This window comes from Hetaerina americana, unplaced genomic scaffold (assembly GCF_022747635.1).
Source record: "Hetaerina americana unplaced genomic scaffold, ioHetAmer1.1.p SCAF_34, whole genome shotgun sequence".
Taxonomy (NCBI): domain Eukaryota; kingdom Metazoa; phylum Arthropoda; class Insecta; order Odonata; family Calopterygidae; genus Hetaerina; species Hetaerina americana.
In genome coordinates this window covers 1525415-1597503 of record NW_027286919.1, presented here as the reverse complement: position 1 = coordinate 1597503, position 72089 = coordinate 1525415, and positions in this window count along the sequence as shown.

Here is a 72089-nt window from a genome sequence, read left to right as displayed (position 1 = left end):
ATAAAGGGGTCGAGGGATGAGCTGTTGGGGACGGGAAAACATCGCAATCAGATGCATCCTCCTCACCTATCACCAGAGGTTCTCGGGGTGTTTGAAACCCGTGATGCAAGGATTGCGTAGCGAGGGCGTCGATGGCGTGAGCGTGGGGAGGGGGGGCGAAAGACCATCCCTCCTCATTTGACGAGCTCACGGAGACGTGGGCTGGAGGTCGTGTGATATTAGGCGAGGTGGTAGGTACGTGAGCCATTTGTAGATCGGTATTCGAGACCAGGAGCTTGGGTTTGTCTGTCCTCTTCTTTTTCGGTTCCCTTTCCTCCGTTGACGATTTTCGCTCCCGCTGACATTTCCCTCCAATTGAAGGGAGATGCGAGGGACCGACAGGAGCAGCCGGGGCCGCACCCTCGATGAGTAGAAGCGACCGCGCTCTCTCCTCCACAGCCACTTCGGGCTCGTCCATCTCCACGGCGGCGTTGGGGTTGGAGGGCATCGTCATTGCCTCCACATAGCTCTTACCTCCCTGGTTCCGAGGGCAGGTCTTGCGCTCGTGGCCTTCTTGGTTACAGCGGGCGCAAGTGCGGCGCTGACCCTCATAGATGATGATGGCCCGGTTGCCGCCGATGTGGAGGTACGAGGGGATATTTCTCTCGACCGTCATCCGCACAACCCTGGTGCCAGTAAGCACCCGCGCCATCTTGTCTCCCTCCCACCTGTTCTCCCACGAGCGATGGATTTTACCAAAGCGTTGGAGCTCGCCTGTTATGTCTTCCAATGGGGTCTCCACGGGGAGACAAAGAACCCTGGCATTACACGGGCTGCCGGAAGTCTCGTCAATTGTTATTGTCGTCCTCTGGTCACTTAAAGACGGAAACGGTAGTTTCCGCGGAGTATTGTCTAAAATCCTTTTCATTGTACCTTCGGTTGCCAACTTCAGCAATATCAAATGGCGATTGTATCCAAATTGGATCGCCACTATCTCTTCGGGTGTGAGGCCCAGTGACTCTAACGTGAAGAGGTGGACCTCGAACGGGGTAGGGGGCTTCGCCTTCTCGTCAACTTGCAAGGCGAGCGTGTTTAAGCGGCGCACAGCCATTTGAAGAAATCAAATTCAGCACACTAGCATGAAGAAAGAAAGCGCAACAAAAAAAAACGAGCAATTTAAAGGGAAATAAAAAACTCACGAACGCTCCCTCCCCGCCACACGCACCCGGCGGTAGGAAACAAAAGGAGCCTAAGCTCTACACCAGGAGTCAAGGTCAGTCTTGATCCAGTAAACAAAACAAAAGTACGGCCTTCCCGGCGGAAGAAGTCGAGAGTCAAACTGCACGCTTCTTGATGAACTAGGCGGTCAACCGCCGCTCGAAACAAAACACGATCGGAACCTCGATTTCCGAGAGAGTCCGGCAGTGCCGCTCTCCAAACCCCGGCGACCGAAGCCTCGGACGCCGGCGATTTAGACACTCGGTGAACACAGGCACGTCCTGCTGTCAAGGCAGCTATCGAGGAAACGTAATTTACCCTGAGATCCGTGGGTCTAATATGTCGCCAAGCGCCCCGGCGTGTCCCGGTCAAGGAAATATTTTTACTCTTGTGATCCGTTCGATTCCGCCTTCCCCACCTTTATTGTGTTCGTCCTTTATATGTGTTCCTATCCCTTTTCTTTATATCTGTTTCTGTATATATGAGTATTTATTCGCCGTTTGGCGGGATTTCGTGTTTGAATGTGTATTTGGCCAATGTGGCTCATCTCTTTCTTCTGGCTATGCCTGCCACGAAACGCACTGTTCCTTTCCTGTATGATGTTGTATGAATTCTAAACCACTGTCCTTTCCTCTTGTGTATTGTCTATTTCTCCTTTGGTGGGTGAAACAGTCCCCTGACGCCATCTCTTGGCTAAACAATCGGGGCGCTTGGCGACATATTAGACCCACGGATCTCAGGGTAGATTACGTTTCCTCGATAGCTCAAGTGGTTAAGAGCATCCGCCCGGCAAGTGGAAAGATCCGAGGTTCGAGTCCCGGTCAAGGAAATATTTTTACTCTTGTGATCCGTTCGATTCCGCCTTCCCCACCTTTATTGCGTTCGTCCTTTATATGTGTTCCTATCCCTTTTCCTTATATCTGTTTCTGTATATATGAGTATTTATTCGCCGTTTGGCGGGATTTCGTGTTTGAATGTATATATATAATATATATATATATATGTATATATAATATATATAATATATATACATATATATTATATATATATACATATATATATATATATATATATATATATATATATATATATATATATATATATATATCGGCAATTATGATTTTCATTTGTTAAATGTGGCTGTAGATAAATTGCAACGTGAAGGATGGGAGCGTTAAAACCCATATAGGTGGTCTGTCCGAAAAATACGCGAACTAGTACAATCTGGCGGCCATAAAGAAGACTATAGCCCCGCCCACTAGCGGCGATAGTTGCTTGAGACCCAATGAGCCGTCTTAGGTTGGCGGATCGTCGAGCTGTGAGTATGGTGCCAGCAATGTTAGTTTCTGTTGTCCTTGTTTTCGCTGTTTGTCGAAAATGGAAATTCAAGAAATCACGGACCAAAGAATCAACATCAAGTTTTTGGTGAGGTGCGTTAAAAGTTATCAAGGAATTACTGAAATATTGACAGCTGGTTACGGTAATAATGCTAAATATCAGTTTTCAAGTAGATAAAGTGTTTTAAAGATGGCCGGCAAGACGCCACGGATGGCGCAAGGCCGGGTCTATCTTCAGCCACCTGTTTTGACGACAACATTGATCGTGTGCGGTCCATTGTCCTTATTGATCATCGAAAAACTGGCCGAATGAATGCAGCTGATGAACTGAATTTAGGAAAATCAACGGTGCACACTATTTTAACCGAACATGATTGATGATGGGTCCTTCACACCATGACAGTTCACCTGCACATTCAGCATTGATTGTTCGCCCGTATCTGGCAAAAGATTCAATCACCATCCGAGAGCATCCTCCTCATTCACCAGGCCTCGACCCCTATGACTTTTTATCTATTCCCAAAATGCAAAAATTGATGAGGGGGCATCACTGGGAAGATGTGGGCACATTGAAGCAAGAAACGACGAGAAAACTAAAAAGCCTAACTGCCGAGGACTCACATATTGGACCCCACGGGCAAGAAAAGAATTATAGACTTCAGCTCTGATAAATTTTATAATTTTCCGCAAGAAATCCACGACCGTAACAAAATGAAATTGCAATCAACAATTATTGGGAATTCTAGTTGGCTTTTGCAGTCACTCAATATTTACCAAAAGCACCTGATTAAGGATTTTTGTGTCACAACACCCTCTACCAGGTATTCTTTGAGTTGATGTCGGGGTATTCAGTAAATGTAAATAATTGAATGCACACTATACCACTAAATACTCAATGTGATTTATCGTGTTCCATTTAAATATATAAGAACGTTATTTCATGCAGTATTCCATAATAGACACGATCTTTATTGTATCCGGAGCCTTCAATACTGGCGCCTTAATATTATCAGTTTCATTATGCCCGTGTTGGTAATTCTGCGATATTATTCCCAATGATAATGCAGTTTGGCGGTTTTATTGAACAAATGAAATATTAACAATTCAGTCAGTGATCAGAAGAGGGAAGTTGAATTTTAATATGTAAATGGCAGGATATTGTAACAGTATTTCATATTGCACGTTTTGACGACAAGGTGTATTTCGACTAATTAATTGTGGCTTTTAAAAAAAATACTATTCACTCAAGATTCACTCAACGAATCTTCAACTCGACAGCGTTCTTCTGCGATGACTATTTCAACCGATTTATTTATTTGTAATTTGGAGTAATTAGTTTCAGTGATCAGCTGTTAATGAGTTAATTTAAAGGGATTTTCATTGGTATGCAAAGCTTTTGGATTCGTAATCCCAATATCCTCCAGTTAAGAGAATTTTCCTAATCCCCATATTCTTGATTATTATGTAATATTAGTTCTTTGGGAACGTTTTCGCTCAAAAAGATAATTATGAAAAGTCACACTCAAAACACATGCAACTAGTAAAGCATAAGACTTGAAATTCGATACTTGAAAATGAATGATAATAAAATATTAAGGAGTGATTTTTCTGCGAATACTATTCACCGCACGATAATTCACAAAACACTCACTAGCCGTACATCGGTTGCATAATTTTTCATGCAATTAGTAACTGATATTATAAAATGTATCATTAAATTTAAATCCTCAATTTCTACGTAACTGGCGAGTGTCCTCTGGTTCCATCTATTAATGATATCAATTATATTCACCACTCGTACTTGTAAATTCGTCTCATTCACGCGGACCACGTATGTATAATATTTTGAAGCTCTAATTATTGAAAAGAGCACAAGTGAAAAAAATTATTGATGCTCGAAAAAAACAAATGAAATCTTCAGGAGAGAAAATTTGGGAAAAGAAATGTTTTGTGACTTAAAGTGTTTCAACTTCGACCGCGGGAAACAAAAAAAAGTGAGCGAATGCCTGGGAACGCAGGAAAAGCAAGAGCAAATTTATTACGCGAGTAAGGCCACTTTTGAGTAATTTTCACGGCAAAATTCATACACTAACCTCGCGGAGGAATTAAATTGAAAGACACTGGCAAAACTTGTCCCATAAACTTCTTGAACAATTTTTGGTCGAATTTAGAAAGTTTTGGACGTGGTTCTTCTATATTTTTTCTTCTTTCGTATTTTCAAAAGGGATCACGATTCGCTCCCCCACCCCAATCCCTTTCCGACACCCAGTTCGCTCGATTTCGTTCCCGTGGAAGTTTCGCGAATTCCTCCACGGTCGAGTGTGCTGGTAGAAATGTTGGCGCACCCACTCTCCCTGTCCTCCACCCCCCCTGTCCTCCTCTGCCCCCCTTTCCTCCGCTCCCCCCCTTACCACCCCCGCCCGTGAGCTCAAAAGGGCTCCTTCCCCTGCGACACCCTTCTCCCAGTTGCCCCATCACTTCCACTCCTCGCAGACTCGCCTCATTTCTTTTCTCTCGTTCGCCTGCGCGGCCTGCAAATTCATCTCCCAGCGCTGCAAATTAGTCGTCGAGTGAATAATCCACAGGGGGGGAGGGGGGGGTGGGGGTGGGAGTCGTTTGATTCCCTGCGACGTAGGAATTTCGCCAGCGGAAATGTGAGCCCCCTTGTGTTCGCGTGTGTGCCTCTCTCGGAAAGGTCGCATTGTCCTTTCCATTCGCAACGGAATTCGACGTCGGGGTATCGCGAGTGAGAAAAAGATCTCTCGTCCGGGTTCGCTCAAATTCTCCGTGCCATCAGGAAAGGGATCAGTCTCCATCGGAAGGTGCGGATGAGATACACGCGTTGCCGAAACAGATTTTATCTCGGATGCCTGAAATGCCGGCGTAGCTCAAATGATTCTTTCATTTTCGTCACGGCTTGCCACATTTTTTTCCTTAAACCCGGGTGGTGTCGTGATTGTCCATTGAGTTCAGGACTCTCATTTGAAGGTCTTGAAGGAAGAGGCTGAGAATGGCGGATATGCCGTTCAAAGCCCGGGAAGAGTTTACGAAAACCTCAGTCCAACTGAATTATGCAAATTTGAACATTTTTTAAAATTTTTAAAAAGGTTTTGGGCTCCACTCATGTGTAAAGTAGTGCTAAATTTTCTCGGTAGGTGTAAACAACTCCGTCACGCACGCGTTCGAGATGTCCTTTTAAGTTTCTTTTTAGACAAAGGCGTAATTAGCAACATCAGCTGAACTTCGTATGCTCTCCCACTCGCGATTAGCGCTCTTGACTACCTACGTGGATGTTGTTTATCATTAGTAAGGTACCTAAATTTGATTCATTTTGACCGCTTAAAAAAAAATAGTTTGCTAAAAAAATGCTTAGTTCCGCATCCCAAAGCAATAACAGGATTCTCAATACTCAATGCGCCTCATCGTACATTCCCGAAAGCCATTCTCTCATATTAGTGGATGGACCAAAAAAAACACGGCTCCCTTTGGTATTCCATGTCGCGGGAAATGTAAGGTGCATCGCTTTCTTACCCAAACGCAACTCTTCGCCAAATGAGAATATTCTTTTTAGGAAATGCACGGGAATGGACGGGTCCGGAGAATGGGAGCATTCTACGGGTGAAAACGTTGCGAAATAGATTCCCCGGCAGCTCATAGGAAGACGTTTCCGGAATTGCTGCGGCGTCACATCGCCCAGGACGAGGAGGAATGGATACAAAAATGAGACAGTCGGAATCCGCACCGCGTTCGATTCGGCGGTATCCGCGTTAACTCCCAGACGTGACTACTCCCGCTATGTTTATTTTTCCATTTCCCAGCCTCCCTCGCCGCCTCTCGGTCCGTGAGAGTCAGCCGGGGTCGCAAAAACGGCGGTCCGCAATGGCGGCCCCCAACAGGCCCCTCACCGTCCCCCGCCACCGCGCCATGCATCGCCTCGCCTCCGATCCCTCGCCTTCGACCCTCCCTTTCCGTTTGATCGAGGGACAATCTTGAAGCGAGCGCGCGACATTTAATGCCCTCCACCGCAGAAGGGGAGGAATGACAGGGGGAGCCCGGAGCCTTTTGGGGGGGCGGCAAAGGCGGGTTTAGAGGGTGGGAGATACGCGCACACAAACAAAGAAGAAGCGGGATGCGAGAGCAGTAATGGAAAGAGACGAGCGGAATGCTACCCCACTCAGCACACCTACACACATATACTATGAGCGATATGATTCATTCCGCGAGGATGGACTACTTCCCGGTGGAATCTCGTCCCGTGGATTTCGTGGAATTCGCTCTTCCAGTGATGGATCCAGTGTTCTCTCTTTGCGAATTATTTGGAAATGAGCCTGACCCCAATATGGTGAGCGGCGACACGGGCATTTACGCAGTTACCCCTGACTCATTCTCGACGTCCTAGCCTCGCTCTTCATACGCGAGATTCGGATTTCAACCCTCAGAAACCAGTTCTCGCTTTTTGCCTGCATCGGAACTCCTCTTCATTTTGTGAGAGCCTGTTTTCTTGGACGCGATTATTCTGCTAGAGGTCGCATTAATTAATACTGCATTTGCAGAGTATTGCGCTCAACCTCTTTTCGGAGTTGTCCTTATTGTTAGAATATTTTCAAATTTAGAAATGTTGTGCTTTTTTTAAAATCTCAGAAATAGTCAAATTAAAAAAAACTGTTAAACCATAACTCAGTTGCAGTGGAAAAACCGCATATTTTCGTTTAAGGTGAGGGTATTAAAAAGGCAAGACCAACAACACGTAAAATCTCACCTCTGTGTAACTTACGTTTTTCTGAATGCAATAATTATGTATTTATCCTGATCACAGTGTTGGGCGAATTACGAGAAACCTCTAAATTCTATTAATAAAGTCGGATTTTTACTGTTCTGTTAACCTTTTTTAGTGAAATTAAGTATAGATTTTGGTTCAACAAAAAAATCAAATCCTCTAAATTAGTGTCCTCAAAATCACCGAGGGTGCTCATCCACAGCGGAGTAATTCTTAGTCACAGCGAAGGAACAAAGGTTAGGAATTATAATCGTCTTTTTTATCATTTGTTTATTATTCATTAAATTATAAGTCATGGGTATGGTTAATTTACTAAGAATTTTGCTCGTTTATATATATATAAAAATATTGTATAACATATATCATATATTATCATAACATATATTGATCAATACTTTGTAGGTTGAAGCATGGGTCTCGTATGTTGCAATAGTTGCGGTGAGCATGTTGTTCCATTTTCCGATTTGGTGCCAATTCCACCCCTTCCCTCTCCCTTTCCTCTCCCCAACCATTCCTCTCACCCCTCCTTCGCCTCCCGTTCTCCCCTTCCCCTGGCCCCCTTCCCTTTCTCTCGCACCCCTCACCTCAATAATTCCAGCAGTCATTACTTCTATATCTTCAGATGAAGACGGATTGTTTCTGTCGAAATATCAAGAAAATACGTGAGAGTGTTCTTCCTTTTTTTTGTGTTTCTATATTGTGTGTTACTGTGTATTGTACTATTCGGCACTTCCGTGTTACATCTACGAAAGCATATATATATATATATATATATATATATATATATATATATATATATATATATATATATGCTTTCGTAGACGTAACACGGAAGTGCCGAATAGTACAATACACAGTAAATATATATATATATATATATATATATATATATATATATATATATATATATATATATATATATATATATATATATATATATGTGTGTGTGTGTGTGTGTGTGTGTGTGTGTGTGTGTGTGTGGGCTTGTGCGTTCCGATTGATGCGTTCCGATGACCCCTAGAGCTGTGCTGGCGGGAGTAATAAAAATTGCTCCTAGTAGGGTCACCCATGCCAGATAGGTCGAAGGGTAGGAGCCAGACGAAAGGTAGTCCACGCAGCGTCAGCTCCTCAGTGAGGCGGCTGCAATGGCGTCTGACCCCAGTGGGGCGGCCAGTAAGTGATGATTGCACGTTAAAAACACTATTGAGGAAGGCAACGGGAAACCACCTCAATTATCATTCCCTAGATTTAAATGCTGGACAATAGAGATATTTTGAGTCCTGGCAACCACGGGGCTCGGCCCAATCGGCCGTGTCTTGCCCGGCAGCGGGGGAGGCAAGGATTCCGCGGTCGTCATCCCACGAAACCCTATTTGTTGGGTTTACAATTATGTAAAGGTCTGTCTTTTTTCCTGCGACCCGAGGAACATATTGAATGTCAGCGGGGTCGAGGGAGACTAGGTTTTTTCCAATGTATGCTCTCGAGGTATTTATTGCAATGATAGGCGGAAATTAAATAATTGATAGGTTTATTTCCAGTAAGCCCCACAAAAATCTAGAATACGATGCCGGATCGAATCAGAAAAATCCCTTTTATCAGCAGGCTGCCATCAGTAGTAATAACTTTCTTTGATCCCTTTACTAATTAAGTGTTTGGTCTGCTGTGTCCTACGGTTTGGGATTCATTCTCAAACTTCTCGGAACGAAGCGATTTGTAACAGGTTTCCTGCATATTTTTTCGAAGCCGCTTTTAAAAATCAATATGGCTAACGGGACGTAGTCGTTGTTGTCCAAGCCGTGGCTGTCCGTCGCAGCGTAATGGTATCGGTGTAACCGCACAAACTAACCGATCGCTGGCTCGCTCCTCAACACGTTTTGGGGCCATTAATCAGTGGAAGAGCTTCGTGCCGGGGGAAGGAGGGAAGGAAAAGGAGGCGGCGAGGGGAAGCGTTCGATTGGTGGAAGATTAAGCGATTCATCGCAACCGAGGCGGGAGAGGACGAACCGGCCGGTCCTCACGGGACGGTGGCCGGTCCGGCCACCTTGACCCGAGGGGGGCGGGGTTTTTCCGCGGAGGGAGATGAAGTTCTGGGGCAGCTGTGTCTTGGTGGCCCCGTTTTAGTGCGAGGAGTTTGTGAATCATGGTGGCTAGACAGTGGTGACACGCTTTGCTTATGTCTCGGGAAATCTCGCCAACTCGAAATGCGGAGGGCGTCATCGCTTTGAGGAGATACTGGATGATATCGCTAACCTCTTCTCTGTAGTTCGGATTGACAGCCCATTTTTTTTAATTTTGGATCTCTGCGCGCGCAAAAATACTCTAGATTTTTTATATTGTGGTTGAAATTTTAATTTGTTCTTTCTTCTTCATTTATTACGTTGATTAAACTCTAACGGTCCTTTTGTACTTTGGCAGACAAAGTGCCCAACTTGTTGTAATTATTTCTCTTCTTACCGATTCCTAATCGCCTTTGGGAAGTGGGTTGCCCCGAATTGAAAATTCCATGATCATATTAGCACTTTCCGCAAATTCACGATTGGCCTATTTTAAATGTTGCTATTGCATTGATAAAGATGAAAATTTTACTTGTGCATTGAAATTATCATGGAGAAAGTAAACAAAAAACTTTTGTGGTTCTGCTCTAATGCTTTGAAATTTAAATTAGATAGACAAACAACTTCATAGAGCAGATAATTTCGTTCGTGTCTGAGAATGACTCCGTGTAGACAAGTTGTATACAACTATGTCGAACGCCTTGTAGGATACAATTGTTTACGAAAGTGGCCACCTTACGATCGGTGCCTATTTTACGCGAACTTTGCGAGGCAGATTTCCGAAATGGAACGTGGAAAAAAGCCGTCTCGTTTTTCGTTGGCTCTCACGGCCACCGTTTAATCAAAATAATGCTCGTATTTATTTTCATAAAATTTTTACAGCAAAAGGTTCCCGCCAATATGTTTTGATAGGATAATAAAATAGCACCTGACGTACCTTTATGGTGGACTCAAGAGAGCTGCCGTAGAAGGGCTCCTCCTTTTCTTCATCAGATCGAGAGACGACGTCAACGGAATTTATTAGCGAACCAATTTGTCAGGGAGGGCGAGGGAGAGCAGGTGGGAGAGGGAGGGGCGGTGAGGGGGCGGGCGTTGAAGGAAAAGGGTTAACGGGGTGGGGAAGGGGCGGCGGCGTAATAAAGGCACAGGTGGCACATATTAGAGGGTGGAGGCTGAGAGATAGGGAAAATAGACCGGAACACTGAATAAGGAACTGCCAAGCTGGAGGGAATTGATAACTTTAAATGAAATGATGAAAGTCGCCCAAGTGACAATACACTCGGGATCGAATAGGTGGCCCTGTGGATTGATGAATAATAAATTCACGAATGGCATAACATTTGACAGAGTTGCTTGAACGTTGGTGCTCTAGGGGAAGTTAAGGCGGGGGGTTGGAAGGGAGTTTCTCACTGTTCTTCCTCACCTGCTTGTTACCGTGAAGGCCACCACGGGGGCGGATGGAACACTTCCAGGATCGCCGCGGGTGCATTCAAACGACACCCTCAAGAAACCCTTGGCAAGGTTAATCTTCCAGGTCGCAGAAGGACATGGCACGAGGAATCGAATTTGATCAAGTAGTGATTGAGGAAGGCAATGGAAAAATACTTCAATCATTAACTCCAAGACTTTAATGATGGGCGATATAGAGAATTTAGGTTCTGGCAACTATGGGACTCGGCCCAATCGACCGTGTGTCGTTCCCGGCAGCGGGAGAGGCAAGGATTCCTTGGTCGTCATCCCACGAAACCCTTGCAAAGGGAAACCGACAGCAGCAGGACAGAAGACGCAGGAGAAGAAGACCAAATTAGGAAGAATAGGAAGGTGGAATGTTAGGACGATGAATAGAACAGGAAAATTAGAGAATACTAAGCGAGACATGGGAAGAGGAAATATAGATAGTTTAGGCCTATGCAAGGTGAGATGGAAGGATAGCGGGGATTACTGGAGTGATAGTTATAAGAATTGAATAAAAAGTTAGGAAGAAGCGAAGTCGGCATAGAAGAAGCAACGGGTAGAATATTGCTAGTAGAGATAAAAGCGGAACCGACGAACTTAATCATTGCTTACGTATATGTACATGCCAAGTAAATGCCAAAGTATTGTACTACCAAGTTATCATAAGGAGGAAAAGTCGATAGGATATATGATCAGTTAGAGGGTATAATTGCGTGTATTCCTGCAGGGATACATTTGATAGTGATGAAAGATTGCAATGCGATGGTAGGTGAAGGGAGAGAGGACCATTAGCTTCGGGACTAAGATTTCGGGACGAGGAATGTCTGATGGAAGAAAGAAATTGAATTGGGCAGGAGACAGGGATTAGCCATCAATAAAACTTGGTTTAGAGACCACAAAAGGTAGAGGTATGCATGGAAAATACCAGGTGACCCAGAAGGGTATTAGTTAGATAATTATATTCTTATGAAGAGATTTAGGAACAGAGTGATCAATTCACACAGCTTTCCGGGAGCGGATGCGGACTGACCACAATTTTTGCATGAAATGTAGCATCCGTTTCAAAAAAATAAGGCAGGGGCGGTGGGTTAGAAAATGGAATGTAGAAGCATTAAATGGCTTGACAATGAAAGAGTATCAACAGGCTGTAGAGAAAATCATGAATGACGGTAATGAGCTGAGTACTATCGAAGAAAAATGGTAATTTATCTAGAAAGGGATATCGAAAGCCGCAAAAGAAAGTATAGGAACTGTTCATGGGAAAAGGACAGAGAAAACATGGATCACAGATGCGCTGATCAGAGATTTGGGTGAGAGAAGGAAATGGAAGAATGTAAACCCAGAACTAGGTAGAAGGAAGTAAAAAGAGTTAAATAATAAATTGATATGGGTAAAAAAAAGCAAAACGTGCATGGCGGACGACAAAGTGCAGGTATATGGAAATTCTGCAGAGGGATGGTGAAATAAGTGTGCCACCCAGCAAGGTGGCACACTTATTTCACCATCCCATTTCAAGATGGAGGAATAAGAGACATGGAAGGAATGTATAGAAGAACTGTATGGAAGAGAACTTAGGCTAACAAGGTTAGACATAGAAAAGAAGCATGAGGTAGAGGACGATAGCTTAGGTCCAGGCATACTATACTCGACGACGAGATAGAAAGGGCATTAAGGGAGATGAAACTACACAAGGCCGTGGGGGTGTATAGCATTCCTGTGGAACTATTAAAAGGTTTAGACAAATATGGGAAGAAGAGTCTATTTTGACTGACTCGCAGTATCTATGAGGAAGGAATCTGGCCGGAAGACCTGCGAGTGGGGAACGGGGGGTCCGGATGAGCAGTGTTAGGAAGAGGTTTGAGGCAGGGTTGCCCATCATCACCGTTGCTGTTCAACCTGTATGCAGAGGAAATGATCAAAGAGGCATGGGAAAAACTGGAGGTAGGAATGAAAGTGGGGAATTCGTAAAATCAGTTATGTTCGCTGATGACCAAGCTTTAGTTTGTCAGTCAGCCAAGGGCTTGCGAGCATTGATGAGTGAATTGGATATTCTGTACGATAGATATGGGGTGAGACTCAATATAAATAAAACGTAGGTTATGCGATTTTACAGAAAGAAAAAGGATAAGCTAAACATTAAAATAGGAGGGCAAAAACTAGAGCAGGTAGATCAGTTTACGTATCTCGGTAGTGTTTTGGACCAACACGGTCAAAGTAGTAGGGACGTAAGCAGAAGAATTGCGCTAGGCAAAGAGGCTTTCGCAAGGAGGAGGGAGTTGATGAGAGGGACGTTGAGTTAGGATATTAAGAGAAGACTCATAAAAACTTTAATATGGAGCGTAGGTATACGGCGCGGAAACTTGGTCTTTGAAGCAGGAGGATAGACGTAGACTGGAGGCTTTTGAAATGTGGGTGTGGAGAAGGATGGAGAAGGTGAAATGGACGGGAAGGAGAATAAATCAGGAATTATCAGGTATAATTGGCGAGGAGAAGGGATGGTTGGGTTAAATTATAAGGAGGCAGGAAACCTGGATGGAATGCATATTGATTGGCAGTGGGATGTCGAAGACTGTAATATATGGGAGAGTATTTGGCAGACGAGGAAAGGGCCGGAATGAAATAGGGATGTTAGACGGGAGGAAGAACGCACACAGAGATGAAGAGAGACTTTTGGTATATTAGGATTTTGGGTTGTATTTAATAGGAGAAACCAAATATTTACTCGATAGTTGTGTTCATCCATAATTTACCTTAACCAATAGATTACTTACAAAAAGTATTTTTTTCTCGATTTCTGTAATTTCACTTTTTGGGTTATGTCCCATCGAAATGTAAAAATATGTAGGAACAAACAAGAATTTACCTCTCTCAAAAAATCCCGATTATTTGGACGTATTTTATTAAATTCCTGCATTGTCAATGAAAGGGAAGAAAACTTAAGTAATTCCACTTGCACTTAATTATCCATGTTATGTCACCTTTGAATGATCTGAAGACAACAAAATATCGAAACCCTGGACGTGAATAATAAAAAGGAATTCAAAAGCTACGAAGAATTTAGTCTTTCCTCCCCCACGAGAGCCTCCGTTTGTAATCCACTTTGGAGATACCTTTGGCGCTTGATTAACAATGGGTTGTGTGAAAACTGATTACATGAACTAAACAATTTTGTGGTTCGCGCCCTATTTTTTAAGTAAATAGATCTAACATAATAGTTCACAAATTAATGTGCTCTATTGTAAATAAACACTTTGGGTACAAAACCACCTCACTTTTGCCGAAAGTGTGGCGTTTGAGTTCCAACATATTCAAACGAGATTCTTAAATATTCTCAGGAGATGGTCTTGAAGAATCCAGGCCTTATTCTTTCCCCGATCCACCGTAGGAGTTGTTTCTGCGACGCCATAGACCAAGCAGATCCTCGAGGATTCATTCGTTTAGAGGTTCATAAAATCGTCGAAGAAAAGTGCCGAGAAAGCACAAAGGGACGAAGATGCCGAGGAAAGTTGAGGTGGTGGTATTGGGACGGAGGCTGGGATGTTTGTGGCCTCGCGGGGTGATTTATGCGGGGGGAGGGATGGAGACGAGACGGGTTAGAAGGAGCGGCGGGGGGGAGGGAGGGTGCAGGGGGAAAGAGACCTGGGAGGGGAGGCGAGGAGGGTAACGTGTGTGCGTAGAAGTAACCCTCATGGTAGAACTGATAGTTTTGAGCAAAATGAAAATCAACGGCGAAAGTGATAATAATTCTCCTGGAGGACTTGAAACACTAAATTGCGCCCTAAGTTCGGCCTTGACATATGCCACGAGATTAAAGTTTTCTGTTTTGCCAATTTTAAATTGACATAGAATGTTTGGGCGTATTCTCACATTTGCGTTTTGTAAAGCAGCCTTAACCAACTTTTCACACATAAATTCGACAGTGATTTGGGATAGGAGCGAGTAGCTAATCAAATGTTAGCGTAAAATAAGTTTGGATATGTAGTCAAACTCCGCGAATACTTATGAATGGTTCGATTTCAATTTTTGCCCAATGTTATCTTAACAAGTATACACAAGATAATTATACTATTTAGCCATTTAAACGACAAATAGCTTGCAGAGTTTTCCTAAATTCCTACAATACTTGACAGAATATTTAAAAAAAATCATCATTCTTAAAGTTATGCCAAGTTTATTATTAAATTGATTTCAGTATAACTTCTTTTTATCTTGAACCCATTTGTTAGTATTTTTTATTGAATTTTCTGGTTGACTTTTAGCATCTTTCGTCAAGAATGCAGTTGGTGTAAAATTTTAGAACGTGGTATTTGAGATGGAAGAAAATGTACTAATTGGGCCATTACTCGAATACGAGGTCTGTCCAATAATTACCCAAGCTGAGACAATAGAAACTTTTTTTTGCAAATTTTAGTCCACATTGATTTTGCCCCCTGTTCAAAGTACTCTCCGTTCGCTGTTATGCACTTATTATTCCATCTCCTTTTCCACTGATGAAAGCTCCCTTGGAAGTCCTCCCCGGCAGCTAGGCTTATTAGTTGTCTCGTCGTTTCTTGCTTCAATGTTCCCACATCTTCCCAGTGATGTCCCCTCGTCACCTTTTTGCAGTGTGGGAACAGGAAAAAGTCATAGGGGTCGAGATCTGGTGAATGCGGAGGATGCTCTCGGATGGTGATTGAATCTTTTGCCAGAAACTGGCGAACAATCAATGCTGAATGTACAGGTGCATTGTCATGGTGAAGCATCCATCATACATCATGTTCGGTTAAAATAGTGTGCACTGTTGATTTTCCTAAATTTAGTTCATCAACTGTCATTCGGACAGTTTTTCGACGATCGGTAAGGACAAGGGACCGCACACGATCAATGTTGTCGTCAACTCAGGTGGCTGAAGGTAGTCCCGGCCTTCCGGCATCATCCGTGGCGTCTTGTCGGCCATCTTTAAAACGCTCAATCCACTTAAAAGTGGATGTTTTCTTTGGGGCATTATCACCGTAAAAAAATGTCAACATTTCAGTAATTTTTTGATTACTTTTACCGCACTTCACCGAAAAACTTGGTGTTGATTCGTTGCTCCGTGATTTCGTCGATTTCCATTTTCGACCAACAGTAAAAACAAGAACCTCAGAAACTCACATAACTGGCACCATACGCACAGCTCGATGATCCGCCAACCACAGACGGCCCATTGGGTCTCAAGCAACTATCGCCGCAAGTGGGCGGGGCCATAGTTCACCTCATGGCCGCCAGATTGCACCATTTCGCGTATTTATTGCACAGACCACGTATGTACGGTATGCCGCAAACTATGGTCCCTTCCAATTGACTAGCGACTTGACATCCTTAGCAATAGATTTGTTCGAAATGGACCGAAAACTTTCCAATATTATATCTGTTAGCTATCGCGATGATGAATTAATTCCAACCTCATTAAATCTCATTTTGGCTGTGACTCTTCATTTTATATGTAATATTTTGAAGGCTTAAGCCCACATAAACATTTCGCATGGAATGCGGTATCATATTTTTTTCCCGCCGTTCGATGAGCAGGTCTCGTAGACTACGAGAAGGGAAATGTGAAATACTTCTCCTTATATCTTGTTTATTTGCACTGTTTAGCCGCAATTAATCCAATTCACGGTTGCTCAGAAGCGTTTAATAAGACCTCGTGGATATTTTACTCACGTTCCTTCCGCCTAACACACTCTCTTTCGTGAGCCGAGTCTAAAATTAAAAGCTTCCAACGCACTTCTGTGTTTTAATGATTGGCTCATTGCGATTCAATTATTTGGAGTGCTAAAACTCTAGCGATCGCTCCCCATCCAATTTCGGTCCGAGCCGGCTATTAATGAAATAATAAATTTCCTCCGCGAGCACTGGAAAGCACTCGGGAATTAAAGTCGAGATGGGATGGATTCGGCTTCCTGACGATGAAGAGCTTTTCGAACGCACACACACACACACACCCATACCGCCTTTTATTTGCGCCTGTCTCCCCCCGGGCTCCCATCGCTTTGCGGAGGTATTCGTAAATCCCTCACGTCCAACAAGCCACGCTTATGCATTCGCTAGCCGCCCGTCACCGTGCGACCGCCTGGAGCTGATATCCACCCATCCCGCCTCGCAGATTAGTATTCTGCGAGAGCGACTCACCATTTCACTTATTTCCTCCGATCCCTTAAAAACTAAGAGTTGGGAGGCGTCGCAGATTTCCATTTTCCGCGGTCTGAGTTATCAGCGGCATCGAAATAGCTCGCGTCTCTCTTGGCGGGGGAAGGGGGGGCAGGCCATGTCCCGGAGTCGCTAAATTAGGGAGCGAATCGATGGACTTCATTTGTTCTAGTGCAACCCGTGCGCTGGGCGGAGTACTTCCTGTCACTTGAGGCCAGCAGTAAGAAGGAACGAGTACATTTACCGCCGTCTGACTTCCTGCAGGTGACCCGTGCCTAATCGTAAGTGGAGAGCATCACTATCTCCTAACAGGGGATTTCATTCTGGAACCATCAGTACCCTACGACAAAACCAGGGCACACGCAACGAACCCTGAACATTAAGTTTTATGCAAATCGGTCGTAAACTATTTAACCTGTGCTAAATTATTATTTTTGCTGAAAATATATTATCCATGTGAATACTTCCTCAGTCACCATTGTAGATTATTTAATGTGAGCTTAACTGTAGAAACTCTGCATTGAGTAACCCAAGTGGATGTGTTTTAATGGATTTGAAGATTTTAGTTATCATTATAAATTCAATGGATATATCTAATTGCGGATTGATTTAATAATAGCTTGCAAGAGGAGTTCAAGAGTAAGAGATTAGTTTCTGCTTTTTCATACTAGAGCTATATGCTACAAAGTAAAGGGAATCGATGTGTTTTTTCGTGTATTTTCTTTTTTTTAACTATTCCATTCTGTATGCTCTGGAATTATTAATAACTGATTCTCTCTTCGATTCCAAAGTCATTCCAAGGCTCTGATAGAGTCGATGGTTATATAACATACAGAGTTTTTTCTCGAAGCTAGCTAACTTCGTTTACAGTGAATAGCATTAACAAAACCTTCTTTCGGAAGGTTTTCAAACTATCATTGTTTTTGATTCTTCGATGAGACATTTGTAAATGAAACTTGAATCCATATACATTTGTTTCAAATTTGAGATTCCAGCGAAGCTGAACTGGAGTTCCCTTTTGCGAATGATTGCGTGTTTGTTATTTTATTTTAATTTTTTATTAGTTAATTATTAATCTGGAGATTGGCCGAAAAGTGGCACTGATTTCGAAATCACCTTTTTTTCCGATCCGCTAGAATGAAAAGTATTTCGTCCCCATTATATTCCTGAGGCATCGATGCCGAGACGACTTCCATTTCTCCGAAGGATCGATCTCAAACTTTTGTCACCGTATATATGTCTGATATGCTAAATGCAGGCTCATAAACACTTAGGAAATGCACCTTCAGGCGTCGGTAAAATCTATTTCAGTCCGCAGCTGTTTGTGATACGGAGGCGAGCGAGATGAAATCGATTTATAAGGAATACTTTCTCTACCGCCCCCCCTCCCCCAACCCCCGGCCGCCATTCTTGTTCTGTGTTATATATATATATATATATATATATATATATATATATATATATATATATATATATATATATATATATATATATATATATATATATACATATACTCAAATTACGTTTCCTCGATAGCTGCCTCGATAGCAGGACGTGCCTGTGTTCACCGAGTGTCTAAAATTCGCCGGCGTCCGAGGCTTCGGCCGCCGGGGTTTGGAGAGCGGCACTGCCGGACTCTCTCGGAAATCGAGGTTCCGATCGTGTTTTGTTTCGAGCGGCGGTTGACCGCCTAGTTCATCAAGAAGCGTGCAGTTTGACTCTCGACTTCTTCCGCCGGGAAGGCCGTACTTTTGCTTTGTTTAGTGGATCAAGACTGACCTTGACTCCTAGTGTAGAGCTTAGGCTCCTTTTTATTTGCTACCGCCGGGTGCGCGTAGCGGGGAGGGAGTGCACACGAGTGTTTTTTTTTCCTTTCTTTCTTTCTTGGAGTGCTTTCAGTGCGCTCTTCTTCTTTTTTTGGCGCTGGCGTGCTCCATTTGATTTCTTTCAAAATGGTTGTACGTCGCGTAAACACGCTCGCCTTGCAAGTTGATGAGAAGGCGAAACCCCCTACTCCGTTGGAGGTCCACCTCTTTACACTAGAGTCGCTGGGCCTCACACCCGAAGAGATTGTGGCGATCCAATTTGGATATAACCGCCATTTGGTATTCCTGAAATTGGCAACTGAAGCTACTATGAAGAGGATTCTAGATCTTATCCCACGAAAACTACCGTTTCCATCCAAAAATGATCCGAGGACGACGATTACTATTGACGAGACCTCCGGTAGCCCTTGTAATGTCAGGGTTCTATGTCTCCCCGTGGAGACCCCATTGGAAGATATAACAGGCGAGCTTCAGCGTTTTGGAAAAATCCATCGCTCGTGGGAGAACAGGTGGGAGGGCGACAAATTGGCGCGCGTGTTAACAGGTACGAGAGTGGTGCGGATGACGGTCGAAAGAAATATCCCCTCGTACCTCCACATCGGCGGCAACCGGGCCATCATCATCTACGAGGGTCAGCGCCGCACCTGCGCCCGTTGCAACCAAGAAGGCCACGAGCGCAAGACCTGCCCTCGGAACCAGGGAGGGAAGAGCTATGCGGAGGCAATGTTTTTGGCCTCCAATCCGAACACCGCCGAGGAGATAGTTGAGCCCGAGATGGCTGTGGAGGAGAGGGCGCGGTCCCTGATACTTATCGAGGGTGCGCCCCCAGCTGTTCCCGCCGAACCCCCGCATCCCCCTACACTTGGAGGGAAATTTCAGAGGGAGCGAAAGTCGTCAACGGAAGAAAGGGATCCGAAGAAGAAGAGGACGGACGACATTGCACTGCTGATTTCGAACATCGATCAAGCTGCAGTCCCTACCAGCTCGGATACACACTCACGACCACCGGCTCCTATCTCCGTGACCCCGTCAAAAGAGGACAGATCATCCTGCGTCCTTCCTTTCTCTGGCCACGCCAACGATGCGTTCTCCCCGCAATCCTTGATTCACGGGCTTCTACCTCCCCGAGAATCACGGGTGACAGCGGGGGAGGATGTATCCGATTGCGACTGTCCCCCTTCCTCAACGGCGGGCCCCTCCATTATGGTATCACGGAAAATCAAGAAAGTATCACCGGCCGCGGAAGTTGACACATGTACGAGCAAAACCTTGTCGACGTCAACAATCCCAGACATTCCATCGTCATTCTCCTTTGAGGACAGCCAAGGTGTCGACGATCTTCCCAGGGCTCCTCTAGAGGCGGACCAATTCGACCGATCTCCTCTAATTTCTCCCGATGGGGCCCCTTCGGCAGAAGACCACCAGTCCGCCCCCCCCTGAGGCCACCTCCTGGGCTGGAACGGCCCACAGCTCTGCTCGCTCGAACAGGGCCCCCCGTGGAATGCCGCCGAGTAACCCGCTCTTCGTAGAAACCACGGCTGGGTCTTCCTCTTCGGACGAGGTCGGAGGGGAGGTATGCGGTAGCAACTCGAGACCTCGATCGTCGACCTGTCGGACGAAGCGTCCCGGGAAGCGGCGAAGCACTCGTCGCCCGGGTTCGAGCCGCGACCGAAGCGACGTAAGCCATGACCAGGACTCTGGTAAGTGATGTCCGGTGCCCATAGCTGTCCTCTCATTCCACCAATGAATATTGTTTCGCTTAATATTGCTGGCGTTTATAGCGCTTTAAAAATTGCAGTCCTCCAACGTTTTCTCCGCGACCTTAGGGCTGATGTAATCCTCCTTCAAGAGGTAAAGGAGGACATAGTCTGGGATGCGAACATCTTTCAGGCTATCGGCAATTTCGCCGAAAGTCATTCTGGCACCACCACCCTAGTCCGAAATGGCATTCCGTTCTCTCATGTTCGCCGCCACCCCTCGGGCCGAATAACGTCCGTTATCGTGAATGGTATCCATATCACAAACCTTTACGCTCCCTCCGGTGAGCGCGCGAGGGCAGAGCGCGAAACATATTTCAATGAACTTCTCCTCCCCTACCTGTATTCCTTCTCGGGGAAGGCCATATTGGGCGGAGATTTTAACACTATCTACCGCCGAGAGGATAGTGCCTCGAACAGGGATAACGTGACATACTATCCAAGCCGGGCGCTCTCACTGATGCTCGACTCCATTGGAGCGATTGACGCAGTGCGTTCTTATTGCGCCGGTCCCGCCCCCTTCACGCGATCAGGGCCTAACTCTCGGACGCGGATTGACTACCTCTTCGTCTCGACATCCCTAAAGAATGATGTCCAGACAGTGGACACCCTCCCGGTGTCCTTCTCTGATCACTGCGCAGTGATCATGAGAGTAACGTGCCCGGACACAACCCCGGGCGCGCACGTCCACCGCTGCGGCTCCGTGTGGCGCATGGACCTCCGCGTGTTGGAGGACGCGACTCGTCGTGATTCTATCCGCACCCGGGTGTGTGCACTGATCGCGGCACTCCGTCCCGGTGCAAACCTCGCTCTATGGTGGGACGAGGTTTTCAAACCCCGCATTGTCACCCACATCAAAAGGCAAACTTTCGAGTGGCGTAGGGAAAAGAACTACACCATCTCCTTCTACCGCCGAGCGCTGGAAGAGCTCCTGCGTAAGGATGTGGCGCCGGAGGGTTTCCACGCCCAAGTTTCGTCCCTAAAAAAAATTATCCTGGGCCACGAGCTCCAAAAATACGCTCCCCAACAGTGGCAAAAAGAACTGGACACGGATAAAGGGGGCCCCCTAACGCTATCTGAGCTTCGGCGCTGTATGAAATCCAACTCTGGCTCCGATATAGACAGAATCCCTGTCAGAGAATCTGCCGCCGGTGACACCGACCTCCTTAAGGAAGCGGGCCGGCACTTTCAAAACACCTTTAACAGGTATCCTCTATGGAAGGAGGGAGACGCACCCCCTCTCCCCCCTCTCCCTACGCTTCCTACAGATCAAAAAGACGATTTTTGTCGAGACATAAGTTCAGACGAACTGGACTGCGTCTCGTCCATGTTCCCGAAGGGCAAAGCACCCGGCTTGGACGGCCTACCCTTTGAATTTTATTTAGCGTACTGGGATGTTTTAAAACCTATTTTAACCCACCTTTTTAACTGTATTTTAGCTAGCGGCTCTCTGACTGCAAGTCAGAGGACCGCCGTGATAACGCTTATACCAAAGAAGACGCGGCCAAAGTCGTTCAACGACTTCAGGCCAATCGCCCTTTTAAACGCAGACTATAAAATATTGGCGCACGTCCTACGATGTAGAATGACGGCTGCTGCCGACATCGTCCTCTCTCCATCCCAGTACGCCGTGTCGAAAACGCGAAACATTTTCGATGCAGCACTTTTAATTCGTGACATCATTTTTTCCGCCCCCTTGTATGGTGATCGTTTTTTATCACTCGTGGCTATCGATCTTGAGAAAGCATTTGACCTGGTCCGGATCGAATGGATTCTCACCGTGCTCAAGAAGATGGCCTTCCCCGAGTACTTCATTCGTGCCGTATCAACGATGTATAACGGAATATACTCTATAATTAGGATAAACAATGCCACCTCGCCGCCCATCCCCGTCAGTAACTCCGTTCGGCAGGGCTGCCCACTGTCAATGCTGCTGTTCGCCCTTGCCTTAGACCCCATACTCAGACGACTACAGAGCAGTGGAATCGGGGTACGTCGTCACGGCGCCGTCTGCCTGGGCGTCGCATACGCTGACGACATAACGCTCTTCGTAGACGACCCGTCCCACATGGCCCTAGCCCACGACATTTTAAAGTCATATGAGCAGGGTGGTATCTTCCTCAATAACCGGAAATCCGGGTTTTTGCTGCTGAAGGGCGACCGGCCCTCGAACTCCATCGGTTGGTCAGAAGCGCCCTCGCTCAAAATCTTGGGGTTCTGGTGGGAGAGGGAGTTGGCTCCCACGATTGAGCGAAACTGGGGAATTATTGACCATCATGTAAAATGGAGTGTTGGAAAGCTTTCACTCCCTTCCCTCCCGATCGTGACCCGCGTCCGCCTCCTCAACCAGATTGTCTTCCCAAGGATATGGTATGTGGCCCATCTATGGCCCTTACCCACTAAATACAACGCATACTTTATTAGAGTGTCCAACCAAATGATCTGGAATGGCTACGTAAAGAAAGTGTCCCGAAACCAGCTCTATGGCCCGTTTGAGCAGGGTGGTCTCAATTTAACCGATACAGCTCTAAAGGCGAAGGTGGTCTACGCGAAGCTTAGCCTGCGCATCCTCGGCGGTGACGACGCGTGGCGCAAGGCACTCCTCAAGGACGCGTGGCAGGAACTCGCGCGCGACGTATGCCACCGGAGGGCATTTGATGAAACGAAAAAAGTCGCTTCTCTCCTGCGAGATGGAGAAGCAATTCGGGTGAAGACCCTGTATGTCAGAGCGCTTACCGAGCAGCAACAAAATACATCCAAAAGAACGATTTCTTGGAAAAACTGGGCGACCAGCAGGGCGAACGATGAGGCACGTAGTGGAATGTTTAACCTAATCGCGAACACAGTCATGACGAGGGAAGTGAGGCACCATCTTCGGCTAGCCGATTCGCACCTTTGTCCGTCATGCGGTCGAATAGACAACGTCGCACATCTCATCCTTGGATGCAACGATAAAATCAGAGAATGGGAAGCTCTAAAAAAGATCTATAAAACCTGGGACGTGTTCGGTGGTGGTGCCATTACCGACATGAATCTGATCACCTTGAACTTTCGGCTCTTTCCGAGCTTCAAATCCTTCATAATGACCACCCTAATCGTGGAATTCACACAGATGAGAACCGCGAATAAACATTCCGCTAAAGGCATGCAAGCATTGGTGGAACGGATGTGGCTGCCCCCGGTACCGGACACACTTCGTCCGTGGTTAAAAAGTTGTTTTTCTGAATAACTGTGCTTCAAAGCTATCAATAATTCCAACCAAATCTAATGTTCCGTCGCTAATCCAAATAATTCCTTCTATATTTTGTGAACCCTGCCTTTATTATTTCCTTCCACAGTATTGTTCATGGTCACAATTGTTTTATGCCATGTATATGAATTTATGTCTATGTAAGTGTGTAACCATAATAAGAAAAAAAATATTCTGTAACCACAATATGTAAGCTGACAATGTGTACAATGTAAACACTAGCAGTGTAACATACTAGAACGAATAAAAATAAATTGAACCATAGCTAAAGTGGTTAAGAGCATCCGCCCGGCAAGTGGAAAGATCCGGTGTTCGAGTCCCGGTCAAGGAAATATTTTTACTCTTGTGATCCGTTCGATTCCGCCTTCCCCACCTCTATTGTGTTCGTTCTTTATGTGTGTTCCTATCCTCATATCTGTTTCTATATGTTCCTATCTGTGTCTGTATGTTCCTATCCTTTTCCTCATATCTGTTTCTATATAAATGAGTATTTATTCGCCGTTTGGCGAATAAATACTCATTTATATAGAAATAATAAAATTAAACAGTGATAGTTTGAAAACCTTCCGTAAGAAGGTTTTGTTAATGCTATTCACTGAAAACGTTTGAATATATATATATATATATATATATATATATATATATATATATATATATATATATATATATATATATATATTTTATCTGGATAAAAACTTAACTAAACATAAAAAGGGCACTTATGAACGCGGTGGATGTTTTGCCCGCCGAGACGATTATGTCCTGCCTTCGACGCACGTGGGTGAATACGCCACCTGTTTTTCTCCACATGGAGAAAAAAAGGTGGTGTACCTACGTGGTGAATCACCCACGCGTTGATATTTTCGCTTCTCAACTAGTTCTTCCGCCTGCCTAAATTATCCCAACCCTATTCACACTATCCTTTAGTGTAATATCTTTGTATTTCTACTATATCTATCTATTTCTGCTAGTTAAGTGTTGAACCGGATTGATTCATCTATTTGTACCGCTGGTGACGAGCGGTCTTTATGTGTGTGTGTATCTATCTACGTATGTATAAATAAATAGGTATATGCATGTATATATGTACACGTACATGTATGTATATTAATAATTTTAATGATTTTTTCATATATTGCAATTGTTCCTTATGAAGACGACGTTAATGCATCCCCCAATCATTGGAAAAAAAGCAAATGTGAACCTTAAATTTTTTGTCTGTGTTTAAACTTTCCGTATATTAGATTATGAATATTTAATATTTAAAACACTATTGAAACATGGACACAAATGTAATGATCTCATTATTTTTACATTTCGACGATTGACATCCTCGGTTTCGATGGCCTTCGTCGAGCGAAGAGGAGGAATGAGGTTGTCGGAGGGGCAGTCGGTCGGTTTAGGAGGGAGAGGGCTGCTCAAGAGGGACGAGGGGTGGATCGGATAGGGCGGGGGGGGGGAGGGGGCGTTGTATTTGTTTTTAATTTGATTGGTTCAGTCCGGCCGATTCAAGTGCTTTGTGTGTACACAGATATGTGCAAGCCGCCGGCTTCTCGCCTCCATGCTGCCTGCTGATTCTGGGAGGACTTCAATTAGGGCCGAGGTGAAGCAGCTTTCAAAGGGCAGTGGTATGTTTGTGAGCTGTTGCACGTGCGTTAGTGGGACTAGTATCAGGTGGATCACTACCCACGCCCATCGGGTCTATCATTGTGCTATGCCTTGCGGGTTTAGTGCATGACCGTAGCCCTTCAGTGGCCTTGGCCTGAGCTAGTCTCATGATGTTCACTCTGTTTGGCTCTAAGTAACTCTTACAACTGCCATAACTTATAACATTGGAATGTTATTATAAAAATACCTCGTTTCACATGTACAATCAATGGTCCTCCTTCAACGCAGTATTTATGGTCCTCCTACTGCAGTGCAATGTTTTATTACACAAGCCATTTTCTTCAGCACTGAGGGAATAAAATAAAGGTATTTTATTAGTAGAATGACCCAAGACCCAATGTGAGGCGGATATGAGTTGCGAGCACTTTTTCTTGGAAGAGTTTGTAGCCAATTGCTGACAGGGCAGAAGCCGCATAATGTCCGTTACCATGGTAATCCTCTCTCATTGTTAGTCAATTTTACATGTTGCGTAAGAGAACGAACTTAAATGCAATTTTTATTGAACTGACAATCGGAGTGCTAAATTGGTTCATTATCGAAACATTTTTTGAGACAAATTGCTTTATTTTCACAATCCTCAACCTATTCGTAAGGACAACATGTTGAAATAAAGTATGCCTAAGAAAAAAGAGGAAACTCTGAAGGTTTATTCTGGTGGTTTACTCTCAGCTGATATGAATCACTAATAGAAATCACTTTTTATACCTTGAGCATTATCAGACTCTTGCATATAAACATTAAGTTCCTGAAATGCAACATACTGAGTAGCGGAAAGTGTGAGTGAGTGGAATATCACGTTGTTACCACGCTCTTGTAAGGCCTCGTTTGGAATAACATACTGCTCCTAATATATATAATAATAGAAATAATGTACAGCTCTTAGCAGTGTTGCTTGCTCTGCTTTCTCTGTTGTTAAGATTTCCCTTCCATCCCTCGTCTCTCTCTGTGGGGGGACCCCCCCGCTACCTGTAGCGTTGGGTCGCGTTCCCTACCTGTATCCTTGGGGAAGAGACCGTTGCATGTTCATGTGGTGGTGTAATTTTGCTTCTTACTTTTCAAACTCTAGCTTGCACGTTATTGGAGAAATTTCTTACTGCATCCTAAGGTGCCATTATGTGTTAGATGATAGTATATGTACTTGTATGCGTGTAAAATGAATGATTTTGCATAAATGTATACGCTACTGTGGTTACACGTTTGCATGAATGTGTTGGTTTTGATTTTGGTTTTGTTTCTTAATTACGGGTGGTGCCCAAACCCCCCCGCCACACGCCCTTCCGGCGGCTTGTGGGGTATTATGTAGATGTAGACGTCATAAATGGGTAATAATAGATAGTGGCCAATATTTAAAACTCGATAAATGGATTAAGAACAATGATGAAACAATATTAAACGCTGGATTCAGTTGAATTTTTGAAAAAGGAAGGTTTAGATGGAATAACTCTCGCAGTCAAGTCCATCAGCTATTCGCTGTTTTCTTCCATTTTGTGATTCTTAGTATGGATATGGATTCTCGCAGCGGCAACTAAAGGGGTCGTCATTTTTTTTATGTCAGTGTATTTACATGCCACGTAGACGACGGACTTAACCGAACGAGAGGCCGTGGTAAATAATTACCCTGCATAGACTACTTTTTTAGTTACGTGCAAGTATACTTCAATCATATTACATTAGGCCGAAATCTACCTTTATCAATTTAAATTTCATATCACACTGCACTGAAATTTATGGACTTGTTAGTGGATTCTTAATATATATGTTCAGTGTTTGACTGTGAGGGCATATATTTAATTTAAATGAAGGCGGTACATTTCTCTATCCCACACAATTTTAGAAAACCTACATTTAAAAGTCGCAAGACGAGAAAAGAGTTAATTATTTATTTAAATCCGTGTATTACGGATTCAGAACAATTATTTTTCTCATTCCCAAACCCAAATTAAAATTAATACTGATGAAATCCTAATCAAAAACACTATTACTTGAGGTTTGCTTTCCATATAGTCTTAAATAGCATAATTATTAGCTTATATTTTACATAAAATATATTGCATTGAACTTGTTAACCCTTAATAAAATATTCTTGATACTGTTTCTATCTCAGAGCGTACCCGCATCGCCGAATGACATGCTGATAGTGATGGGACATTATAGCAATCAAGTGCGCTGCTCAATTAAGCAGCCGAAATTTTTCGCTCGCTCCGGGATTAGTTCGGCGATCCAACACTCTTAAATCTCTTCCTCGCAATGCGATTTTTTTTCGCTTTGAAAGCAGAGTACTCAAACTGAAGGCGGAATAAGCCATCCTCCATCTTTCCCATTAATCAAGGTACGAAAAATAATTAGTTAAGACACATGAGGAAGGGCAAGTGGGATGGGGAACTGAAGAGGGATTGGGGGAGAGTAGTCGAGAATGAGAGGGGGGGGAAGGGAGTCACGAAGGAGGTCGGGGTGGGCCTCGGAATTTTACATCAACACCATTTCGTCGGCTGCAATATTGACTTGGACGTAGGAGGGATCCTTTTAACACTTGATTAGCCGGGTATGGCTTAGAGGCAGGTGACGAAGAGTTAGTTTTCGAGGCGGAGGGTTTACCGGTGGAGGAAGAGGGAGGGCGGGGGGTTTCCGGGGAACGAGGGACTCGAGGGTGTGGGGAGGTGTGGAGGGACGGGAGGAAGGGGCCGAAAGGGGATGGCTGCCGGCAGGGCAAAGGGCCGGGGAAGGGGGGGGACTAAGGATTTAATACGATTATGAAGCCTCGTTCCACCAATTATTTCTCGCAGCTTCTCTTGGCTTCGGGAAAACCCCATCCGTCCACTTCCCAGCTTGCAAACAGCCATTCTAGCACCCTCCCCTCCCCCCAACCCCCCGTACGCACCCTCCACCTCTCCCTCCCGCCGTTATTAATTCCTTCCCCTCCCTCCTCCGCTCCTCTCGTGCTAATTTCTCTTTGTTCCTTCCCCTCACCGTCCCTCTCCTTTCGCACCCCCTGCCACCCCCTCTCTCTCCCCTCCAACCTCTCTACCCCTTGTTTTCTTACGCTTTATTTATCTCGCACCTCATCCTCCGTCGCCGAAGAGAAAAGCGAAAAGGAGGGCATTTCAAAAAATATATAATAATAAGATTTGCCAGAGAGCAGCAGAAGTTTCCTCTTTTACGTGGGTTAAGTGGATTAGTGGGGAGATGAGGATGAATGGTCTCCAACGTTTAGCTTGCAAGGATTCGCCATTTTCTGTCGTCCGTTAAGGGGAGCAGTTTTCCGGAGCGTCCCCTATCATTAATCAGGTGCCTCAAGTCTTTTTCACGAACCATTTGGCACTTTACATATCTTCTTCGTAATTATTGTAATTTTCCCTTTTTCTACTGTGCGATAAAACGTCTTGTGCTTGTATTCAAGCGAATTTTACTCTAATCAATTCTGATTTTCGTTACAAAACGAATGAACTGGCAGGAATCTCATTTCCTCATCGCTTAATAAGCGCTTGGGGTGCTCTCTGCTAAGAATTTATCTGATACCTGAGTTTAAGTTGTACGGTTTTGAATTTCCAGTAGTTTTATCCGAAGGAGATATTTGGCTAGGCTCACCATTATTATAACCTTTCTTCATTAAGAGGAAGGTATTAACCGGCACGAATAGGTTATTGGTCTATCACGCATTCTGTTGAAAAACGTGTCATTAATAATATTTCCGCCGGTTCATTGCACTCCACGGTTTTGATGCATTTATGTGAAAATTATCCTAAAAATTTGGATGAATTTGCAAACCATCCTGCGGATTTATTTTTCTTTCAAATTTCATTGATATCAGAAAAAATAGTTTCCTTTGGACAAAACTAACGCTACGTGAGATTACTCATGCAAAAATCGATGAGATTTCAAATGATACTTATTTCAGATTTCAGTAACTTTTTGAATTATTAATATACTATCTAGTATTCTTTCCTCTTTTTCTACCGAAATTGATTGTTTTTTCTGATATTTCCCCGCCGAATTTTTTCTGTAAAACGCTTGTATTTATAAATGATCATCATCTAGCTGGTGATTGATTTGGCGCAGGTCTACAGTTAATTCGCTCTAATTTGACCAACCTCTTTTCATGTCCGTACATGTTATCTCTTTGGCGCCAAACACTTAAACATGGGGCTTAAGGCTGCATGGATCCATGAATATATCCTCCATAAATACATATATATATTTTTTTATATGTGTGTATATATATATATATATATATATATATATATATATATATATATATATATGTGTGTGTGTGTATGTGTGTGTGTGTGTGTGTGTGTGTGTGTGTGTGTGTTTGAGGTGATATGGAAGGAAAGCGGGGATTACTGGAGTGATAATTATAGAATAATATACGGCGGCGGGGACGAGAGCCAACGAGGGGTCGCCATAATATTAAATTAAGAGGTAGGAATAAGCGGAGTCAGCATAGAACAGGCAACGAATAGAATATTACCAGTAGAGATAAAAGCAGAACCGACGAACTTGGTTATTATTCAGGTATACATACCACCGAACAACCATACGGAGGAAGAGGTAGATGGTATATACGATCAAGTAGAGGACATAATCGAGTGTGTGGCTGCAGGGAAACATTTGATAGTGATGGGGGATTGGAATGCGGTGGTAGGCGAAGGAAGAGATGGTTATGAAATGGGGGACTAAGATTTATTTACGAGGGATGACTGATGGGAGAAAGAAATTGAATTGTGCAGGAGACAGGGATTAGTCATCACCAGCATTTCGTTTAGAGATCACAAAAGGCGTAGGTATATAGTACATAAAAAATGGCAGGTGACCCAGAAGGGTATCAGATATATAACTATATGGTTATGAAGAGATTAAGAACAGAGTGATCAGTTCGTACAGCTTCCCGGAGCGGATGCGGACTCTGACCACAATTTGATTGCTATGAAATTCAGCGCCCGTTAAGGCAGGGGCGGCGGGTTAGAAAGTGGAATGTAGAAGCATTAAATGGATTTACAAGGAAAGAGTATCAGTGGGCTGTAGAGAAAATGATGACAGTAAAGAGCTGAGCACTATGGAAGAAAATTGGAAAAATTAGAAACTGGGATATCGAAAGCCATAAAAGAAGCTATAGGAACTGTTTGAGGGAAAGGTACAAGGAAACCGTGGATCACGGATGAGATGATTACAAAGATGGATGAGAGAAGAAAATGGAAGAATGTAAACACATAGGCAAATTGAAGTACTTAGAGTTAAATAATAAATAGAAATGAGTAACAGATAAAGCAAAAGAAGCTTGGTGGAAGACGCAGTGTGAGGATATGGAAAGTTTGCAGAGGAAGGGTGAAATTGGTGCCATATACAGCAAGGTTAAATCACTATCGGTAAGTAGGAGAGTAAGTTCTATGCTACCAGGTAGATATAAGGCGGATAAGGTAATAGTTGACAAAGAAAAGATCCAAGAGGGATGAAAGGAATATATAGAAGAACTGCATAGTAAAGAACTTAGACCAACAAGGTTAAAGATAGAAAAGGAACATGACGTAGAGGAAGATAGCTTAGGTCCAGGCATACTCGACGATGGGATAGGGGGGGCATTAAGGAAGATAGTAGTAGTATTTAGGAGTGGCGACCGCCAGCTGAGGTCATTTGTGCCATAGGGGATGGACAGGAAAGGATGAAGGGTAGGGAGAAACCCAGCGTCGGCATTAGCCTAGTCTTTACAAAAGCGCCAAGGGGTCCACTTAACGTCCCATCCGACGGACGGCGTACTCACTTGAAGTTTCCTCCACAAAGCACCTCAAGTAAGGATCGAGACATCTTTGCAAAATTTTCAACACCGCCGGGAATTGAACCTGGGCCCTCAGGGTGGGAAGCTAGTACGTTAGCCCCCTCACCCCGGGTTTGTATATATATATATATATATATATATATATATATATATATATATATACATGTATATCCATTCACATGGAAATATATATGATGAAAAGGCAAAGGAAAAAATATAATGGACAGACGCAGGAGTGGCGGGGAAGGCGGAATCGAGCAGATCATAAGTGTAAAAATATTTCCTTGACCGGGACTTGAACACCGGATCTTTCGATTTGCCGGTTAAATGCTGTGACCACTTGAGCTATTGAGGAATTGTAATTTACACTGAAATCTCCGGGGGATTTGTGCAGCCAAGTGCCCCGATTCTTTGACCAGGAGATGGCGTCAGATAGCATTTTTAACCACCAAAGGAGAAATGTGCGTCACAAGAGAATAGGACAGTAGGTAAAGCAATCAAATGAGGACATAAAGGATAGGAGCAGTGCGTTTCGTGGCACGCATAGCCAGAAGGAGACGAGCCGGAGATGTCATTGTAAATTACATTTTCTCCATAGACCAAGTGGTTAGATCAACGGCGCGACAAATCGAAAGATTTTTGGTTCAAGTCCCGGTCAAGGTAATGTTTTTGGACTTGTCATCTGCTTGCATCAACTTTCTCCACCTCTCCTAAGCTCCTATCCCGTTTTCTTATATCTATTTCCGTGTGAATGAATATTTGTTCGCCATATAGCACTTTCTAGGCTGAATGTGTGTGTGTATGTATATATATATATATATAAAAATAAATAAATAAATAAATAAATAAATAAATAAATAAATAAATAAATAAATAAATAAATAAATAAATAAATAAATAAATAAATAAATAAATATATATATATTACTTCTATATCTTCCGATGAAGACGTAGCGGAATTCCGTCGAAATGATCAAGAAATAACGTGTGAGTCATCTTTTTATGTGTTTCTATATTGTTTGTTGCTGTCCAATTTATTATATATAAATATATATATATATATTTATATACATAAAAATATAAACACATCATTCAACTCGAAGATCGGGTTGGCAGGTTACGGTATAATTCACTCAGTACTAAGCCCGACGGCGTGTGAAATTCACACCTCAGAGTAGGGGGGCCAGTGCCCTTTCCTGTGCTGGTTATGCCTTCCCAGGAAGATCTGGTGCCCGAAAAATCATATATCTTTGGTGGAGCTACAGGTGCCCAGAGGGGCTTGCCCGGAAATCGTACTTGGGCCCTTCCGTCAGTAGTCTAAAGTTCCACCCCTGTATTATATATATATATATATATATATATAGTATATAGTATATATATATATATAGTATATATATATATATATAGTATATATATATATAGTATATATATATATATAGTATATATATATATATATATATATATATATATATATAGTATATATATATACTCATATGTATAAATAAATATAAATATATATACATATGTATTCATATAAATATAAACACAAACATACACACGCATGTCCGCCTTCTAATGTGAAGAAAAATTTCGACTAGTCGACTCAACTTGATATTGCTATGATTTTCGAACATGATTACCACCTGACGGGTATTGAATGCCCATCGGAGTTATTGAGGAGGGGGAACGTATGTTCACTGTTATTATTGCAGTTCGTATTTAACACCATTTTTTGTCTCATAATCTTGAGTCACTCGATTCTGATTTTCTTGCAAAACCCTCCTTCCAACCTCTGTCCTACCTCTCCTCCCTTCCAACCGAATCTCAACCTTCTACGATTTACCCGAAAAATGGCCCCCGTTCCCGGCCTTCCTGCCTCGTCGCGGGTGTGCCTTGTCGGGGGTTGGGGGCGCCACTGCCCCCGCTCTCGGGGGCGGGGTTGTGGTCAGGAATCTGCCTGGGGTTCATTTAGGGTGCGAACGATAGGTAGAGGAAGACGGTCATTCCTCTCATCTGCTGCCAACGGGTAGGAAGGGTGGGGGTAAATGGTGGAGGTGTGGGGGGCAAGGGGTGGCGTCAAAGAAGGAATAAACCCATGACCAGGGGTGGCGTCGGCGCGGAGTAGGCGGTCAAACTTATTTGCCGCGAGGGTTTCCACGTGCGGGTCTGACTTGGGAATAGGCCTCACCCTCTGCCACACTCCTCCCGTCTCCGTGAATAATCGAATTCTCGTTTTCTGCCGAGATGCAATTACTTCGCTCCCCACCCTCCAGGGGGTGGTGGAATCGAAAGAAGTGGGCACATGCACCCAGAAGGGTTCATACCTATCACCCCGACTTACTTTACATATACACCCCCTGTGTGTACTACGCTGCAAAAACACTCCCCCCTCCAACCCCCGTTCAACGACAAAGGAGGGGAGAGGGGGGCCACGGTCCAACAGGCCCCTCCCGTGCGTGCGTGTGTATGTGTGTCTGCCTTTGATAATTGGGTTAAGTGCTGGCGGCAGCAAGGGTGTTGGAATTGGGAAGGAGCTTTTTGGGGCGGGGGCTGTCTCTTCCGGGTCTTTTTGGGTGGGCTTGGGAGCGGCTCTGACTCTCGTCGCACACCATAATGCACTTGTTTTTCATGCCATGGCCACGGCTGTCGTGCGCTCTGGGCACCCTTTGGGATCGGAGTGTTTTCGCAACCGGTTAGAACTCGCGCTAAGGTCAAGCAGCACACCGCACACCTAAGTCAAAATGGGGCAACCGTGAGTGCTTCGAGGAGGTAAAACTTTGACGAGGACACCGGGTTGATATCTTGAAGGCTAATTTATTTCAGATGAAATATTATGAATTGAAGCGAACAAACGTTCTCTTTCTTAAAAAATACGGATTGCGTAAAAAATGACTTGACGTAAATTGTACCTAAACGCTCTGCATTTTTGTTAATCTTAAAGGAATTCCTGTCATCGTTTAACAGATCATATTCTAACCATAATAACGTAAATTTATGCTTGGAGAAGTATTTTTTAATATTGGCTATGCGCCTATTTTTAAGTGGTTGATTGTTAAGTACTTAGAATGATTTTACACCGAATTGGAAGAAAAGAAATGGGAGATATTCCCTCAAAAGGGTCCTGAAATTACAATGCATCTCATTTCAATTCCACTCAAGGATTTTTATCTTTTTCACGGCATGCACATCTCGCCCTAAAATATTTGAATACTACGTATGTAGTGAAGTGTATAATTAACCTCGCAAACCGTGGAGTGATAAGGGTAATTTTAAGGTTTTTCAAACAGCTGCCCAGTGTTCTTGACACATTATAATGATTTCCCTGTGACTTATTTCTTTGTCAGAAATTGACTATTTGAGAGTATTTTCTAATTCCATCATTGTGGTCTCAAATTAATTATATAAGACATGACCATAATTTAGGGCGCTATCAATTAAGATTTTTTTCTTTACTACCAAACATAAATTGTGTTGACCTAAAGATAAATAATCACGTATTATCGCCCAGTGGTGTTATTGTGTAAAATTGCAACTCGCTGTTCAGATTGAATCTCTTTTATTCCGACGCCGACTGGCGATCACATATCCGGGCGATCCTCACTTCGCCTCTCCTCCCGACCCTCTTCCCCTCACCATACCCCGCTCACTTTTAAGTAGGGGGCATGTTCATAAAGTAAGGGCCTTTTGGTCACAGGGAAAAATATTCCCATATGAAATACATTTTATTGGCTACACTTTTAGTGAGCTACAAACCTGCTTCACTTCTCTAGGTCATCGCCGTTCATTTCTAAGCATTTTTCTTACCGCTGCTCCAGCATCTTTAACCCCTCTGCATAGACGCTCGCCGCCTTAGAGTTGAACCTATTGACAACGCCGTTCTTGAGTTCCTCTTCGGTTTGGAAACCTTGTCCACCGAGCCACTGTTTCAAGTGAAAGAAGAGGGAGTAGTCGCTAGGTGCAGGGTCAGGAGTGTACGGCGGCTGGTCAAAGAGTTCCCAACGAAAATCTTGAATTTTATTATTGGTTTTGGCAGCAGTGTTCCGGTACCCTCCTTTTCACTCAATTTGTGGAATCCGAGGTTTTCGGTGACAATACTGTAGACAGTAGTGCATCCAAGTTGAGGAAATTGTTCATCCAGGGCTTTAATCATCCATTAATCGACGATCACATCGCAGTTTTTGTTCCAGTTGCGAAACAATTTCATCGGTCAGAATACTGGGCCTGCCACTTCGCTCTTCGTCATGGACATCTGTTCGTCCATTTTTAAAATCACTGCGCCATTGCCTAACCTTTCCTTCACTCATAACTGTACGTCCATGAACTTGGCATAACCCTCGATGAATTTCAGCAGCCGACAATCCTTTTGCACACAACAATCGTACGACAGAACAACGCACTTCACAACTGGCGGGATCAACGATTTTCGCGGACATTGTTGTTTGCATGCACGGACAATCAAACGACTCCTGAAACAAAACAAATGCTACAATAGCTTCAAAATGAATCAGTAGAAGGTGATGCAGGAGTAAAACTGTGTTCTAAAGCGCCAATATTTAAATATAAGCAAATGGCCCTTACTAAATGAATATGCTTCGTACCTACCGTTGATTCCGTTGACATGTCCTCCCTCCTAAGCTCCTGAAGAAATCCTTCCCCGACCTCCAGGAAAATACGTTTCCGTTCGTCCATAGCGATAGAAGGGCATTGGTCAGCGAATGCTAAGTCGACTGCTTAAATAAAAAAAATATTGAGATGGGAGGAGTCATGCCGTCCATTACCAGAAGAAGGTCCCCACACTTGAAGAGGAAAGAGGAGTAGGGCTAGCAAACAGGTGAAGAGATAAACACAGATCAGCACGGTTCTCGCATTGATACGTGCACAAAACCGCCAAATGGTGCTAATATACGTATTCACAAGTGTTAATGCATATAGAAAAAATTCAGGAAAATCATATAATAGAAAAACTCAGTTAGTTTTCAGGGCCAGCGCATTAAGTTATTACGGCCCTCAGCTCAATTCCTCGATAAGAAAATACTTTTACGCTTGAAATTTGCATTCATCTACTTTCCGTAACGCACTAATGGGTTATTTGTGTTAGTGCAAGAGAAAACTTTACATGTATTTCAAGACTCAAGAGCTAAATTAAACCTTTTGCAAAGATGCCAAATAGTGCGGTTTTGAATCCGTCATATACAATTAAATAAAGGCCTCCAATTACAAAAAAATATCAGAAAAAGTCACAAAATAAGATTCATGGAGTTAACAAATGGAAAGATAGAGTCAATATTTCATTTTTCTGGCAGACTCTTCCGGAAACACTAAGATAGAAATATTTAAACACCGGCGAAAATAGGACCATACAAGTTACGATCTCCCACCTCGGGTCATGGCTGTTGTCCGAACGCCTATTGGTGTTTTTATGTGTGTATATATATATATATATACATATATATACATATATATATATATATATATATATATATATATATATATATATATATATATATAACCGCCCCCGATGTAAAACCTGTCCTCTTATTATGCCTACTCCCCTCTCCCTACATCCCCTCATTGCCCCCTCACTTCGTTCCCACGCTAATTGCCTCTCAAAAAACATTATTTATCTTTTATCATGTAAATATTGCACTTCCTTTTACATACGCGAATGCATTACCCCCTTATCCATCCGAATGAATAATCACCGGTACTCCTGCAATCTATTCCTATTTTCTGCAATATGCTCATTAGTTATTCCCAATTCACTCTATCAAACGTTTGATAGAGTGATTGATATATATATATATATATATATATATATATATATATATATATGTATATATATATATATATATATATATATATGTATATATATATGTATATATATATGTATATATATATATACATACATATATTAATAACATACATACATAGCAAAGGATATAAGTATAGCATTCATACACCATCATAAAGGATAAGAACAGTGCGTTTCGTGGCACGCATAGCCAGAAGAAGAGACGAGCCACATTGGCCCATCTCTTCTTTTTACACTCGTGATCTGCCTGATTCCGCCTTCCCCACTTCTTTGTTTGTCCTTCATGTGTGTTTTTAGCCCTTTTCCTTATATCTGTTTCCTTTTAAATGACTATTTGTTCGTCATTTGGCGGGATTTCGTGTTTAAATGTCTATATATATATACATCCCACTACCAGTCAATACACCCTTCATCCACTTTTCCTGCCTCCATAGGATTTCTCCCTACGAACCCCTCTCTTCGCCCACCATACCAAGTACTTCCTCATTTGTTTTCTTCTTTGTCCATTTCACCTTCTACATTCTTCTCCACACCCACATTTCAAAAGCTTCCAGTCTACGTCTGTCCTCCTGCTTCAATGACCACGTTTCCGCGCCGTACATAGCCGAAACATAGCTACGCTCCATATCAAAGTTTTTCTTAACATCCTTACTCAAAGTCCCTGTCATCAACTCCCTCCTCCTTGTGAAAGCCTCTTTGCCTAGCGCAATTCTTCTCCTTACATCCCTAGTACTTTGACCTTGTTGGTCAAAAATACTTCCTAGATATGTAATTTGTTTCACCTGCTCCAGTTTTTGCCATCCTACTTTAATGTTTAGCTTAGCCTTTTTCTTTCTTGAAAATCGCATAACCTTTTATTTTATTAATATTGATTTTCATCCCATACCTGTCGCACTGATTTTCCAATTCACTCAGCAATGCTTGCAAACCCTTGGCTGCCTGACAAAATAAAGCTTGGTCATCAGCGAACCTAACTAATTTTACGAATTCCCCGCCCACTTTCATCCCTACCTCCAGTTCTTTCCATGCCTCTTTTATCATTTCCTCTACATATATAAGAACACATAAAAAGAACGCTCACACGTTATTTCTGATAACTTACGTCGGAATTCAGCTCCGTCTTCCTCAGAAGAAACTGTCGTGTTCTTTTTTAAAAGTACACATATGCATATATACACACACATAAACACGAAAAGCCGTGTGTGTGTATATATATATATATATATGTATATATATATATATATATATATATATATATATATATATATATATATATATATATATATGTATAATTGTGGGTCCGGGAGTCCAGGGGGTAGGGGTGTATTTACATATGCACACAAACAATAGTTGGCCTTAGCGATTGTCCACATAAATGTGATTAAATAAATAACATTCCGAGCTTATAACATCCCACTATCGAGCAAGAGGTCATTAAGCGTTGATGGAATTTCTGACTTCCGAGGATTATAAGAAATTGTAGACAAAGTTTTAATTCGGCAAAACTAAGCATTTGTATTTTAATGATAAATAGAAAATTATGATGATATTTTTTTTATGATCACTTTGAATTGAACAAATGGACTTTGCGCATGTTACCCATTCAGTCCGTCATTCCTAGCCTAGGTGGTAGCCTCATATAGCTCGGCTTTCCTGAAAATGCAAAAAAAAAACTTAAGAATATTGAGCCGGTGAGTGATTTAGGCAAACGTACCAATAATACGTATAATGGCCGTGTATATACATGCGATGCGTCGCTGCACGGTACGGTAATGCTATCTGAGGAATGTCGCTGTTTACGGGGGTGTGAGATTGGAGGTTTAGGGAGGTAAAGAAGGAGGTATGTGGAGTAGTGGAGGTCCTTGGGAAGGGGATTAGTTTGTATCTTGAATTGAATAGGGTTTAAGATTAGGGAACCAAAGATGGTTGACGGACGACTTCAGGTACGTTCTCTCGAAGAGATGGAAATTCGGAGTGCACTCCTAGTGTCAATATCCGTTTCAAATCGAGTGCTTAGGATCTAAGCTAATCGATTGTGTAAATTTTTCCTGTTATTGGTCTAGAGATGAGTTCCCCGTCTGGGATATTCGTAAGGGTTTGCACTGCTCTCACCGAAAATCATTTAGGTGGAAGAATACGGGCTTGCAAGTTGTTCGCGCGGAATTGCGTTTCTCGCGCTTGCGATAATACGAAGGAATACGCTTATATTTTCAACTGAACGTTTCGGTAAACATCAGAATTCTTTTATTTTTATCATTTTTACATTTTGCACTCGCAAATTATGCAAATTTTGTTTTTTTTTAAACAAGACTATTTCGCAAGAAAAATAACTTTTTTCGGCGTAACTAAACTTGGTTTTGTTCGCAGGAGATACTCAACTTAGACTTTTCCACGTTTTTATAATCATGAAAAATAAATCTTTCCACCGCCCCTCAGTAGCGTTTTCATGTGCAAACGCCTTACATTCCCGTCATCAGGCCACGGAGCGGGAGTGGAGTGGAGTGGAATTGGGAGTAGGGGGTGGAGGGCGCTAAGGGGGGGGGGGCGGCTTGAGGGGAAACCTGCCCGAGTTGACTAAACCGCAACAGCAGGCCTTTGGGTTCCTCACTCAAGGAGTTTGCGGGGTTTAGAAGAGGAGGATAAGGGCGTGTATTCCTGGATTTTGGGTGGTGAAAGGAAAGGGACGACTCAAGAAAGGGAGGGGCCATAACCCCTTCCTAGGGTGGGGAATAAAGAGTACTATCCCATGGCGAAGAGTTTGAAAATCATATTATTAAAAATTATAGTCAATTCAAATTTTGTTTTTTTTTTACACCCTTGATATGAAACGCTTTCACGAAGCTCCCGCACCTGACTCTATTTATTCTTCTCAAGCATTTTGGCTTCGGGATTTTCTAATCACCATTTTTTCTGAGCACTCATGGAAACGAAATTTTGGCGATGAAGATTTGAGTTAAGTTATGATTTTGCGAGAGAGAAATGTGTTTCGACTTGGAATACGTTGGAGAAGACGAGAGCGATGAATGTTTGTTGGAACATTCCGCAGCACGTCATGAATGCCCTCTGCTACTCGAGAACGGAGCGTGCGGTCGAGAGATTGTAAACATCCATTTGGAGCACAAAGTGCCCTGACATGGGATTGGTCAGGAGTTGCAAGCATAACAGGAACCTTAAAAAAATCAGTTTAGCGAAGATCTAATAACCGCTTACTTCAGACCGGGGGAAAGAAGGAATCGGTTGGCATCGGCGTTATCTCCATCTGTGTAAGCGGAACCCTGGAAATATTTGCACTGTTACATATGAAAAGAATATTGAGGGAGACAAGTGAGAACCGCCTCAATTCTTAATACCGAGATTTATATAATGGACAGTGTAGGGCAAAATAGTCCTGGCAACTATGGAACCCGGTCCAATCGACCGTGTGTCGTACAAAGCAAAACCGACGACAGCAGCACAGAAGAAGACCATGATAGTTAGAATAGGAACGTGGAATGTTAGGGCAATGATGAGGACAGGGAAAATGGAGAATATTAAGCGAGAGATGGAAGGAGGAAATATGGATATTTTAGATCTATGCGAGGTGAGATGGAGGGATAGCCGGGATTACTGGGGTGATAATTATAGAATAATATATAGCGGCGGGGACGAGAGCCAACGAGGGGTTGCCATATTATTAAATGAAGAGGTAGGAAGAAGCGTAGTCGACATAGAGCAGGTAACGGATAGAATACTACTAGTAGTAGAGTTAATAGCAGAACCTACGGACTTGGTCATTGTTCAGTCATGCATGCCACCGATTAACCATAAGGAGGAAGAGTTCGATAGGATATACGATCAGTTAGAGGACATGATCGCGAGTGTTCCTGCGGGGAAACATTTGATAGTGATGGGGGATTGGAATACCATGGTAGGCGGAAAAAGAGATGGCGATGAGGTGGACGGATTCTGCAGGAGACAGGGATTAGTTATCACCAACCTTTGGTTTAGACACCGCTAAGGGCGTAGGTACACATGGAAAAGGCGAAGTGACTCAGAAAAGTACTAGTAAGATTATATTACGGTTAGGCACTAATTTAGGAAGGTGGTTATTAATTCATACAACTCACCGGGAGCGGTTGTGGACTCTGATCGCAATTTAGTTCATTGAAATGACATTTTTGACTTTGGATTTTAAGGCGCTTTATTTAAAACAGGAACCAGGTTTGCACGTCAGTCATAATCAGACTTGTTGATGACGTTCAACGTCGAAACCTCGGTGGTGTTTTGAAATAAATTGTGTGGAATAAGAAAGTCAATCATCGCTGATGACCAAGCTTTAGTTTGTCAGTCAGCCAAGGGCTTGCGAGAATTGCTGGGTGAATTGGATATTCTGTGCGATAGATATGGGGTGAGACTCAACATAAATAAAACGTAGGTTATGCGATTTCACAGAAAGAAAAAGGATAAGCTAAACATTAAAATAGGAGGGAAAAAACTGGAGCAGGTACATCAGTTTACGTATCTCGGAAGTGTTTCGGACCAACACGTTCAAAGTAGTAAGGACGTAAGGAGAAGAATTGCGCTAGGCAAAGAGGCTTTCACAAGGAGGAGGGAGTTGATGACAGGGACGTTGAGAAGGGATGTTAAGAAAAGACTGGTAAAAACTTTGACATGGAGCGTAGTTATGTACGACGTGGAAACATGATCACTAAAGCTTTGGGTAGATTGGAGCCTTTTGAAATGTGGTTTTGGAGAATAATGGAAGAAAGGTGAAGTCGACAGAAAAAAACAGATGAGAAGGTGCTTGGCATGGTGGCGAAGGAGAGTAGATTGTAGGGAGAAGATGGCAGGGGAAATGGATGGAAAGTATATTGATCGTCAGTGGAATGTTAAAAACTGTAATAGAGGGGAGGATGTTAGGGAATCGAGGAAAGGGCAGGGTTAGGATCGGAATGTTGGACGGGATGAAGGGTGGCGGGAATTATACGGAGATGAAGAGGAGGTTGGTGTAGAGGTGGGTGATGGGTTGTTTTTGACTAGAGACAAGATATGCTTCTGGTAGGTGTGTCCGGTAGGTTACCTATAATAATTTACCTTGCAGATTGAAAAAGGTCATATGCTCCCGTTGTAGACTCTTCGGCACATTTGAAGAAAACGAAACATGTTTTCCGAGTAATTAATTGCAAAATAATTTGCACGAGTTCCTCCATGTTAAATGCACTACGTACGTGATTGAGTGAGATGACGTTCTATATATTTAATTCGGGGCCTCCTTTCATAATATTTCCTTTTTAAAAGTGGTTTTCTCTCCGAAGTACCTTTTACTGTAGTCTCTATCCTACTTGAGGAATTCCAATCAAACCATCAGTTTCCGAGAGGGCCAAGTACGAATATTTGTGGGGTCGGTGGCATTGCATCCGCAGGTTAACAAGCTTTGTCATCATTATTTGACCACTCCCGTCAAATACTATATTTTTATGGAAATTTGCCCAAAGCTGGTGCCTTAAATTTAGTATCGCTGGCTGATGTTTTTTGTAGCAGTTATAATCTTGATTAGCGTGTTAATCTTTCTATTAATTTAAAAGATGTAGAATCGACACAAGCAAATAAATCTGGTTTTGAGCTAAAAAATTCTATAGTGTATATTGGAGGCATGAGTCATCATATTTTCAGCTCAAACCGTGGCGCTATTTCCCGATGTACTTGGAAACTGAAGGTTGACGGTATACCCCCTCAAAATATTCCCTTCTCTTCAGGGAAAGTTTGGAACACATTATATGCATTCTATCAACGTTAAATATAATGAATATTTCATTAGAGACCTCTTTTGTGGTGTTTTATCATTAATTATTTACTTTTAAATAAAAAAATATGCAGCTTTGATGATTAGCCAACTTCGGTTTACAGTCTAATAGAAGTCCTTTGGAGTGCAATGTTTTGAAAATTAATGATACACTTATGTTCTCCCAAAAATTCTTCGAAAACGAGAAAAGCTTTCTTCAAAATCATTGCTTGTTTAAAAATGCCATTAAACTCAAGAATAAATACATCGCAGAATCTTATTTAACAGGTATTTTTACCCTTAATTTGGAATTACTTCCTAGTATTCTCCATTTCCTTGAAAAAAGCAGGAAATACTTACAGTGTGCGTGGGCATGTAAAGAAGGCTTTTTATGTTAATTCCAACTTAACTGTGTGAACAAAGAGCAAGGATTAGAATCGTGTTTTTACGAAGGGCCGTTTGGGAATCCGAAACTCGCCACAGTTCAAACTTCAACTTAATTCCAAAACCTAACTCAACGATTTACTCTTTTTACCAGGTAATACGATAATTTAACCGGTCAAATTTTTGTTTTTCATTAAAATGAGCAAGTATTATTGTGGTCCCACTCTTTGAAGATTTACTCATTCCAGGCTCAGCGTACTTAGTAGCGCCTCTAAAATTGGAACATTCTCCACGAAGTGAACGATAAATTCAACCTAGTGCATAAAACAGCATATCATTCCGAGAAGGGATATTATCGCTTCATTTTTGAGGTATTTTTCGTAGATATTACGACTAAAATTAAAATCCGTGTGTACTCATTCAAAGCAATTCACTTTACTAGATAGTAAGTATCTCTATAGCAAAATGTTATTGTTAAGTGTTGGTTCCTTTCAGAGATCGTGTCGTGATCCCAAAGGTGTATATTGTCTGTCCAGGAAATGATTCTTGAGGATTAATTATTTGTACTCTTACTTTAAGGTAATTTTTATTGCAAGACGCAAGAGAATGCAACTAGCCAACACCTTTTTTTTACAATAAAATTGGTCTTATCGAGATGTTCCATTGCTTTCTGCTGTGGTATCCTCTTTGCATGAAGTCACCCAATTACTTGATATGCAATAAAACGGACGAAATGTCATACTCCGATGCGACCTTCATTACGTCGTAATGTCGTGTCTGACGGAAAAATAAAAATGATACTAAAGATACAACAAGGGTGTATGACAGGAGGTGATTTCAATCTAGCCATGTGCATTTTATTCTTCAATGTCCGCCAAAGAACCGCTGACTGAGAGTGTCGAGCGCACGGTTGAAGGCATGAGCCATTAACTCATAACTTTAGTCATGTCTCCGACTGTTTCCAAGCTGTCCATGATCCAATACAAATACAAATGAGAATACAAATATGAGTTGGTATTAATATATTACGTACGGAACTTCATTCTTTTGCGTTTTTTCCTCTTTTCCCAACGCTTCCGAAATGCATGGGGAGGTGTAAATTTGAAAAAAAATATCATATGATTGTTTCCACCCGCTGGCGAGAGTATTGAAAGGTAATGTTGGCTATGTCCTTCTCGGTCCTTGTGCCAATATTTATTGAACCAGTTAGTTCTGAATGGAAAATACCTATGAAGTATCAAAATAAAAGCCTTCCAATTTTCCGTTAGCATTCCTCTAGCCATACCTCTAGAATTTCAACTTACTCCGTATTGATGGTAATGAGCCCTTGGCTACTCGATAAGAGTGCCATTTAAACGGATATGTACATAAGCTTTGAGGGCCTTGCTTATACAGCCAGCGATGAGTTTATTTAAATGCAATTTACCTGAAAATGTTTCATCTTGATTTGTTAAAAATTGATGGTAATGTTCATGGTTAATTAATAAATAAAAACTGAAACATTTTTAGAATGAAAATTTTCAGGCGATGCCTTCAGGCCAGGTGAAAAGTGTGAGGTGTTTCTTCATTTTCCTATGCACGTACGCTTTTGTGATATTTTTGGGCTCGGATTTGAAGCTGAATCATTGTAGTAGCATGTGCGCTACCTCAACGGCGCGTGGCAAGGGATGTTAAGTGAACTGTCTGAATTGAGAAATTATGGGCGATCGTAATGCTTCAGAACTAGAATGTGCACTTATTTTGATAATCACCTTAAATAATTTTTGGAATTCCTTGATCACGAAATGAACAACACCGCGAGTGCGCTCACCGAGATTGATCCCCAAGTACATCCTATTTAACGTGTTGGCGTCAAAACCATACATCCACCAGCTACTTTTACAGTGGAAGAATGCATAGTAGTATTCCCAATTATATATATGTATATATGTATATATATATATATATATATACACACTCATTAATATAGAAACAGATATAAGGAAAAGGGATAGGAACACACATAAAGGACGAACACAGGAGAGGTGGGGAAGGCGGAATCCAGCAGATCACGGATGTAAAAATATTTGCACTTGGTTGCATAAAACATCACAGATCTTAGTGTAAATTACGTTTCCTCGATAGCTGCCTTGACAGCAGGACGTACCTGTGTTCACCGAGTGTCTAAAATCGCCGGCGTCCGAGGCTTCGGCCGCCGGGGTTTGGAGAGCGGCACTGCCGGACTCTCTCGGAAATCGAGGTTCCGATCGTGTTTTGTTTCGAGTGGCGGTTGACCGCCTAGTTCATCAAGAAGCGTGCAGTTTGACTCTCGACTTCTTCCGCCGGGAAGGCCGTACTTTTGTTTTGTTTAGTGGATCAAGACTGACCTTGAATCCTGGTGTAGAGCTTAGGCTCCTTTTGTTTGCTACCGCCGGGTGCGTGTGGCGGGGAGGGAGCGTTCGTGAGTGTTTTATTTCCCTTTAAAGTGCTCGTTTTTTTTTGTTGCGCTTTCCTTCGTCATGCTAGTGTGCTGAATTTGATTTCTTCAAATGGCTGTGCGCCGCTTAAACACGCTCGCCTTGCAAGTTGACGAGAAGGCGAAGCCCCCTACCCCGTTGGAGGTCCACCTCTTCACGTTAGAGTCGCTGGGCCTCACACCCGAAGAGATAGTGGCGATCCAATTTGGATACAATCGCCATTTGATATTCCTGAAGTTGGCAACCGAAGGTACAATGACAAGGATATTAGACAATACTCCGCGGAAACTACCGTTTCCGTCTTTAAGTGACCAGAGGACGACAATAACAATTGACGAGACTTCCGGCAGCCCGTGTAATGTCAGGATTCTTTGTCTCCCCGTGGAGACCCCATTGGAAGACATAACAGGCGAGCTCCAACGCTTTGGTAAAATCCATCGCTCGTGGGAGAACAGGTGGGAGGGAGACAAGATGGCGCGGGTGCTTACCGGCACCAGGGTTGTGCGGATGACGGTCGAGAGAAATATCCCCTCGTACCTCCACATCGGCGGCAACCGGGCCATCATCATCTATGAGGGTCAGCGCCGCACTTGCGCCCGCTGTAACCAAGAAGGCCACGAGCGCAAGACCTGCCCTCGGAACCAGGGAGGTAAGAGCTATGTGGAGGCAATGACGATGCCCTCCAACCCTAACGCCGCCGTGGAGATGGACGAGCCCGAAGTGGCTGTGGAGGAGAGAGCGCGGTCGCTTCTACTCATCGAGGGTGCGGCCCCGGCTGCTCCCGTCGGTCCCCCGTATCTCCCTTCAATTGGAGGGAAATGTCAGCCGGAGCGAAAATCGTCAACAGAGGAAAGGGAACCGAAAAAGAAGAGGACAGACAAACCCAAGCTCCTGGTCTCGAATACCGATCTACAAATGGCTCACGTACCTACCACCTCGCCTAATATCACACGACCTCCAGCCCCCGTCTCCGTGAGCTCGTCAAATGAGGAGGGATGGTCTTTCGCCCCCCCTCCCCACGCTCACGCCATCGACGCCCTCGCTACGCAATCCTTGCATCACGGGTTTCAAACACCCCGAGAACCTCTGGTGACAGGTGAGGAGGATGCATCTGATTGCGATGTTTTCCCGTCCCCAACAGCTCATCCCTCGACCCCTTTATCATTGACTGTAAAGGAAGCGTCACCGACCCCGGAAGTCGACCCGCATACAAGTTTCCCAAAGTCAAAAATCCCACATACCCCATCTTCTTTCCCCATTAAGGACAGCCAAGGTGTCGACGATCTTCCCAGCGCTTCTCAAGATACGGACCACAAGCAACTATCGCCCCTGATTTTTCCCGACCACAACCCTTCCGCAGATGAGCCCCAGCCCGCCACTCCGACCCTCCCCGAGGGTACCTCCTGCCCCTTGGCGGCCCCCAGCGGTGCTCCTTCGAAGAAGGCCCCCTGTGGAACGCTGCCGAGTTACCCGGTCTTCGTGGAGACCACGGCTGGCTCTTCCTCTTCGGACGAGGCCGGGGGGGAGGGATGTGGCGAAATGCCGCGTCCTCGCTCGTCGACCCGTTGGACGAGGCGTCCCGGGAAACGGCGAAGCACTCGTCGCCCGGGGTCGAGTCGCGACCGGAGCGACGCTAGCCACGATCAGAACTCTGGGAAGTGATGTCCGGTAGCCACCCGGTGCCGGACACATTTCGTCCATCGTTGAAGAGTTTTTTTTTTCTGAATGACTGATTGAATCGATAATTTCAACCCTGCCATTGATAATTTCTTACAATACATAATTTTCCTTTGCTAGCTAAAATCTCCCTCCTAATATCTGTGGACCTTGTCTTGCTTTCTTTTTTCTTTCTGAATGTTAATGGTCAAATGTACGAGTATGCGTCTGTATGCATATGCTTATGTATGTGCGTGTGGATGTGCATGTGTGCGTATGTATGTACAAGTGGATATGTATGTGGTATACTATATGTATCATGTATGTATCCATGTATACACTTATACTAAAGAAAAACATGATATACCCATAATCTGTGACCTGATATTATGCATAATGCTAACAAACTCTGTAATATTCTGAGCCGAATAAAATAATTTATATCATAGCTCAAGTGGTTAAGAGCCTCCGCCCGGCAAGTGGAAAGATCCGGAGTTCAAATCCTGGTCTAGGAAATATTTTTACATTCGTGATCTGCTGGATTCCGCCTTCCCCACCTCTCCTGTGTTCGTCCTTTATGTGTGTTCCTATCCATTTTCCTTATATCTGTTTTATATGAGTATTTGTTCGCCGTTTGGTGGATTTCGTGTTTGAATGATTATATATATATATATATATATATATATATATATATATATATATACTACCTTGATCAAAAATTTCCCGGAATTTATTCAGAAAATTAAAAATACAAGTTTATTCATCTAAATCTATATTGTCCCCTTCAAAGTAATCCCCATCGAATGCAACACACTTATGCCAGCGCTTGATCCAATCATCGAAACATTTTTTATATTCGGTTTTCGGTATGTCCATCAGTGCTTCCTGCGATTTTTCCATTACTTCCTCTCGGCTGCTAAAACGCGTTCCCCGTAATGGTTTTTTAACTCGATTGAACAGAAAGAAGTCACAGGGAGCCAAATCAGGTGAATTCGGTGGCTGTTGGATGGTATTTGTTGCATTTTTCGTCAAAAAATTACGAATAATGATAGCACTGTGCGACGGTGCGTTATCATGGTGCAAAATCCACGAGTTTTCTGCCCACATTTCTGGTCTCTTTCGGCGAATTGCTTCACGCAAACGTCTCATAACGCCCAAATAATACTCTTTGTTTACTGTCTGGCAAAAATTCATGATGCACTACACCGTTGTAATCCATGAAAACCGTCAGCATTGCCTTCTTTTTTGACTGAAAACGACGTGGTTTTTTTGGTCTCGGCTCATTTGGTGAACGCCATTCACTTGCCTGATGTCTGGATTGCGTGTCGTACTCATAAACCCACGTCTCGTCTCCAGTAATGATCCTTTTGATGAATGTGGGATCGGATTCAGCCTCGCAAATCATGTCTTTTGCGACGTCAACACGGTCTCTTTTTTGCATGAAATTGAGGTCTTTTGGCACCAACTTTGCTGCTACACGACGGAAACCCAAATCATTAACCACAATGTCTTGGGCGGATCCATAGGCAATGTTCAAGTCCTCCGCTATTTCTCTGATGGTTAATTTGCGGTTATTGACCAACATTTCTTTTACTTTATCAATTTTTTCACCGACTTTCGATGTCGATGGTCTGCCACTGCGTTCATCATCTTCGATTGACTCACGACCACTTCTGAACCGCTCGTGCCACTGGTAAACGACCGTTTTTTTAGAGAATCGTTGCCGAAACACTTTTCCAACATTTCCAACGTCCGTGCGCCACTAAATCCGTTTTTACGCAAAATTTAATACAAGTTCGTTGTTGCAAATTTAAATCCATTTCTGAAATTGTAAAAAATCGCCAACACACACAGAGATGATGTACTCTTGGCTACGTAACTTTTGCAAATGTCAAGTTATGACACTAAGATTTAAAGGGAATATCAACAACAGATGTACCAATTTAACAAAAAAAAACAGAACTCAAATCGGAACGATGGGAGCGCCACACGGTGGTTATTCCGGGAACTTTTTGATCAAGGTAGTATATATAAATATATATATTAATACAATATATATATTAATATATATATATATATATATATATATATATATATTAATACAATATATATATATAGTATTAATATATATATATATTAATACAATATATTTTCCTTCAAAGTTCACGGGTTTTAAACCTATCCTTGTTTTGATCGACAGCCTTGCGATTGAAGAAAGAATAGTTGAATCTGTCCACCTTCTTTTTTATCATCTCATTTGATTTGGTTGGCTTGGCTGCCGATAAAATGTGGGACCCCAAATAGAGTGAACTCAGTGGTGCTCCATCTTCCTTAAATTACACCTCTAATCGAATTGCGCCAGGCATAGGGGGAGCCCATTTGCTCACCGAGGGAGCAGGGGATGAGCACGGCGGACTCCTTCAATCCTCCACCTTCACTCGTGGTATTGTTTGTGGGAGACCGCCGATTGTGGACCTGTTAGGGACTGCCTGGGACGTATTTTGACTCCGCGTCCAAACCGTGGGCCGAGCAAACGGATGAGCCATTAGCGTGCTATCTCTGCGATGGGCGCAAAGACGTCGCACGGATAAACTTGCTTTCGGACGGACTTAGTTCCATATTCGATGAATTAGTCATTGAGGGGATTAGGCGGAGGACATTTTAGTTTCATTAGATCACAAGATTATATATTCTTGGAGTATAATTAGTGCTCAGAAAAGTGCCAACAAGAAATAACAAATTCCTCTCTCACTACTTTTATGATTGAATTATTAAGTTCTTTTCCCATACCGTTCTTCAATAAATATCTTAATGTCAAATTAACTGCAAATGCAAACTTAGCGAGGAATGGAGGGAGTGAGGACGAGAAATTGTCGATTGGAGAGAGAGGAAGAGGGAGGGAGGGAGGGAGGGAAGATGGACACAAGTGGGGTTTCACTTGTGGAATTGGTCTTTCGAGGAGAAAAAACCCATTATCACTGTAATACGAGAAATAACATGAATGATTGAATTTGTTAAAAAAGTGTTATTTTAGATAAAATTTAGGGAGATGATGGGAATTATGAGTCTGCAGGCTCGTGGATATTCAAGCAAATGTCTCCATGTGTCTCCAACGAATTTAAATTTTATTATGTGCAGGATTTTCAGCATTCGCGTCGATAACTACTTAAAGTTTCAGTTTGTTAATATATCTTTACTCCATTATCCGACTAGAATGCATTTAAATGATCACTCGTAGGCTGTTTTTCTTATTTTTCTAAGAGCTCTCCGCGAAGCACCTCAAGTGGGGATCGGACCTGGGCCATCTCGGTGGGAAGCCAGTACCATCCCTTGTCCTTCCCAAAGAGGCCAACAACGATATTAATGAGAATTATCTTGTTTACTTGAAGGAAAAATTAATTACGATTAAACATTAGTCTATTCCATGCTGATTTGTTTAGAATTTCTTGGAGAACTTAAGTGCCAACGTGGGGTACATTTATTATTGCCAATGTTAAAGTTCGTTTTCTTACCCATTATTTAACAGCTTTAGGAACTGAATTTTATAAATGTAAGAGAAGTAACAATTTTTAGTGTTTGCTTCATTGCATTGTTTTCTACTGATATTTTTCTTAAATGACTAAGTCCTTTTTTTAGAAGCCCGAGGTATGAATCGCTTACACGCCTAAAATATGGTTATTGTGTTTATTAAGAGGAAGATTTAGACAATGACTTACAACGCGTCTTCCTTGATCATAGCGAGTGAAATCCGTTCTCCCCTGAAAATCTGTATTGAATGCCAGGGAGTCTACAAACGGCAATATTTCTCTGGAATTTCCGTTTTCAACGAATACTTCGCTTGAATTCTCTGCCGTACACTGAGCAAAGCATAGTACAGTAGCCATATCGAGCTGGAGTTAATGTTTTAAATACTTAAACTTTATCACGAATGCTCATGAAGAAAGTATGTAATACTGAGTTCCCAGAATGCTACATTTTCCCATCAATAATTAGTCTTATAGGTATTTTGAATAGTTTTATCGTATATTCACTCTTTTTTATAGGTAAACAATAAGTGTATTCTCTAATTTTGAAATAAATTTCATCTATTTGAACTAATACTAAAGTAAACTCCACGGAAATAATTCTAAATGATAGTGGACTTCAAAAGTGTAATGAGTGTATCAGCTGGATGAAAACATTGTCACATTTATGCGATTTGTACAGTCAAATGGCCGTGTCGGAGGGCAATACCAAAAAAAGTATTATATTAAAATTCAACATTCGCATACGTATGTACAACTTTAGTTTCTCATTATTGATACCCTAATTACACACTATTGCAGAGCACAGAACTATTTTGGTCTTGAAACCCTTATGGTCTTATTCCCGCACTAGTAGTTACCCGCTCGTATTTAATTCTTTTGCGTCATATCTATTGGTAGAGGAGAGAAAGAGCATCCGAATAACTCAACCGAATCCGCATTCTTAAACGTTTTCCAGCTGGGAGGAAAATAGGGAGAAACTAGCGCGGGTAGGGAATTAATGGGAACTCATGATTCGAAAGAGGCGGAATCGTATGAAGCACATCCGAGTAGTAGTAGTAGTTTAGAGGGGAGGCGACCGACAGCTGAGGTCATTTGCGCCATACGGGATGGACAGGAAAGGATGAAGGGTGGAGAGAAACCCGGCGTCGGCATTAGCCTACTCTTTACGAAAGGCGCCAAGGGGTCCGCAGCTTAACGTCCCATCCGACGGACGGCGCACTCACTCAAAGTGCCCTCCACAAATCACCTCAAGTAGGGATCGAGATACCTCTGAAAAATATTCAACACCGCCGGGATTTGAACCCTGGCCCTTTGGGTGGGAAGCCAGTACGTTATCCCCCGCACCATTTCGAGAAAATGTTGATGTATGTTATCTGATGATGATGGGCAGCATTGAAACCATGGTTGTGAAATATTAAATCTATATTTTGGAAATGCTATGTTCCTTCTACGCTCTTTTCATTAGCTCAATCAGGGATATATAGAGTCTAAAGTAGTATTTCTAATTTATTCATCATCGCGATGCGTTGTGTTGTAATTTATCTGAATTTGACGGCATCCCCACATTGCCACCTAGTTCCGCTTTTGGTGCTAACTTCAGGATTTAGCAAATAAACTAATCTATATCGACGCATAGAGCGTCCATCCATAGGCAACCATATTTTCGTGTGACTTTTCCAAAATTCCAACAATTTCAGACAATACAGAATATGAATAAACCAAGGTATTTGCTGTCCATTTTGGGTTCCAGGTTAAATTTTTAGTCGTAAAGGCATCAAATTTAATGTTATATCGAGCCATTATCGAGCCATTTAATGTTTTTGCATCCTCAGTAAAACTGCCTTTTCATTATGTGATGTAATGTGCCTAGAGTTTTGCGCATATTCCACTATACATTCCAGTTTTAAGCAAGTTGTGTTAGAATGTATTGTGTAATTAACTTATTTGTCAGGAAAGACTAAGTTACTAGGATTTTGTGGAAATCGTAATAAGTTATCGGGATGAAAACATGTTAATGTAGGATATTGCTCTATTTAATGTGGAATTTAATTAGCAGAGCAACAATATGAATATGTGATTTTTCAAACTAATAATTCTGGATACATGACTTTAATGATGATAATAAAATCATTAGTTCACCAATTAAAAGAAAATTATACTTGCAATTTATAAATTAAAGAAAATAGAATTCAAAATGAGGTAATTTGTTAAAAGTGTGCTATTTTGAATGAAATTTAGGGAGTTGATGGGAACTATGCCAATAAAGGTTTGTGGGTATTCGAGCTAATGTCTCCATGTATTTGAAACGGATTTGAATTATACTCTGCGCAGGAATTTCAGTATTCGCATCGATCAGTACTTAAAATTTCAGTTTAGTTACATACCTTTTCTCCATGGACCGGCTGGACTGCATTAAAATGATCACTTATTTAATATTCCAAGAAACTGCGGGAGATGCCGCGACGGAATCTCCTAAATGTGCATTGCAATGCAACAATTTGAAAGTATAAAAATCATTCGCCTTGACCGGGATTAGAACCCGGATCCCTCGATCTCCGGCCGAGTGCTTTAACCAGTTAAGCTACCGAGGCCTCCTTTAGTGCCTCCTACTCTTCGTCAAAGGAGAAACATCCATAGTGTTTAAAAGTTGGCTTTAACCTGCGCGCGCAACTACGAATGCCCGTGACATTGTATGTACGGTATTTCGTTGCAATAGTATCTTGTCCCATTAAAGGCCCCAAAATCTCGGAGTTTAAAATGCTGTATTATTTATTATTGTTTGAATAAGATTTTGATTTGAAAAATTTTAAGAAAAGAATATATGAGGGCATGCCGTTTTTATTTGCGCTGGTGGATTAATAGGTGAATGAGGTGAGCATTAACTTCCGAGTCTCCCCGCCCAAGTGGTTCCTCTCTTTCATTTCTTCCCAAAAATATCTGACCCCATGGAAAAGGGCCCGAGTAACATATGCAAGATACGAGAATGACTCTAGACTTGAGCTCTGTCAGAATTGAGCGGGGCCTTTAAATGCGTTAATGGGGTGTCTGACCTCGACCCGTCGGACAAATAAAATGTGGCAGTAATGTTTCGTCCGAATCTACTTGGATAAATTTCGGTCGTTTATGAAATGCCAGTCCATTAGTTGCTGCTAGGTTCCATATGGCGTGGAGCTGACGTAAGGTCGGAAGCAGGGGGCGGTTATAGGCGGAGGAGAGGGGAGTCGAAGGTTGTGAAATTCAGCGAGCGAGGTCGCAGTTCCTCGGTCGCTTACTTAGTACGTCTACTGTGCTGCTGCGCTTTTGCCTTCTCCCTTCTGTCACTTCTCTCCATGGTGCGCGTTCCTTTTCACCCCCACGGATGACCCCAGGTAAGAGAAGTCTCCCAGCTGAAGTGCGTGCTTTCGCAGCTGCATAACCTTGCGCGCCTTCTGAATCCGACCCTTATAGCTCCATCAATGAATTCCAACAAACCTCCACGTGGGAAAGGTTTGATGTTCTGGCCTGTAATGCGTTGCCAACTCATTCTAGGTCTCCAAATGCTTGATTTGTGTCAATTTCACACGCCGTGGATACCCTCGTATTTTTAAGTATTTTGTGTTTATGTGTATGTATTTCCTTCGACATATTTTTATAAGTGCTCCAAACATCATTGTGTGAACTATTCATGACTTCTTTACAATTATTTGAAAGTTTTTGAGAAAGGATTTGAGTATAACTTATCAACCTGTGTGTCAAAAAGTTGTATAATGCTTTGGTAAAAGCTCTCATTGAACTTGTAAAACCTATATTGACACGGGCAGAGATATTCCAGTGATAAGAGACCGATTGTAAGCATTCATACTAATATCCATAAGAATTTTCATGTAAATTCCAAATATTTCTGCATAATTTATGAATAACTCTCACCTAACAAATATCTCCACTTATTAGTAGGAGAGACTTTCGTTAGAATCTCCATTCACGGTTTGGAAATGGATAATTAAGCATAATTAAAGGAATTATATATATACATATATATATATAAACATACTTACATAATGAATATATATATATATTAATATATATTAATATATATATATATGTATATATATATTAATATATATTAATATATATATATATATTTATTAATATATATATATATATATTTATATATATATACATACACATATACTTAAATATATGGGTCGCTGTTGTTCAGGGGTAGAGCGTTGGACTACTGAACGGAGGATTCCGGGTTTGATTCCCAGGCAAGGTGATTTTTCGGGTATCAGATCTTCCTGGGAAACCATGACCGGCACAGGAAAAGGAACTGGCCCCCCTACCCTGACTTGTGTATTTAACACGCCGTCGGGCTTAGTACTGGGTGAACTCTACCATCGACCTTCGGGTTGATCACTGTGTTTATGGTTTTTTTTGGTTTTTATGGTTTATCTATATGTATGTATACCTTTATATATATATATATATATATATATATATATATATATATATATATATATATATATATAAAGAAAACTTTTGATGGGTTCCGTGTTGCGAACAGATAAATTTGAGGTTAGCTATTCTTATGTGGGGTTTGGAAAAACGGTAGAGCAATTGGCGAATTCAACTCACGCAGAAAGGGCCTCATTAATTTTCCCGTTTACAGATAGTTTCACATTGCACTAGACGCGCAGCGTTCACGTACGTTAGTACAATCAATCCAGGCTATTGTCATTCTTCATTTTCATGCAAATGCGGCTTAACTAGAGTAAAAAATGCAGTCATAGCTGGCGGGAGACGCAAATGATTAATCGGCTAGCTGCAACGCGCACCCTCTCTCGGCACCTAAAAACAAGTATGGGTGACCTCACCTCAGTATTGACCTAAAGAGGTTAAATAGCTTGACCATTCATCGAAAGAGAGTACATTCTGGACAAGAGAGACATTCTGGTAGGCAGAGCCTTTTGCGAAAATATCCCGCGAATGTCATTTCTTCACTGCCGACCAAGCGTCAGCGTTTCGACGGCAGAGGTCATCCGCTTACCGGTGGCGGTGAATTGACGAAAGTTTTGTGAAACTCGATTATTAATCGTGTCAACGAGAGGGCGTGATGCACTAAAAGAGCAGTTTCACTAAAGGGTGCACTAAATTGTGATCTGAAAGAGCAGCAGCAAGATGATTAATCCGATGCTTAGTCTCAATTTTGGGCGAAGAGTGACGGGCGCATTCCACATCATATACGGAAGAAGAAATAATCACCTCTGTTTTTACTTAAAACAATTTCAAACTGAACTTTGGGGTCTTTTGTAATCAAATGTGACCTAATCGAAAATTTAATTCTTCAGTGTATCTTAAAAGTGACAAATAACAACGCCAGGTTCCATAAAAGCAGATCCGGGAACAACGCGTCTCATTCTAGAGATTAAAAAATTCTCCCCCTTTTAAAAAAAAATTGAGAGTTCTCTGGAACTTGTCAAATTTGCTCTTGGTGAAGGTAATCTCATCTTTGTTTTACCTTTTAATTGTTAAATAAGCAGTTAAGTGGGCGGGGACCGGTACACTTCAGTTGGCATTCAAAAATACATCAACCTTCAGCTATAGAAGTACTGTATAAAGGGGTGACCTTGTTTTATACTGCAGCAGAGGAAAAGACAATCCCGGCTACTTCTGACTTGAAAAATCTTAAGAAATAACAATAAGACGTTGGCACAAATTGAGAAATATCATTAAAAAATATTCTAAATAACTGGTTTTTAATCCTAGAACAAACTCTATGACTTTAAATTTTAAGGCTCTAAATTTAAAGACTCTAAAATTTAAAACTCTTTGCTGATGACTGCATTAATACGAGCAACGGAAAGAGCATGTAAATGACCGCGTAATACTACAAAATGAAATCGATCGCCTTGGTGACTGAGTTACAAATAATAATATGGGCATTAATGTAAGTAAGAGTTAGCATATACATTTTTCAAATAAAAAGAATCCATAAAAGGAAATTAACACCCTCTTTGGCATTTACTTAACTAGGGATCTTGGGTGGGGAGTCCAAGTAGATAATTTGACACGGAAGGCGTTGAAAGTACTGAATTGGGTAAGGAGAAATTTAAAAGAAAGTAGAGTAGCCACAAAGGAAAAAGCATATAATGTACTGGTTATCCCTATCCTAGAATACTCCTCCATAGTATGGGATCGATATGAGGTGGGACACATTAAAAAGATAGAAAAAGTTCAAAGAAAGGCAGCAAGATATGTACTCGGAAGGTACAAAAGAACAGATAGTGTCACAGAAATGTTAGATGTACTGGAATGAGAGAGTTTGAAAAAGGAGTAGGTTAGGCGCGATGTATAGAATTGTTAAAAATTGACGAAGCGTGGGAAGATTTATGGAAAGAGATAGAAAAGCCTAACTGTAAAGGGAAAAAACGACCATTGTTTCAAAATAAAAATAAGGACGCAAAAAACAAATAAGAAAAAGTACTATTTTTCAAAGAGAACTATTATTGATCGGAACCAGCTGCCTGGAGGTTTGTTTGAGCCCTTTCCATCCAATTTTAGAAGTTTTAATTATAAATGTAAAGCAGACTCTGGGTAATAAACTTCATTGTAGTTATGAAAATATTGTTTGCATGTGATTTGGACGGCATTTTGTATGTGATGTCGAAGTTTGTTTGTGTGTGATGTGAAAGTGCCATTTTATTTAAGAATATTTTGTCTCTTATCTTTTCTAGTGCGTGTATGTATGTAATTTTGGTTGTAAGAGTTATCGTCGATCAAACTTGACCGTTGCCACCAGTAAAATCGCCCAATTGCAACGTAATTCTAAAGTAAATAAATAAATAAACTTATTTAACCTTGTGTGATGACCGGAAAAATAAATGCCATCTCTAAATGACTCTGTGCAATAGCAGATTACGTAACTACGTATGAGGGTAAACGTACTGACCAATTACTGGAGTATGTTGGTAATAGAGTTGGATGTTTGCCCTAAGTGACTTCGAGATTAATCTGAGGGATAAAGAATCCTGTGAATGATCAGACGGAGACGAAAAATCTATAAATATTTGTCTCATACCAATGCCTCGAACAGGCTTAAAGTAGAGAAGGAATATAGGATGGAAGGGCGTATCGTGCAAAATATCTAATTCGAAGAAAGAAAACTTTCATATCCTAAGGTAGATTTTCTGTTTGAATTAAGTTGTGAAGAGTACGGTGTCGAAGTCATTTAATCACTAATACTCAAACATGTACCGATGAAACTGAAACATGCAAATATGAAACACACTTTAAATGATTTTATCTCAATTTTATATTTGATATTTCAACTATTACATGCAATGTAATCTTTATTGGTAATTGAAATCAATGCGTTGAAATTTTATAAAACCTTGTTATTAATTCGTGCAAAATATAATATAGCCCTGAACGCACTTTTTGATTAAAAAGAATTGAAGTTTTAACTCATAAAATTTGTGGTTATTGATTTGAATGAAAAAGTTGAACTTATTATCATCATTTTCGTTGTGTATACACATCCATAAATTTGCAATCAGTCAGTGTCGCAATACAATTCAGTTGCCTGAGGGGGAAGAATAATCTGAATTTCATTATGGCTGATACGTGGTGGGGTTTGAGAACTCGATATGTGTACCTTCCTTCCGCGGGTTTTGTTTGATTTAATTGGAAGAAACTATTGAGTTACAACTCTACGCGCGACAAGACCAAGCAAATTATTTTTATGCTTGGTAGTAGGAGCCCAGTGCTTGGTCTGCCATTGTCGGCGGTAAAGACATTTTGCATGCTGTATATATCGTGTTTTGCGTGTTTGTCCTCACCATCCATGCATGACCTACGTGCGCTCATACGAGTATGAATACATTCGCATAGAACTCCGGGCGAATGGTGACCTCTGAAGGGCCCAGTGGGACAGAGAGAGGCTTCTCTTTTGGCCGAAGGCGGGGGCCGATAGGCACTTCTTCGGTTGTGGGGCTGGGAGGGAGCTTTTGCGAGGGAGTTGTCCACAATCCAATGCGGTTCCAAAACTTGGTCGTTCCCCTGGAAACCGCACTCGGACACAAGGACCACGCTCCGTCTTATGCTGACGGGTTCTCGATCACCGGGCAAACGATATTAGGGCGCACGGTCAGTCCGATGCAATTTCGCCGGAGGGGAAAGGCTTCCGCTCCGGCGACTCTGATGGTCGTTTACCGACTCAGCGGTCGTCTATGATATGTGGCCGACTCGAGCGTCGTTTTTTTTCCTATTCGGCATCGGGCGTATCCTTCCTCTGCCTCTCGTGAAATGCAATTAAAGTGAAACTGTGGCTCGCACGGATCGAAATTTTACCCTTTGAAACGAAAGTCAAGGAAGTTCATTCTGTGTGGTCGTACTGCTGTGTTGGACCTCAGAATTTTCAATTTCTTATTGAAGCACATTCTGCGCCTTTGATCGGTCTATCTTTTTTAAGCACGGATGGGTCCGTCATTGATCTATTTTAATACTATTGCTACGTTTTATTTTACGATCGGTGTAACGCGGAAAGAAGTCGATGCATAAAATGTGATATTCTGGATGTGGTTTTAATTTACGACATCGCTCACATCATAAACAAATTTGATAAATCGACCGGATATTGAGGGATCTCGGTTCGAGTCCCAGTCAAGGCGAATGATTTTTACACTCTGAAATTGTTGCATTGAAATGCACATTAGCGGATGACTCCGTTAAAGTTACTGTTGCGGCATCTCCCGCAGTTTCTTTGGAATTTGTCAAAGTGAAAACACCATAAGTGTTTAAAGTTGGCTTTAACCTCGTGGACTGTGGCGCCTCGCGCACGACTACGAATGCCTGTGACATTGTATGTACGGTGTTTCGTCACAACATCTAGTTCCTTTAAAAAGCCCCAAAATTTCAGAGTTTAAGAGGACGCCTCGGTAGCTTAAGTGGCTAAAACACTCGACCGGATATTGAGGGATCTGGGTTCGAGTCCCAGTCAAGGCGAATGATTTTTACACTCTGAAATTGTTGCATTGGAACAAATTTGATCATTGAGCAGTGGATTGTAGTTTTTAGCCAACTTAAAAAGGAATCTGCCACACATTTTAATGATATTATCTTCAAGTATGTTACGATATAAAGCATAGTAATTCGGGATTAAGCACTCTATTATAGGCACAGTTTTTGAAATATGTATATCATGATACTGATCGTGAATAATTGTGCTTTGTTGAGGTTACCAGAAACTCCCAGAAACAGAAGTGATGGCGTTACAGTCATTATGTGGAACAATGGGAGACGATGACTGTGCAAACGAGAATGCCATATGGTCACAAGTAAATTGATTTTGAACATGACCATATGGTATATTTTAATTTTAAAACTTATAAATGTTCGCTCTGATCCATTTTGCAATGGCATTCTTTTTTAGTGGATATAACGCATTCAAAATTTAAGGAAATAAATTCATTGAAGTTTCTCAGCCAGTGTCTCCCGCAAAGCCTTGCCAAGGAATAATCAAGTTAAATATGCGAAATACGCGCTGTGGAAGATAAAGGAGTCATATTAAGGCAGATATATTCCTGGGTTGAAACTATTTATTGCATTTTTTGGTTGAGTGAAAGAACATTTCAATGAATCTTATCATATTTCTTTTCATCACGCTTGCTTGTGTTCAATGGTTCTCTACCATAATTTGGCGTGCATCGCTGGCAATGCGATGTAATTAAATGGAATTTATGGTATTTTTCAATTATGAAAAATTAAATTTTGTAATATTTTGAAGCATCTTAGTTCAACTGAAGATAGAGCCGCCTTAATCTGGTTATTTAACAGTCTTAGTTATGTTTAAAATAAATAAAACGATGTTGATGTCATAATGCCCCTGAAATCTCAAACATGCGTTATATTTTCCATGCATAGTGTTGATTTATGTTATTGTTAATTTCAGCCATGATTACACTGTTTCTGGCTTGATGAGGTGTGTGGTTTTCATACATTACCTGAATATTTTGACAAGGCCAAATTAGTCGCTGTGTTGTGATATAGCTACTCAATTAGTAAAAAAAGTGCAATAGTTATAATCCTCCAATTAATGTCGATATTAATACGGTGGAACGTACCTTAAATGTACGTGACTTAATGCACCTGGAGTCTAATACTTTTTCCTTAGTAGTCTATCAGATATTATTGCAGTTTTCTTAAGTTCGATCGAATAAAAATTAAATAAGAATGCTCAAGGCAATTTGTCAATTTTTAATACTATATATGTTTTAGCAATAAGTAATAAACTGGCTAAAATACTTTAGTCCATCCAGCTTATGCTGATTCTCTGAGTCCTTCGAACGTATTACGTAAAAATTAATTGTATCCATAAAATCGATTAGGTTACATGCGAAGTAGAACACACTGCTCGAATAATCATAGAAAATATTGTGATATTTACTTAATTGTCCGTTCTGAGTTTCCTATTTCGATTTAACATGATTCACACGGGAAAACTAAATAAACGCGAAAAGGAAATTATCGACCAAAACCCCTTTTGCAACCTACTTCAGTAGATGACATTTTCATGACGATCAACATAAGTCATTCAATTTGTGGTAAAGGTGGGAATTTAGTATCCAACTAAATTAAAAATGGCTTATAAGGTATGAAGGTTCACGGAAACCATTGAGAAATCCTATTTCATGTGCTGATTACAAAAACTAAGTCGATTAATTTTAATGTCCAATATAAATTCTGCCTGAAAGATGCAATGAAATGTAGTTTAATGTATTGATAAATAACTTTGTTTAAAACAAAGGGAAAGATCTCGTGTATTATTTAAATAAATCAAGCCATGAGCTACGTGCAGCGTGTCATAGGCGATGCGGAAATAGATATTTCAACTAGATACAATGTTTATCATGCATGGGCATATTTTTTTTAAACTCTATGTGAAACCGCTGAGGGAGATTTTCTTTTTGTCTTTTCACCAATTTGCACATCGTCCAATTTTGTGTTGGTCTTGCTATGTCCCATCTTGTCTTACGACGGTTTCGTTGACATGGCAGTGAGCGCTTCCGTTTATTAATGTAGCGCACTAATGCCTGCGAATACTCTTTCGGCATGGACGGCGCCAACCGCAAACTCAGTGTTTCTGCCATAGAAAAAGTTGGGAAAAAGAGGAACAACTCGAAACTTATCGCGACACTTGTACAACGCCAAGGAAAACGTCCGTATTTAATTAAATGCTTGTTAATTCCTATGGCTATGAAGGTAATTTGGGGTAAAAGTTAACAGTATAATTTATTTAATTTATTTGTAAGTTACATTCATTTGATTTATTATCAAATTGACGCACGAAAGTAGTTTGAAAAATATCATTTGTGGTTTACAAAATTCGTTCATGAATGAATCAGGTTCCGCATAGTACGAAATAAGAATACTAAATATTACTAAAAGTAAATAATGCTATACAAAATAAATAGTACTATAACAGTGCTCGAAGTGCATTAAGATATTTAGGATTGTTTTATCGAATATCAACTTCTGAACTTTTACGTTGATTCCGTGGGTTTCATAAAGAACGCAAAATATAATGTATACGAGCATCATTTATATTATCAGGTGATGTATTTTATTTCTCTCTCATCATCTGAGTATGTACAGGGTACCTGATTTTAAATTTTTAAATTATTTTCTTTACCTTTTTTATGCAATTAATTTTTTTAATGTATGCAAACTTGGCGATTAAATATGATTTTGTGCCCTGAATATTTTATGGGACCTAATTGAAGAATGGTCATATTAATTGGATGTATTTAATATTGGATATATACGAGTGCATTAAAAATTTAAAAATGACTGACCACTCTTTGAATTTCTGAAATTATTTAAATGAAAAATGATGCCTGAATAGTTAATTATATGGCGAGTTCATTATTTACTGATTTTTAATTATTTAGCTTGTTCAATATATTCAACATTTTCCCTGACCAATTCATCACTGAAATAAGCCAACTATTGCGTGAAGTGATGTAATTTCTTTGGCATTCGCCTGGTTTCATGTGAGACCAAAGGACGGGAGAGGGAATAGTTTTCCCCTGGGATGAGAGGGGGCGCTTGCGAACGCTATCGCATAGACATTCCTGCTTCCTTGAATATTTGAAACGGCTGCGTACATGACCCCGTGATGGGCTTCCAATTATTAACGTCTTGGTATTGTATTTCAAGAAATGATCAATGAAGTGGGGATTGTTAAATTACACGTATCTGCGCTTATGCTAACTTTACGTTACTTTCTTGAAGCTCACATATCCGTTAACACCACCTCAGTGATATTTTTTATGCATCGATTTGTTTACTTGCTAATCAAAAATTTAATCGGATAGCAATATAAACATGCATAGAACGACATCAATTTTTTTTAACTTAGTTATTTATATTTCCTATCATATTGAATATTTAACGGAGAAATTTATGGATAAATTTTATTCATGATTTTTAATGAATATAAAATTACTACCATTATCCTATTTTGGGAGAAAATGTAAATTGTTGTTAACTGTTATTGTTTGTGTACATAAAAGGTACTCGCTTTCTATGCGACCGAATTTACCAGACATCGTCGAAAACAGTGTCCACGGAGGGCAAACCTTTATTTTTTATATAAGTTGTCAAATCGTACATTGAGAAAGCTTAAACATGTGAATTGTTGATATTCCCAGTGATATTCATTTTAAAAATACATGCACATATACTCTCGCAATTAAGTAAAAAATAGAAGATCAGGCAGGTGTTTGAAAGACAGTTTTTCTTCTTTCATATCTATGATTTGAATATACGTAGACATTTTCAAATGTATAACTTGAAAAACTCAATGTAATTACAGATCAAATCTTACAGATTGAGGCAAAATTAGCCAAATGTTGCGTGACTGTAAAATAAATATAACACTTCTTGTTTCAAACATACCATATGGCAAGGAAATGTGCAGTACAGATTTAAAACTAATTTGTGCAAATTTAATATTGGTTAAGATTAATAGTATTTTCCATGAGTGAGAATTAAAAAACATTGATTTTAGTTATCATAGAATGGTTACTCTTTTTCAGGAAGTTAATTCGAGAAAGAGATTTTCATTTCCGAGTACATGCAATGTGGATTAATATCCAAGCAACTGATTACGGATATTCATTCATTCATTTGTGTCCCTATGTTATAACAATCTACATCTGTGTTTTTATATATCTATTTGTATATATATGTAAAATATATAAAATATATATTTTTTTGTATATATATATACAATATATATATATATATATATATATATATATATATATATATATATATATATATATATATATATATATATATATATATATTTATACATATATACATATATATATATATATATTATATATATATTTGTATACGTATATTATATATACAAATAGATATATAAAAACACAGATGTAGATTGTTATAACATAGGAAGAAAAAGGCTAAATTAAACATTGAAATAGGAGGGAAAAAACTGGAGCAGGTAGAACAGGTTACGTATCTCGGTAGTGTTTTGGACCAACACGGTCAAAGTAGTGGGGACGTAAGGAGAAGAATTGCGCTAGGCAAAGAGGCTTTCAAAAGGAGGGAGTTGATGACAGGGACTTTGAGTAAGGATGTTAAGAAAAGACTCGTAAAAACTTTGATATGGAGCGTAGCTATGTACGGCGCGGAAACGTGGTCATTGAAGCGGGAGGATAGACGTAGACTGGAGGCTTGTGAAATGTGGGGGTGGAGAAGAATGAAGAAGGTGAAATGGACAGAAGAAAACAAATGAGGAAGTACTTGGTATGGTGGGCGAAGAGAGGGGTTTGTTGGGAGAAATCCTATGGAGGTAGGAAAAGTGGATGAAGGGGATATTGACCGGCAGTGGGATGTTGAAGACTGTGATAGAGGGGAGAATGTTAGGCAAAAGAGGAAAGGGAAGGAACAGGATAGGGATATTGAACGGGATGAAGGGAGGAAGAAAGTACTCAGAGATGAAGAGGGACCTGATGTAGAATAGAATACTGGATTTTTTGTTTTGTTAGGAGTCACAGAATATTAATTTAGTAGCTGTGTCCATCCAAAGACCTACCTTAACCGGTAGATTACCTAATAGTAATAATATGTAATCCTCGCGCACGTGCACACAATATATACGGTAAATAACTTTTACAGGATATCTGTTCTACGCATATATATGGTCCTACTTGATTTTCAAATTCAACTAAAAATCCTTTCAGACCTTATTTTTTTAGTTTTAGTACAAAATTCCTGGACAGTGAATCATTTAAATCGTACTTTTTGCGAAACAATACAGCTGAAATATTATTTAAGATAAATATTATTGCAGCCATACTCTTATCGCAGAAATAATCTTATTTGGTGAGCAAAAGTTTAGGGCAAGTAAAGTTTACCGTCAAAGAGACAATGAAAGTAATTTTTTAATGAAGTAATATTATTTTTTGTTAAAGGGTTTCTGCTTTGTCATCATGGAATAATCAGCTCTACTTTTTCGCGAGCGGTATATCCAGTGATTTATTATTCTATCGTTAGTTTTATTATATTTTTTATTTTTCTAAGCTGTTTATTTTAAAACGCGTTTATCTTAATGGATTTTTTAGCTGACACTCATTTACATCATCATGTTAAACAAGGGGAAATTTCTTTCGGAAATCTGTAATTCTTCCCTTTTATTAAGCTTAATAAAAGATTGTTGCCGACGCTGCTATTATTTTTTGTCTCGACCCATTCGATAATTTATCTTTCCAGCTTAGCTTAAGTTTGAGGGAATACTTTATGTCTTCTCTTGGCTCAATCTTTTTTGCCCCGGAGTGTTCTTGAAAGGCTATATGTTACTCCGGCCTCCAGCGTTTCCCGTTCAATCTCCTCTTCTTGGCCGGCATGCCATGCTCACCGTTCGCTGTGCCTTCAAGCCTTCCCTCCTCCTGTGACGGGGGTCACATAGGGGGCTGCATCAATGTGGAGTGGAACACGCGCCCTCATCTCGTGCTCCTTGCTCCTTAAGGTTGGTGTAAGGCTATGTACCTGTTTTTCACTATACTCTCTCAGCGACAAGTAAATTGCAATGAACACCAATTATCATTATTAAGTACATTAAGGAACTGTGACCTATACTTTGTAAAACTGCTCTGAGCTAGAAAAAGTTAAAAAAAAATGAGTTTTTTCCTTTTATAATAAATTGACACTTAAATTGTAAAGCGGGGGTGTGGGAATGTTTAAAATGACCCTTTTTCTGACCATACTCTTCTATCATATCTTGGGTATATAACATTTCATAGTTAAAAAAATCCTATTTTATTACATATTGGAATTGTATGCTAATGAATACTCATAGAAAAATAGATCCTGCGAAAATCAACTCGCAGTCTTTGTTCATGATTTAATGCATTCCGGTGAAATTAATATTCCCGTTGATGCGATATTCCTAGATTTTAAAAAAGCTTTTGATAAATTCTCTCATTGCAAGTTACTCGCGAATTTGGAAAATTATGGAATACACGGAAGTATTATAAGCTGGATTAGACAATTTTCAAAAAATCGCGTTCAAACAGTCGTCCTGGACGGTGTATCATCCGATACGGTCAAGGCCACGTCGGGTGTATCAGAGGGAAGTGTCATTGGCCCCCTCTTGTTTCTTATTTACATAAATGACCTCAGTACCATGGTTAATAGCAGGCTCCGTCTTTTTGCCGACGATGCGGTGAGTTATGGGGACATTCGAAGTCGCAAAGACAGAGTCGCCTTAGCTAACGACATGCAGCTAATGCAATTCAGACTTGGTGCGATATACATGGCAATTGGAATTAAATTTGAAAAATTGCGTAGAAATACATTTTTGGGAAAGGAGTAATTCCCTCCCATTTCGTTACAAAGTGAAACAAACGGAAATCGCGAGGGTAGATTCCTTTAAATACTTGGGTGTAACAATTACTCACGATCTTTCCTGGGGAAAGAACATACGGGAAATATGCGGTCGTGCTAATAAAAAATTGGGATTTGTAAAAGGAGTGCTGGGTAAATGTGACGAAAAAGTGAAGGAACGATGTTTTCTTGCCCTAGTCAGGCCCCACCGAGAGTATGCTGCCAGCATATGGGATCCTCAAGAGATAAATTTGATTTCGGAATTGGATCGAGTTCAGCGGAGGGGGGCTAGATTTGTCAAAAATTGTTATGACCAACGCAGTAGCGTAACTACTTTGCTAGATAATTTAGGCTGGGATTCCCTTAAACAGTAATATAGATTAAACTTATTGAAAACATTTAAAGATGGGTCCTTTTCGGATGACTTAAAGAACATACTATACTACGAAACCCAACGTATTACGGGCGGAGGGATCACGAATATAAGATTAGAGAGATAGACTGCAAGACAGACAGGTTTAAATGGTCATTTTTCCCAAGAAAATTAAGAGACCAGAATGCTTGTAATCGAAATCCCCCACTAGTCAGCTTGACATAATAAGTATTAACCTACAACGTAGCGACTGCGCATGGTTACACTAGTATATTTATAATTTTTTTTGCAGGTTGCCCCCACTTTTCCCCATCCATTTGAAAAACCCTAACCCCCTCATCCCTTACCCTTTCCTCCTGGTGCTGCACCCCCTGCCACACACCTTTTTGGTGGCTCACAGGGTATTGATGTAGATGTAAATGTATTTTAATTGGATCCCTGTCGAATGACTCGGTGAAAGCGCAAAATGCAGTGATCGATTGAACATCGGTACGCCATCAAATTTTGTGTTGGACTGGGGAAACCGGGCACGAAGACGTTGGACATGTTTCGCCCAGTGTTCAAGGATGAAAGAATGTCACGAACTGAAGGTTTTAAAGAGGCAAAAGCTCTTCTAAGATGGCCGAGAGAGTGTGTAGGACGAGCCCTGGCTCGCAGGGTATTAACATACATGTAGATGAAATGATTCTTCGGAGCGAGTAGTGTTTCCGAGACCTATACTGTGCGCAGAAATTTCATTTATCTACGAATATTAGATTTTTCCGTAACCATTTTTGTAATTTTCAATGCGATAAACATAATTTTATACAAAAACCAAACCTCGTCATAAATGTGATTAGTGCGTTGGAAACGTACAGTTTTTATGTAAATATGAACATAAATTTAAAATACTATATTTCTCAATTTTTTGCGTCCCTTTTTTATTTAATTTATTCTTTCTAAGTTGAAGGTGGTGTGATCTTTGGCGCACTTGGAAACATTGATTTAAAAATGAAATAGGATGAAATGAAATTTATGCTTGCTCAAATTTGAAGGAAGGCGCCACGAAATAACGGTAAACTGAACTAAGATTAACAGTTTTTGCACCTGTGACTGAAAAGGTGTATAAATACTTGTAATAGTTTATATTACAGCCATACTGCCTAAAATAGTTTTTGACGGCATTGGTTTATTGATGCGTTCATTAGGACATGTGTTCTTATGTCTTAGATGCTCGATGTTCGTGATAATAATGAGCCACGAAGAAGAACATTCCTTGTCATTTTCAGCGACAAGCGAGGAAGTATCTTCAAGTGTTCCATTGAAGTACTTTGTAGTTGAAGTTGTACTTTTAGTGTATTTTAAAAGCGTACTTTAAATATTTATACTTGGTCGAAGCATTTTACTGTGAAGTTTTATTCATTTCTGGAAGAATTGAAAAAAACACAAATGTCGCTAGAGATAACCAGCCGGAATTTTAACTGCAATTATTTCAACTCTTAAGTGTGACTAGCGCTAAAATACAGTTACAAAACGATACTCAGAACAATGTACCACAAATGTCGTATTAACGTATAAGTGATATGCGTACATTATGCTTTTTTTAGCCAAATATACCCAAATATTTCTGCGTGTTTGAATGTTACGATGAGAACGTAAATAAATTATTCAAGTCCATCATTTTCAACGTTCATTTTTTAACTTCAAGTGCAGAAAGCCCCTGAGTTGTACTAAATCCTTTAACAGATATTGCTGTAACGGATCGATAAAATAAATTAAACGATTATAAAACCTTCAAGAGATGAAAAATGTGTTAGTTAGAGAAATTGACGAAATATATCAGAGCACGCTCAGCATTGGAAAGAACAATCGACCTTAGAAAATTTAATCTTGTTTTTGGAAGTGTTTAATGATCAGGAAAACAAGGTCTGTCCCAAAAGTAGTAGGACTCAGACGATTTAAACATTTCCCTGCCATAATTGATACGTTCACTCAAGAAGCCTTCGAAGTAGCAACCTCGCGTGCGTCCCCGCACCGCTGCCGGCGGTTTTTGCACGCCTCGTACGCCTTCTGGAAAGAGGCGCCTGGAATGCTGCCAAGCTCCCTCATCACCCTCCCTTCCACCGAGCCGTGGTGATGTCCTTTCAGCATGGCTTTAAGGAGGCGGGGGAAGAGTAAGAAGTCAGGTGAGGCAATGTCAGGGCTGTAGGGTGGCTGAGGTTTGGTTGAGAAATTCTTGAGAGATCCGCGAGCGAATTTCCTTTTGATCGTCCGAGAGAACCCGCGGTACCAACTTCGCACAAACCTTGCTCATGTCCATTTTTTCGGTCACAAGTAGATGTACATCACTTCTATGGATACCAAATTCATCAGAAACCATGCAAACATTCAATCTGCGATTGCTATCCAACAATGCCTTCACTCTTGCAAGATTTTCACCATTTTTTGAGATCGAAGGGTGCCCTGAACTTTCGGCGTCTTCAACATCTTCTCTATCCAACCGAAACAATTTGTGCCTTCCAATCTACCCATGGCGTTATCACCATAAGCTGCCTTGGGTATGTCTTGAGTCTCTTTACCGTTTTTGCCCAGTTTCACGCAAAATTTGGTGGCGTAGCGCTGCGCCAATAACCGGTTCATGACGGATCGTAACGAGGCCACGTTATAAAGGTTTCGCAAACGAACAATCCGCAATCCACAAAGACTGAAGGCCAACTGCCATCAGCTTCCAGTCTTTCCTGAGATTCCCCTCCCTGGAATACAGCCAGAGAAACCGCCGCCCGTCCGTCCGTATATTCGGGAAAAAATAAATCCTATTGCTTTTGGCACAGAACTTGTACATTTGAGTAAGAGTTAGTCGTTTCCAAAATGTCATATCGTGCGTCATTAAAGATGAGGGTTGGTAGGAAATGATGACTCGAATTTTGAAGTGTATCAATAACCAAGAGTTGGCCTATACAGGCAACATTCCATGGTGTGTTTGAACTGAAACCGTATCTGTTTCCAGGCTCTGTGACCATCGAGGCACCAACGACCATTGAAAATGGTTAAGAACGGACGGAAACTAGTTATCGTAAGAAAATAAATGACAAATTTTGATGCTGAATCAGATTCATTGATCAAGATCAATAGGCTCCTGGTCACGTGTTCAAAATCTCCATTTTCCCCTTCTAAATTTCATACGCTTTCTCAGAGGTGGATCAATAATTATGACGGGCAGAACTACGGTTGATCGAGGACTTTTTCAAAGAAGAACTTGTGGGTGGTATGAGATTCTGAGAGGACGCGCATTTGCCCCAAGTGCGGATCTCTGAGTCAGCTCCTTTTCTTTGTGTTGGGTGATCCGTCTTCTCTCCCCGGACTGACCTCGATATCCAGCGCCCCGAAGTTTTCTTGCGTCTATTCATTTCAATCTCAGCGAGGTAAACCCTTACGTTTGTCCACCGACATTGGCTCCAACGCTGAATATACTTAGATGGACTATCCTAGGAGATTAAATTTAAGTCCGAAGCTGAGGCCTTAGAAACTCATTCCTGAAATGGATTATAATTCTAGTTTGAAAAAAAAAGTTTTATCTCGTTCAATAATGAGATTTTGCTCTTATAGTAATTTAATTTTCCATCTCTTTCAAAGAAAATGGGCTCAGTCACCCAATTTATTCAAAACTGAGCTTTTAACCTTCATTAATGGAGCACTGATGGTTTTAATTTAGTCAACTGTTAGGATTCAGTGGGTAAATGAGGATGGTACATGGGTGGTCTGAAAGGTTTTTGACCTAACAAAGATACAAGACATTTCTTCTGGAATTTTCCGAGATTTTTGAGGTCAGAACACCCTCGTAGCTATGTTTTGGTTTGGAAATCCTACGAAACGTTGAGAATATCAGTTCTACAATATTAAATTATTGCCTTTCGATTGGTGTCTCATAAAAGGACTGAGGAAGTAAAGCATATTTGTGTTTATTCGGTGCAGACGATGTTAACAATTTTTTCCAAAGATTTGCAATAATTCTTTCAAATTATTTTAATCTACATTAAAAAATATATAAATGCCAAAACTCTCTAGACCTCTTATCAAAAAAGGAGACATTTCTACATCCAGTGTTCTGCAATATGTGTGTCAAAAAGTAAGCATCTGAATATTTTTCTAGGATATCAAATGCTCATATTTCCTTTGGCTCATGTTTCAAAGGAGTATGCATACATTTGAAGTCATGTCAATGAAGATCTGTGTTGACTCTTGGCTGATGGAAAATACACTTCGCCGAGAAATCTTTTAATCTCTATTTCTGCGATTTTTAGTCAGAGATATTTTTTCATTTCGTATACATCTGAATTTTTACGGCTTATGACAAAAAAGGAGAAGCACTACTCAGACTGACACGACGGAGAATATTCTAATCTAACTTGGACAGTATTTTTATTTTCATGAATTTCTATTTTGATCATAACCTGATATGATGTGCTACTTTTGAATAAAAAGAAGCCATTTTCCTTGATCTGTGCCTCCCAAAAGTAAGATATTTTGTGGAAATATATTGCACTCCTGTCAAATGGTTCTCTTTGCTAATCTACGAGTCATTTCGGTCGTACATGTCCCCTCCCACACGCAGGCCCATTCTGCCCTGTGGCTTTGTTCTCAACTCGCTATTTCATCCTTCTTTGTCTCTCCTCCTCCTCTCCCACTGTAAAATGGCTATTCCAAGAACGCGATCCATTTTGCCCTTCCCCGCCGTAATGCAGACTCTTGAAGCACTCCCATGTGTCGCCTGCATCAGTAATACACTGTTTCGCCCGACAGCCAGCAAGCAAGAGTGCAATGGATGGATGGGAAGGGGCACAAGGAATGGACCCTATGCACCCCGCTCCTGTCTCTTCCCCCCCGGCCAGGAACATGCCCTCCACGCCCCTCTCCCGTGACCGGCTGTCGCGGGACGACTGAACCGTCCTCCAATGAGTCACCCCCCTCCTCCTTTCGCGGTACAACGT